The sequence below is a fragment of the Ascaphus truei genome, chromosome 7, assembly GCF_040206685.1.
Source record: "Ascaphus truei isolate aAscTru1 chromosome 7, aAscTru1.hap1, whole genome shotgun sequence".
NCBI lineage: Eukaryota > Metazoa > Chordata > Amphibia > Anura > Ascaphidae > Ascaphus > Ascaphus truei.
Genome location: NC_134489.1, coordinates 85,469,526 through 85,541,614, shown reverse-complemented (window position 1 = coordinate 85,541,614; position 72,089 = coordinate 85,469,526). Strand labels below are relative to the sequence as shown.

Genomic DNA, 72,089 nt, shown 5'->3' with positions numbered 1-72,089 from the left:
TACAAAAAGGTTGGCTAAAAGTTAGAGATAAATTGCTTTTAAAAGAAACTGAATTTCTATTATATGGGAGAACGGTGTAAGATATTTTACTTGAAGATATTCCCATGTTGAAGTCTGCCCCAACAGATACTGCAAATACCGTAGGCATGTTTGAGTTGTCCCCATGATTGTACTTCAAGGCTTTTTCATGGAGAACTTACCTGTTCTTCCAGCGTTAAGAAACCCTCCTTAGCCTCTAAAGCACCAGAATGAAATCACTTGATATGACAACTTGTCCACTTTAAGGTCTTTTGAGGCAGAACTCTTGTCAATTGAATAGGTTACTGTCTGTTACGATGAATTCTGGCTCTTGAGAATAACCTTGTTTCTAACTTTCTTTTAAACAAAAAGCCAAGTTTTCTAGACAAAGCAAACAAACAAAACAAAAATCCTTCTGTTTGTTTCGCTAATGATGCACAGAAACCTGATAAAAAATCTAATATCATGCCGTGACGCCTGCCTGAAACTCATTGCAGCAAGAAAGCTAAAGGAAAAGAAATAAGTGCTAGCAAATGCACGAAAGTTAGGACTAAAAGTCTAACAAAAACTGCATGGGCACTGTACAGATAATTTTCACTTAAAATAGTATTATTCTAGGAATACAAAGAAGGGTGTGTCTCTAAATCCTTCTTGTAGCTGAAAGCAGCAATCCAGGTTGCATTGCTTGTTGTTTGTGTGTGTTTGTGTGTTTTTTGTTATAGTTTTGAAGCAGGGGGTCTCCGGAGCTGAAACCCAGTGATTTCAGCTCTGGGGAACCATGCTTCCAGAGATACTTAGGCCTCGGCCATGTTCCTTGCTTGCTGGCGGAAGCGCGCTCATGCGCGCTCCCGCACAGCACTGAGCCCCTACAGTCGCAATTAGAGCGGCTTTAGTAGGGGCTCACCTACGCTTCCGCAAGCGCGCGGAAGCGCAGGTCTTGAGGGAATGTAAAATTCCCCCGCTTGCTGGCGCAACAGGCCGGCCACGTGAGCGGTTCGCCCAATGAGGGCAAACCAGCGCTGTGACGTCACTGGCCCGCCCCCGGCCAGTGACGCGCCCGCCCCCGGCCCGCCCCTTGACGCCCCGCTGACAGCGCGTGCGGTAATCAACCGCAAGGCCAGGGAAAGCACCCGCTTTCCCTGAGCCTCAGCATGCCTCAGCACGCCAGCAGGGAGCCTGGCCGAGGCCTTACCTCCATAGGGTGTGCCGGTATCTCTGGGATGTTTAAATGTCCTGATCACGCGGACCAATTGGAAGCTGCAACAGATTACGTCATGGCTTCCTATTGGCCCGCGTGATGTGGGACATTTAAACGCCACCATTCTGTTAGGCACACAAGTTAAAAAAAAGCAACCAATGCTTGATTGCTGCTCCAACTTGCTGCACATGTGAAAACATAATTTGTCATAATAAACTAGAAATGGCCCCCATCGGTGAGCTTCCTGAAATAGCAAATGGTCACACCTGAAGTAGTATACTTAACAACAACCTCATGTACAAAAAAAATATCTCTTTTTTTTATCAGCATAATTCTAAACCAGAGATCAGTAGTGATCTCTGAAATGTGGAAATCACTGCAGCTTTCCATACTCAGTAATCTGTGAAATGAATACATGACAAGTATCTAATGAACGCATGATGTCATTTCTAATCTTTGCAGTTTGCTACTGCTCCGTTAGATTTTTGGTAGTACCCAAAGCTATTAAACATATGCTTAATTGTAAAGCAGTTGTTAAAAAGAAATAGCACAGATGGTGTTAAATGACTGTGTCCACTTTATTACAGCTCTGTCATATGTTTGCTATGTTTACTAATGTTTACACAAGGGGTACAGCCTGAGTCTAGATATGTTGTGAGTCCTGCAGGGTGTAGAATCCTCAATACTCAACACGTTCTATATAGGAATTGTTGTCCATAAATATATAAATTGCTAACTTGTGTTTAATGTCATAGAACTGATGTCAAGTTTGTTGACTGGGTACTATAGATAAAACAACTGAGTGAATGAGAAATAAACGGAGTGAATAGATCAACAAGCAAATATATTACTGTTGAGTAAATTAATACTCAACATGATTTATTGATAAATATATACAGAGCTTTTGCCTGGTGAGTGAATTAGAAAGGGATTCAAAAACTAAGATTACACACAATGCAAATTGATTCATAAATATAAATATATAAATATATATATATATATATATATTTATATATATATATATATATACCCGTGCGAGGGTGCGAGCGTGAGTGGTAAATGCACTAACTAGCACAATAGTAAATAATACTGAAAAACATTATATTCTCAGAAAGTATTAAACTTACCAACAATTACAGACATATAATTAACAGGAGCAAATAATTTATAATTTTCTGTGACCCGACTAAACTGGTGGCCCCCAAAGAGTCTCCCCACCATGCTTCCCCTTCACTGCTCCTGTCCACTAAGCTAGTGTGGACAGGGTGAACTTATCGAGAAAGGACAGACAGCTCAAAAAACCTGGAGCTCCACCCCCCCCCCCCCCTTGCATTTTTGCTGAGAGGGTCTGATTGCTTACAGCTGATATCACTTCTCCTCAAGATTCCGTATGATATGAGAACACACGAGTTTGCTGCTGTTCAATGATGTTAGAGATGCTTTGTTACAATTTGAACACACCAACCTTCTCATCCCCCTGTACCTTATGTTTTCAGATACCCTTCCTTATAGATTGTAAATTCCTTGGGGAACGGCCCTCCTTATCTACTGTTACAATGTATGTTAATGTTTGTTATTTTATTGCACTGCACTATGGATTATGTACATTTTAATGCATCTTGAAAGGCATTCTTTAGGTGTCTGGAATTATTCCATGATTGTGAAGATTTGCTCAAATTAAAGATATCTGGGATCTTACAGCGATTCACGAGCATTACAGATGGATCTTTTTACAAGTGTGAACAGAAGAGTCAAATACAGATGCAGCGGCCGTTATCCGAACATTTCACGATTTGTATTCCTGAGCATACCCAGGTCGTGCCGCATGATTTTTTTCAAACTTTCCCGCGTTAAGACGCATGTTTACTAGTGTTTTTATTGGGTGTTGTTGTCTTAAAATCTAAAAATCTAAGTAATTTTAAAATTAAGAAAAAGAAAACACAGCAGCGCACCAACAATGAAGATATATGTATTAAAATATACAATAATAAAGCAAGTAGTGACATGGTTCCTGACATAGATGCCGTCTTGAGACTGGTCACTCCCGCGCGCTGGGTATGACTAGGTGTTCAAGCGTGACTGCGCGACTTCCGGGTTTGCGTGCGTGCACAGCGTGACCCGTATGTCGTGGTCTAATGCGTCTCCTAGGCTAACAGGAACCTGTCACCTCGGCAAAGACTACGCACACGAAGTGCAAGGGCTGTATAAAACTGGAACAGTCACAATCTGACCCTGTACCAGAACAAAGTAAACTCTCCCACAACGCGTTTCACACTCTCTAGTGCTTTATCAGGTGGTTAAGCTTTAAGTATGTGCATAGTATTTGCCGAGGTGAGAGGTTCCTGTCAGCCTAGGAGACGCATTAGACCGCGACATATGGGTCACGCTGTGCAGGCAAACCCAGAAGTCGCGCAGTCACGTTTGAATACCTAGGTTTTTTGTGTGCTAAATACATATTTTTCTAAGAAAACAGAGACCAAAGACTCTGCATGTACAGTACATCTTGATATCCCTTTGGTGATGTAAGTGAGATTATATATATATATATATGTATCAGTACCGTGTTAGCCGAGCTTCAATAATCAAAAAATAAATAGATGATAACGTTCTGTGGCTAACGAAATGCTTTTATTTGTGCGAGCTTTCGGGATACACTGATCTCTTCTTTCGGCGATGTTACAATGAATGAAGCAAGCAAAAGGTATACTTAACAACAGTGTCTATTGGAATGTTATCTGTGCTGGTCCTTCCCCCGGTGTGGATGTGTTTTATGGCTAGAGGTGTCAAAAGGTTCCTGAAAGCAAGTGATGTAAGAGTGTGTGTGTGTATCAGTGTGAATAAAAATGAATGGAGAGCCCACAGTATATACAGTGCTTTACAAAAGGTGTGTGTGGAGTGGGAGTGGATATAAATGGTGTGGGTGGGTGTGGAAATGTGAGAGATTGTAGCACAACTAAAAGTGTGTGTGGATACTTTGTGGTCCGTATTGGTGTATAGGGATGGAAAAACAAGGAGTATTAGTATGTGTAAGAGACAGCTGTGTGTGCATACATATAGCACAGTATGTACAGACATTGCCTTTAGCGCACATGGGAAGAGAGTTCACTTGTGTCAGTAATGACTCATAAAATTTCGATCTCTGTTTAGGCCACTGCTAAGTGTCCCGAACAGTTGCATAAATTTGTATTCATGCAACCGTCTCTCTTTCAGTGTTTTAAGATTACCTTTGAGTATGGCAACCCTCAGATCGTTCATCTTATGGCCAGAGTCAGAGAAATGTTCGCCAAAAGGACTGTCTCTTGTTCCGCGTGTGTCACATATAACCCACACCTAGGAGCCCTACGCAAGATCGCCAGGAAACTACAACCCATCCTCCACGAAGATACAAGACTGCAACAGGTCTTCCCTGAAGCACCCTTATTATCATACAGACAACCCCATAATCTCAAGAATATTATGGTGAGGAGTAAAGTATTCAGCAGTACAACTGAGTGCGGGACAAAACCATGCCAGGACCCAAGATGCAAAACCTGCGCAATGCTCTACACAGCGGACACAATACAAATACCACACAGGAATCGGGAATACAAAATCAGAGGAAGGTTCACCTGTTCCTCCAGCAATGTCGTGTACCTCATCATGTGCATGAAATGCCCAGGGGGCTGCTACTACATAGGTGAGACAGGGCAGGGGCTAAACAAGAGAATGAACCTGCATCGCCACAGCATTACACGCGGAACAAGAGACAGTCCTGTTGGCGAACATTTCTCTGACTCTGGCCATAAGATGAACGATCTGAGGGTTGCCATACTCAAAGGTAATCTTAAAACACCGAAAGAGAGACGGTTGCATGAATACAAATTTATGCAACTGTTCGGGACACTTAGCCTTGATGTGGGAATGTGTTCCTTAAATGGTTAAACACAGAAGAGCCAACATAGTGCGATCTGGATAAAAACTGTATTCAAGTGGTTAAAAATATAACAATACACTCACATGATGTATGCTATTTAAAAGCATTTAGATACGCAATGGATCTCGCCTCCGGTGTCTTAGGGCTGTTTTTCCTTCCCTCTTCTCGGCGTGCGTCTCACAACTGCGTTCCAGCAGGGCGGATGTGACGTCAGTGAGACTTCGGGAGTTCCGGTTGACGAGCTGGCTTTGAATCACCTTCACTCTACGCGTTTCTTCCCTTAGGGTTTCTTCTAAGATGGTAATTAGGCCATGGAGCATATCCGGTTTAAAAGGACATTGCATGATGACGTATTTTTCGCGCCAAAAAAGTCCAGTGTCCATACATATTAAAGGGTTGACTGCCGCGCATGCGCATCGCAAGTACCCATACCAGGCCCCAAGTAGATGGCGCTATAACCAGGCAGCTTCTGCTTCCATAACAGACCAATTTCACAGAGCCTGAGGTAACGTAATGACGTCATCTTCGCACCGCAACGGGAGTCCAATTCCCGCGCATGCACTTTGTTTGTGGTTACCACCATCCAGGATTCTACACTGCATTTGGATTCATATCATCTATGCCATACAGGAGCTGAGTATACTTTTTCATATACTATTGCTATCATCCAGTAATCATACTGGTTTGAAGTATATGAGTCTTTCTCCTGTACATGTCCCTATTTTGGGTTTGTGTTTGGGTCACTGAAGTACCTTTATGCTTTCTGTTATGTGCTATATTTATAGTTCCATATTATTAGGTTATTGCATCACAGTGCCCCACACACTAGCATAGTATGCTTGGTATATTTATCCGGGTTATGTTCATACCTTTCCTGGTGGTTTAAAACCACAATTATTTTTCTTCTTTAGAGTTTCTGTCTCTATTGGTTTTTTTTATTTTTCATTATCTCCTCTTTATATGACCGGCCGTTTGTGAATCACTATGGGTATTTGGTCCCCATAGTGGTTTCATTTATTGAGGTTTTGTTCATTATATTTTTTTCTTATATTTTCTTTTCTCTTTTTCCATTTATGTTATGTGAGTCAGTTCCTCTGGTTTATTTATTCTGTCCCATGATATTTTTTTGAGTCCAGTTAGCCAGGGTTTCAGTCAGCTGTTTTTTTGTTTTCCTTTATATTTTGATTCAATAAATTTATTATTATTATTTTTTGCAATATTAGTCTGAGTGCTTTTTGAGAGGTTTCTTTTTCTTTTTCTGTGTTTACATATATATATATATATATATATATTGTGACGGATTGAGGGGGGGATATTACTAATTTCAGGGACACTGCAGGAGTGAAAGGTGAGTCAGCTAGATAGCATGTGTTTTCACCCTTGTCACATATACAGGTCACATGCTCACAGGTGTGCCGTTCGTGATACATATGATGTAGTTATTTTTGTTCCAGAATTGCTCCACTTTTGCCTTGTTCCGTAAAACACCTCATATGTTAAAAGCAACAATATTTTTTACACACATTCTTATCAACACATTATACATATAGATACCCAAAGCATACCATACGTTACCCAAACCAAAGTCCTGAGTAAATGAAGAGGCAGCACATTGCAGAGTGTAGAATGAAAAAGGTGTATTCAGTGAAAAAAATTAGAATAATAAGCTAACGTTTCGGTCCTTTACTATACAGCCTTTATCAGAGTAGTGCACAGACAAGGAACAATCAATACACCAAAACCAACAGGGCAAACCATGTGAAAAAGACCTTGAAACAAGTGTAAGAACCTTGGCATCACCTGTTGCTTAGCAACCATTCTAATGGTCCGGCGCTTCTCCTGTGCATGTACAACATTCTGTTACATCAGAGCAACAGGAAGAAAGAGGCTTGCATGCCTGGTTGGGATCCGGGTGTCATTCGTTGCTGAACAACCCGCCTGCAAACAAAGTGGAAGTTATGCGCATGTGGGAGAAAGCTAGCGAAGGAACAGCAGCCAGTGAGTGTGGGGCACTCCAGCATGCTCATAGATAATCTACACCCATAATTGTTGAGGCTGTCAAATCTTACCTGTTTAGAGTATTACAAATCTATATCACGAGACACATTTCAGCACCGGAAGATGCCTTATGGCCTTGTAGCCATGGCTGGTCAAGGCTTTACTTTCTGCCTCCTGTCACGTAAGTCCTAGTAGCTACAGGCAATGTCAGGCTATCCTGTGGGGTTACCCCCCTCATGCAACCTCCTTGAGTGGCAGCAGTGGAGATGAGGCATGGTCTGCGAGTTACCCAATCCGGGTGCAGCCCAGGTCCCCTCCCCTTCTGCACTAAGGAGGAGGCAATCCAAATTATAGTGCATCCAGCTCTCCCCCTCATGGGGTAGAGGAGTGGAGTTCTGAGTCTCTCCTGACTGGGAGAGAGAGACAGGCCTTCAGCCCATCTTGTGGTTGATTGCCTCCCTAAGATCTGAATAGAGCACAAGGCCTCAAGACTGCTAGAAGGTTGGTACTATCAGAGGTCTGGGACCCATCCTAAAAGATGATACATGCACTGTAATATCAACTGCAGTGGCTGCCTCAATAAAGAATCCTTTTTATATACCCGTGTCTAAGTAACAGTTTATTGGGAAGGTATGCGAGAAGTCTGTCATGGTGGGGACTGTCTCCAGGAACCCTGGAGCCTGCTGTGACTGGAGGCGCTGACACCATGAGAAGATCCGGAAGGATCACCAAAAGCCAGTCCTGTTTCCCTTACCATTGCGGAAGCTCATCTCTCCTGACACACACAGGTATTTAGCACCATGACGCCTTTAGCAATAGCAAGATCTCCCAGAGGGAGAGGGGGAGGCAGCGCTTCAGCCTATTCAAGTAAATAGCTCAGTTATTGAGTATCCCAAAATCAAATTCACAACGAGTATTTTTTATGTGATCAGAGGTTAAAAGTATACATGCAACACACTGCAAAGGAATGTCTTGCATGCCCCCCAAGTCCCTATAACTGAAGGGTTGAAAGTATTGGTGACTTCACCTACAGCCCCAACCACTGCCCTCTCTCCCTGGTGCCAAAGGAGTAGAGCTGTTGCTGTTGTGATAAGAGATTCTCCCTGCTCACTCCGGTCAGCTCCTCTCCTGTGCTCAAAGCTAGATCAGAGGGTATGAAGAGGAGTGGGACAAAATGTATGAGCACACAGGCCTTACACAGCTCACCAAAGGGGGTTGGATGGTCCTCCTACCCATGGTTGCATCATCTCTGCTACCTGTCAACCTTTTGCCCCCATGTGACCCACTCCCTTGCCCATGTTACCCCTTCCCATATCAGTCTTTCTAGTTCACTGTCTGTCTCTCTCCACCCCCCCCCCCCCCATTTCACCTACTTGCCCCCTTTAGGTCACTCACTCTACCGTCTATGTCACCCAATTCCCCATATTATCAACCCTGCCCCCCCCCCCCATGTTATCAACTCTATCCATGACAGCCACTTCCCGTTTCTCTCTCAGCTCCATGTCACGCTCTTGCCCTCCCATGTCACCAACTCTCCCATGCCCCCACCCCCTACTCTGGGTGGGAGGACCTTCTGGTGTGACGCTTCAGAGGTATGGAACTCGCTACAGCCAGAGCTCAGGTGTATATCTACTTTACCACTGTTTCGGGCTCAGTGTAAAACTTACCTCTTCCTTCTGGCTTTTCCATCTTAATAAATCCCCGTACAGTATGTCACTTCCTCTCTCATGTCACCCACTCCTTCAACCATGGACCTCTCTTGCCCCTACATGTTTCTCTCCTGTCAACCCACGTAACCCCATGTCACTTACTCCCCCTCCTTGTCACTGTAATGGTAGGGGTAGCCAGGCTATCAAATAAAGTTTTATGCCCTTTTGGTTACCCCTGATCCGTGTGTTAGGTTTATAGAGTGTCAGCTCTCGAGCCCAGGGTTTGTACATGCATAACCTGTAATGTGCGGTAATAACGTATTTGATGTGTTTTTACCGTTCCAGGAGTGCCAGCAAGCAGAGCTTGCTGTAGTATGAGATTCATGGGGGGATGGGGGGGGGGGGGGGGTTTGCAGAGAAAGTGTTGTCAGAATGTGCTTAGCTAGTAAGGGTCCAGAGTTGCTGGTTCCCCTAAAAATGTATCCAGGAATCAGGTCTAATTCCTGGATACATGTAGACACGTCCCGGCAATAACTCCCCTTGAAAATGCTTTTGCGACTCACCACTAGGGGTTCCCTGCTTCAGCACAGACCATGGATAGAAAAAAAAGTTGCATAGTGCTCAATAACAAAAATCACAGCAAAACATAGTGATGATGGGCTAGGATTTAAAGCGGATTACCCCTCCAAAGGAAGCAACAGATAAGGCTAGGATATTGATATACACCCACACACCTATTGGATGTGTAACTGGAAAATAAAGTCCCACAGGCAATGAGGTAAGGACAATATACACCTGCCGGTGTCCAGCAATTAAAACAACATCATGATGAAAACATGGGGTAATAACAACAATCCTTGCAGCCACTTGTGGAGAAAGGAGAGTGGAAAAAGCTCACTTAAGAGTATAACTCACGCAACTGAGGAGCCTTGTAGTCCACTTCTCCTGGGGTATACCGTGCCTCCGTTCAGGTAGATATGCAGAAGAAGGAGAGAAAAAAATGTTTTTTTCTCTCCTTCTTCAGCACAGACCAGAAAGGTAAAAGGGGCATAGGGGGTGTGAGGTGTCCCTGAAACAGTCAAGAGGTCCCTAGGTTAATGGGGATCCCCAGTAAATGCACAGGTCACCAGAACCTATATAGGGGTTCATGGGTTGGTTTCCTGCTTCAGCGCATACCAGAAAGGTAAAAGGGGCATAGGGATGTGAGGTGTCCCTGAAACAGTCAAGGGGGATACCCAGTAAATGCCCAGGCCACCCAGAACGGTCTAAGGGTTCTAAGGTACTCCAATCACCTATAAGGTTGTGAGGGGACTGTTAAAAGTCCAGTCCTAAGTTTATTATATAGAGTGTGTGGAATATGGCTAGTAAGAAATAACGTGCAGCTTCTTATTCTATTTCCTATGACCCACAGACTTAGGATATTTTTAAAGTGTACATTTTATTGAACAGTGTGTTTTCAAACATATGCTTTGTGCACAGTGAAATGAGGCACAGGAATGAAAAGTGTTCCTGTAGCTGCGGGGATCCCCAGATAACATAGGGGTATCCCAGTTAGTGCCAAAGTGTCCCAGAGTCTGTATTGGGTTTGTGGGTTAGGGATGTCCCTGTAATGTATAGAAAAACCTGACCTGTTTAGGGGCTTTTTGGTGTTCTTTGTGCCGTAGAAACTCCAGATTTTGGGAGTGAAAGATTTAGGTGGAATATTGGGGCGAAAATTTATTTTTTTGTTTGCAGGAGTTCGGGGGGCCCAGCTACTGGTGGTTCCCTGGTTCGCGGGGTGAATTACATTGGGGCTGCACTGTGTCTCCCAGACTCCTGGTTTTCGAGCCCAGATATCCCCAACTAATTTGCCACACATATATAAGGTTCCCCAAGGTTTATACGTTATTAAATTATGATTCAGAGGGTGTTATACTGTATGTATAAAAATCCATGCAGTCAGCCTAAAGCATTTGCATAGGAGACATGATGTCTACCTAGCCCTCTGGCCTCAAAGGGAATCCAGGATATGGAGGTGTCAGGCCATTTGGTAGCAAGGATGGGCAGAGGAAAAGGCCCTAACAGCCATTTGGGTTCTGTCAGACTCTGCGGAGCCTTCCCGGCAGATAGCCATGCCCCTTTCTCTGACATCATCAGCCAGATGAGCCCTGCTCTGATTGGCTGCTGAGAATATTCTCACGCTTCTGATAGGGGAGTAGTATTGTGTGAATGAAAGTCAAGGGTATTATAACCCCTTGCGCAAATCAGATTTTTAGTTCTCTCAAGGTTCTCTAAGATTCTCCAGATTCTAGATTCTAAGTTTCAAGTCTCCAGCAAGAAAAGGGCTGCTTCAGCGAAAGCTGCCTGGAATATTTTCTGTTCTGTTTTTTACAACTGTTATCAGGGTTAGGATTCCCTGCACCTAGGAGAGTCTAGGTTGTTACCCAAGTCCCAAGTAAGTGTGTCTTTTTGCCTGTATTTTGTGTAACACTGTGTGCCTGCCTTTTTGTGTGAATTAATTTACAATTTATTTCATTAACTTGTCTTGCTCAATGCATGATCCAGGTAAAAAGGTGTAAATAGCCTGGTCACCAATGACAGTCACCCAATCCCATTATCCACTCCCAACCATTTTATCCATTTGCACCCATGTCACCCACTCCTACCTATGTCACTCTCACCACCCATATCACCCATTCCCTTCACTCGTCCCTGTGACGGTGCTCGTCTCAAATCAGGAGGCGGACCCGCAGGGCTGAGGTAGGTATGCAAATAAACCGACCACAACTCAGGGACAGAGTCCTGTAAGAGTATCCGTAGTCGTATGAAAGCAGGGGTCAGGGCTGGCGGCAGAGTTGCAAAGTCCAGGGGACGGACAGAGGTTAGGACTGGCGGCAGAGGTGCAAAGTCAAGGAGGCAAGCGGAGGTCAGGGCAGGCAGAAGGCAGGGAGGTCGGGGTCACGGTCCGGGGTCAGCAACAGGAATTCAAAACAGGCAAGAGGGTAAGGCGTAAAAGCAAAGACCGACAGGAGCTGCCAGGGCCACCAACAGAAATCATGGGGCCCAGGACAATTTAAAGGAGCAGGGCCCCCCTCCCATAGCGTGCCTACCACGGGAAAAAAATTTGCGCGCAACTTTTACTTAACTGTTTTTGTTAGTGTTAATACGGAAAAAAACATTACAATGCAATCTGTTTATTTTTATATTTTCAACAAAAGACAAAGATACCCAATGCTACATCCTATGTGACAAAAAGCCTGGGTGGGATTCAGTATGGGCCTGGGGTGTTCCCTACCAGTCTTTATGGGTTAGGGGGGATTCCGATATCTCCTGTGTGAAGCTTGAGAGTCAGATCTGGAAGAAAGCAGTATAAGTTATTTCGGTGTAGGTATAGGGCAGTTAAGATAAGTCAGAGAGAGTGTGGATGAAAGAGAGAGACAGAGAGAGTGGGTGACAGAGAGAGAGAGTGGGTGATGTGGTCAGTGGGTGACTGACTCTTGGGTGGGTGACTGACTCTTGACTGACACTTTGACTGACTGACACATGGGTGAGTGACTGACACTTGGGTGGTGGGTGACACTTGGGTGGTGGGTGACTGACACTTGGGTGGGTGACTATGACAGACTGTGGGTTGGTGTCTGAATTCATCCACAGACACACACTTCCAGACTCTCACACACACACTCACACACACTCTCACTCAGACACACACACACTCAGATACTCTCTCAGACACTCTCACATACACGGAGGAAATCGGAGCATGGGGGGAAATCGGAGCAAGGGGGAGGAATCGGAAAAGGGGGGGAGAAATTGGAGCAGGGGGGAAATAGGAGCAGGGGGGAAATCAGAGCAGGGGGGCAGGGGGGCATGGCGTCAAAGTAGAAGCAAGGGAAGCATGGAGCAGTACTTACCACGTGCTCCATGCAGGAAGAGGCGGGCCTCGCTTTGCCAGCTCGTTTAGAGCTTGGTGCGGGCCAAAAAACAATCCTGGCTGCGTGTCAGCATGGGCAAGCCAATCAGGAGAGGGGGAGGTTTTTTTTTTCTCTTTGCAGCGAAGCGCGCGCTGCCTGGTGGATCGCGAGCACACTAAATCCTGTCACCCTGTGGTGACCGGGTGATGGTATTTATCAAGGAGCATGGCCACGCAGGGAGCCCTGACTCACGGGACCCGGGACGCCAGTACCTGCTGTCCCCTCTTGTTGGTGGCCCTGGGAGCTGCAAACACACAGAACTTTGCTCGGCGACTACCTATGGTAATTGCAGCCTTATAAAGCAGGCTGCCAGTACCCATAATGGTCACAGAGAGCAGAAAGGGCAGGAGAAACAGAAAACCTGGGCCGTAATGAAAACCTGGCATGGATCAAGCAGAATCCTTACACTCCCCCCATGTACCTCCCCAAATGTTACTTATTCCCTCCCCCATGTCATCCAATCCAACAGTCACAACCACCCCCCCCCCCCCACCACCACCCTCCCAACTCCCACATCTCCCATTCACATGTTCTACAGCCTCAGTGAATGTTAAGGGCAATACGTTGCTTATGATGACAAATACATGGTTACAAATATATAGTTACATTAAGTGAACAGGGTTATACATTATATAAAAAACATTGCTTGCACATTCAAAGATAATAAATGTTATAGGCCTATGTAACAGTTACAGACCAGATTAAAATGTGAGACAGCTTTAGTTTTGAATGAACTTAGACTGGTGGCGGCTGTGAGAGTCTCTGGTAGATTGTTCCAGTTTTGGGGTGCACGGTTAGAGAAGGAGGAGCGGCCGGATACTTTATTCAACCTTGGGATCATGAACAGTCGTTTGGAGTCTGATCTCAGATGATAAGTGCTGCATGTGGTAGGGGTGAGGAGCTTATTCAGATACAGTAGATGGGTAGCTTGCCCATAAAGTATTTGAAGACAAGACAGGAAAGATGAACTTTGCACCTAGACACAAGTGATGGCCAATTTAGTTCTTTGACCATTTCGCTGTGATGTGTGTTGTAGTTGCATTGGAGAACAAAATGGCATATTGAATTGTAGCGGGTATTAAGTTTGCCAAGGTGGGATTGGAGTGCCGAGCCGTATACTATGTCCCCATAGTCAATCATTTGCATTAGCATCTGCTGTGTGATACGCTTTCTGACCAGCAGACTTAGGCCCAGGACATAGTGAAATCAGCGTCGCTGAGCCGCGCTGAACAGATGCACAAAGCCCCTGCATCTGTAATCAGCACGGCTATAATTTCTCCCTCCGCATGCGTGCTGATGCGTGCGGAGAAGTGGAGGAGCGGTCACGTGACCGCTCCCATCCAATGGGGCTGCAGCCTGCCCGGCATTGCAACTACAGAGCCACCAGACAAGACAGAGGCAACACAGAGGTGTGTGTGTGTGTGTGTGTGTGTGTGTGTGTGTGTGTGTGTGTGTGTGTGTGTGTGTGTGTGTGTGTGTGTGTGTGTGTGTGTGTGTGTGTGTGTGTGTGTGTGTGTGTGTGTGTGCATGTGTGTATATGTGTGTCTGTGTGTGTGTCTGTGTGAGTACCCCCCCCCCCCCCGACTCCCATTGTTCCCAGGGAGGAAGCAGCAGAGGCTGTAGCATGGCACTTACCGTGGCAGAGGCCAGGCTGTTCTCTGCCAGGCTCAGGTGGTGGGGCTCCCATCTCCTGAGGAACTTGGAGCTGAGGATCTTGCTCAGGAAAGTCCTGGGGTGCCTGATCACACACACCTGGATGTCCCCCTCTGGCAGCAGTTTGTACCTCATCCCATTGAAGTGCAGCAGGGACCTCCTGCATGGGGCAGCCCCCTCTGTGGCAGACATCCACCCCCCCAGCAGAGGCTTGCTCTCCTCTATGTGTCTCCTCCTGCTGCCCGGGTCACTGCCCCCGCAGGAGCTGCTGGTGAGGTCCATTCCAGCCAATGCAGCATCTGCAAGTCTTCTATTGTCTCTCCCCACTCAAATCCCAACAGCAGAGAGAGGGGGGGGGGGCAGCAGATCCCCTCCAGTGAGAAGAAGCCCAGTGCTGAGATCCTGTGAGATCCACTGAGATCCTGTGAGGGTCCCAGATCCCCCAGGGGGGCCTCTAGTTGGGTAAATCCATCTTTCTCCTAGGAGCAGGCTGTATGTGTGAGCTGCCTGCTTTCTGTGTGTCACTGTCACTGTGTGTGTGTGTGTGTGTGTGTGTGTGTGTGTGTGTGTGTGTGTGTGTGTGTGTGTGTGTGTGTGTGTGTGTGTGTGTGTGTGTGTGTGTGTGTGTATGTGTGTGTGTGTGTGTGTGTTGTATGTGTGTGTGTTGTATGTGTGTGTGTTGTATGTGTGTGTGTGTTGTATGTGTGTGTGTTGTATGTGTGTGTGTTGTATGTGTGTGTGTTGTATGTGTGTGTGACGTATGTGTGTGACGTATGTGTGTGAATATATTTATCAAAGTTGCACAATGTTAATAAATAATTTATTCTCACAACATGTCTTTTTTTTTTAATTTTTAAAATATTATATAATATACACACACACACACACACACACACACATATACACACACACAGGTTCCCCAGTGACACACAAACACACAGACCACTTCAAAGTGACACACACACACACACTGACACATACACACAAGTGACAAATGACACACACACACAGTGATACCCGCCTCCCAAGCGCGCTTGCTGTCTCCTCTGCCAGGACAGCAAAAAGCTCCTGGTAGAGCGAGCGGCAGCAAGCAAGAGCGAGCAGCAGCACCAAAGTATGTACTATGTCCCAGGCCTTAGGCTGCGCTTATAGTGTCGGCGACTGCAACAGCGACGCAACGTCGCTTCAAAACAAATGTATTGAAGCCGTTGCATGCGCTCATAGTAAGAGCGACGCAACAGAGCGACGGATTTGTCGCAATCACTGGAAGTCACTTCAATTTGATTTTTCCAGCGACCGTAGCGTGACGTCTGTGTTGCCGTCGCGTCGCTGTCGCCGGCACTATAAGCGCAGCCTTAGTGAGGTTTTGTTCCTATAAAGTACACCTAGTTTGGCATAGGTTTTGGATGTCAGGGTATCAATGTGCAACCCAATGTATCAATGTGTTAATTGGGTGTCAAACCATAAACTCAAATATTTAAAACTAGTAACTGGGGCTAGGATGGTATTAGGGTTGGTTGTGATCTGGAGCTCATTCATTGAAAGCTTTAAAAATGTAGCCTTGGTCCCAAATACCATTGTTACAGTCTTGTCAGTGTTTAAAAACAGCTTGTTTTTCATTTAGCCCACCACTGGTTTAGGGAGTGGGAAAGGGGTGTGTGGTACCTAATACTGTACATTCCTGTTTCGATTCCACAATTAGCTCACATTAATAAATACCCTATCAAGTCCTGAATGCCTCTCCAATGCAACTCCAGCAATCAAAGCGTTAAGCAACTCACAGCAAGGTGCGAGCTGCAGCAATTCCTGTTGGCTCAGGACATTGACACGATTTCCTCATATGTGGCGGCTTCTCAAGTTTCAACACAAGGCAAAAGAAGAAAGATGGGTGGGGAGAAAACACGCGTCTCACTGTGACTTTGCCTCTCCAACTACTTTGAATGAGCAGGATAGAAACCATGGATTATACACTGTCTAGGTAGTGCCAGTTTTACCCTCACCCCCCATGGATTCAAGTCTCTCCCCCCACGCCCCAATGCTGTGCCACTGCAAGGAGTGAGAGCTGTAAAATGCCACGCAGGCAGCAGTGAGGGAGCAGCAGGACCTGTATGTACTGTAGTGCTTTCTTCATGTGCTGGGGGCAGAGGGCTGCTGGCTGCGTGACTGCTGCAGGGAGGTGAGGATTGAAGCTGTGTCTTGTTGGCACAACAGGAAGGGAACCTACTTCTTTGCAGGATGAACAAGGTACGGAAGTATTTCCGCGGCAGCGGGAGGGTCTTGGCATTTATATTTGCTGCCTCTGTCCTCTGGTTGATTTTTGACATAGCAGCACTGAAGTTCTCCTTCAGTGACACCAACCACAAACTTTACAAAGAGGAGCTTCTCCGGAGGGACATGGGGAGCCTCAGAGCGTGGCACCCCCGAGACAGGGTGATCCCCAGGGAAAGAGAGGACACGACTAAATTGAAGGGGGTATTTCACCCCATTGCAGAGGAAAAGAGAACCCCCCCTGTAGTGAAATCAAACGCTGACCCTAAAAAGATACAGAAGTATAGGAAAAGGACTATTGGACCGATGAAGTCTGTCTTTAATCAAACGATCTCCCCACTGTGGAAACTCACTGAAGCCAAGTTCCCCTCTCTGCCCCAAAGCAACAATGGTAAGGTGCCCGTTTCCAACGCCACAGACCTGGTGGGGGCGAAGCACCATGTTTCTAAACCCTTGAAAACCTCATCATTGTCAGTAGCAACAAATCAATCGGTTGTCAGAATAACTCCATCTGCAGCTCTGGGTGGGGCGCAGAATGTGGATAAACCTGTAAGTGTGGGGGACTCCCAGGCTCACCTCTCTATCACATTACACGTGGAGACATTTGAAGTGCAGAGGGAGGAGAAACACGGGGACTCTCTTACAGACACACAAACTCTGCAGCATGTTCACCTACAGAACACACCCAAGGGAAGTGTGGTTGTGGAAGATACATTAAATGGAAGCCATATCAGATTTCACACAGTGCCTGCCAGTGATGCAGCTGTGGTTCTAATAAGTAAAACAGTAGCAGATAATGTATCTGCCAGTGTAAGTTTAACCAGGAGGTTTGTACATGATGCATTAAATGTTACAGTGCAGAGACTACCACTTTCTAAAAGTCCCTCATTACTTACTACCCATGTGATTAAAAGAATGGATTCCAAAATCTCAAACGCAACAGACAATTTTAAAGACAGATTTTTAGGTAAATTGGAAAATAAAGGAAAAAATTTCAGGAAAATAAGTAAAAACACTACATATGCAAATTTAATAGTAAATACAAACTTTAGTCATCCAAATGACAACCACGGTGTGGATAATAAAGAACTAGTTACCAAGGATAAAGTAAACAGTAATATAGGGAATGCAACAAGGGGCACTGGAATGCACACAGTTTTATCCATTGATGCCACACTTTTTCCAAGAGACCTAAAAGCCCCAGGTCAGTTTGGAAGACCTGTTCAGGTCCCCGAAGGCCAGCAGGAAGAAGCCAGCAGAAGATGGAAAGAAGGACATTTCAATGTCTACCTCAGTGACATGATCCCCCTAGATCGAGCTATTGATGATACAAGGCCCAATGGGTAAGATGAGTCTCTTTTTGTAAGTATCATTAGTGAAGCCTTCATATGAATGTTTATGAAGATAATTAGAGGTCTATAAACTAAAGTCTCCAGACTGCAAAACTGGAACAAACCCTTATTTATCAAAGGAACGAATTGCCTTTGAAAGAAATTGGGCTTTTTCCCTTTGATAAATCCAATGCAATCCTTGTGCCCCAGCTTTGCCACAGGGACACTTTAGTAAATAGATCCCTTAATCCAGGAGTTCTCCAGTCCGCAAGACCCCCCAACAGGTCAGGTTTTTAGGATATCCCTGCTTCAGCACAGGTGCCTGTCAGTGGCTCAGTCTTTGACTGAGCCACAAGTGCTAGCATGGATCCTTAAAACCTGACCTGTTTGGGGGGGGGGGGGATCTTGAGAACTAGAATTGAGAACACCTGCCTTAATCCCTTTGGTGCCAGAAATAGAGGCCAGCAATACATTGAAAAGCATTGCTTGTCTGGCAGGGATGGGGTTGATATGGGTCATTAATCAAGGTGTATATATAAAAGTACATACACTTTAGTGACCTAGTTATTGCCATTATGTGTCATGTTTATGTATGAAACAAGCTAGAGTCAGATGTACAGTAAGGAACTTACTTTATTAAAGCAAGGTAACTGAAGCCAAGAACTAAAGTTGACACAAAGTTGAAGCACAAGTAGAGCTACAGTAATAACAGTGATATGTTTAATAAGGTAAGATAGGTGAATATGCCTTCAAAATACTCAGACACGTATAGGTATGTAAAGTCATTTTTTAAAGTTTGAAGATTTTCCTTTATTTTCATTTACAACAGCTCTACTGGGGAGTGATTGCCTTTTGTGCTCCAATGATGGGTTAGGGCAGGGTTACTCAACCAGTCCTCAACCCTGCCCCTCTCCCCAACAGGTCAGGTTTTCAGGATATCCCAGATTCAGCGCAGATGGCTCAGTGAGCCCCTGCTTCAGCACAGGTGGCGAGGCTCTCATTGAGACAGCTGGGATATGCTGAAAACCTGACCTGTTGGGGAGGCCTGAGTACTGGAGTTGAACACCCCTGGGCTAGGTGTTTTCAACTGGGGTTCCCCGGGCACCACTAAAGTTTTCTCTTCAATTTCCAGGTAAATTGAAAATTGTACCAAATACAGACGAATTTATAGCCGACTCGCTATTAGAGAAGGTTGGGGTTCCTTACAATGTATCTGAACTCAGACGCACTATTAGAGTGGGTTGGGGTTCCTTACAATACATCTAATCTCAGGCACGCTATTAGAGAGGGTTGGGGTTCTGAAGAGTTTCACAATATAATTATAGGGTTCCTTAACCAAAAAAAGGTTGGAAACCACTGGGTTAAGGACTGAAAATCAATTGTATGCACCCACTGTTACATTACTAAATTAGAAATGGAAATAGACAAAGGATATGTGCAATAAATATCACTATAAAAGTAATATTTTCATATTTAGACATTGAAATGCTTGTATGTTTAAATTTAAAAAAAATTTTTTTTAGTGCATCAGTCATACAATTTTAACCGGTTTAACATATTGCTGTCAATAGTTCAGTTTGGCCCTGCATATGACTACGCCTATACATTAGTTCAGTAACGCTAACATCATCACAGCAGCTTGCATAGGTATGTATTGTTGTGGAAACCTGGCCTGCGGCCCTTGAACCGAATTTAGACCAGCTTTGTCTAGAGCAACACACCCCAGTCACCCCAAACGCAGGACACGATCAGAACAGTAGAACTGCTTTTGTCACAATGTGATGTGTGAAATGTGTCAGAGCTGTGCATACTATACCTGTGCGTTCATTCTGATGGCAGCAGCGTGAAATGAGAGTTGGCCAATGAAAGCCGACCAGCAAGTTTTTGCAATATTTTTTGTGATAAAGGCTGTGCTATATATTGTAAGCTTGGAGAGGGTGTTCTGCTCTGTTATTTCCAGACTTTAACAATTGATTTTAGCTGTGTTCATATGGCGCAGCGTATTTACTTTGTGGGATAGGCTCCAAACATGTAATGAATGATGCTTTTAAGCATTGACAGGTCATACTTGTCTAAAGCAGGTGCGTAATATTAACTTGAATAGAAGTCTGAAGAGTCCTAAAGAAATGAAGATTACTATTGAATGCGGATCATTTATTAAGCTGTGATAGTGCCAGTAAGGCACTGGCACACGGAAACTTCCATTGAAGTTGGCTTAATAATAAACCGCAACTGAGTGTAGTGCAACATTGCTATTAAAAAAAGTGTAGGGGTTTCACTATATGCCATGGAATGGAGGAACATTAACAATACTTTGAAGAGGGTAGAAACCGGGGCGTTCCCTCTTGACATTTTGTTGTTTGTTATTATAAATGCAGCGGTTCTATACCTTTAAGGCAGGGGTCTGCAGCCTTTCAAGGAAGAAGAGCCATTTTATAAAACATTTCTTTGTCCAAAATATTCAGAGAGCCGCAACACATGCATGAATATTACACCCCACAAACACATACATATGCTGTACACATGCTAATGGGTATATACTGTATACGCATTAACATAAGACAAACTAAGCCTGAAGCCAGACATACACACCTGATCTCACCCACAGCTCCCTGCCATCTCTTCCCCTGTAAATGGTGTTAACCTTTTCATTTAACACTGACAAACCTTAAAACGTGCCCCACAAATCAAGCATCCCAATAGCCTGCACTCATGGCTACTGTCCCACAGTCACTTATACCACCCATTGTGGCCAAGCACACCCATCTACAGCACTTATTCCCTCACCTGCTGTCTCTGTAAGTTTCCCCTCAAACCTCTTAGATTGTAAACTCTTCGGGGCAGGGATTTCCTTTCCCATTATCTGATTATTGCTGCACTTATTGTATTTTAAAAATTCCCTGTACTGTATTCTTTGTGAAGCGCTGAGTACACTTTTGGCGCTATATAAATAAAGACATACAATACAATACAATACTTATTTTTTCATTTCCCTAATTCAGATTAAAATATGCGGGGGAATAAAATGCATCTCACAATAAGTCCCTTTATTTAGTTTTTTTTCCCCATTGTTTTTCTGTTCAAAACAGTTTGTATAAATTATACACACCCACACACACACATATATATATATACAGCAGGGCCCCAGTCATGCAGCGGGTTCCGTTCTAAGGACCTGCCGCGAAGCGAAAATCGCCGGAAAGCGGAACCAGTGATTTTTGTTGTGTGCATATGCGCAGACCCGTAATGCGCCGTTCTACGCAAGCGCAACATCGGCAAAAAAAAACATTCTGTGCATGCGCAACCCCGGACCAGCCCGTTCTGCGCATGCGCGCCCCTGGACCAGGCCGTTCTGAGCATGTGCAGAAATGGCGGCCCCCTTCTCAGTACCGCCGAATCGGCATACACCGAAAAGCGGGGCGCCGAGAAGCGGGGCCTTGCTGTATACAGTTCAACCTCATTATAGTGCGATCCGCTACAACACGGATCCGATTATAACGCAGTTTGAGCGTGGCTCTCCAAAGATCTCCTACCTTTTTTAATTGCCTTTTGTCTGCTTTTCTTGATTGTGTGGTCTTGCTGCTGGCGCTGCCTCCTCCTCCTCTGCTCCGGCATCCAATGAACCTGTGGTCATTGGATGCTGGAGTAGAGGAGGGAAGAGGGAAGAGGGAGGCACAGGCACAAGCACATGCACACTAGCTCCCCCCCCCCCCCCCGCCTCAATGGAGTCTCATTGATAGTAATCAGCACATTAAAATGCTTTATATTGTCCCAGAAGACCAGAACCCCCAAATCTCAATGATATTTGTGGGGGGGAGGGAGGAGAGAGCCATGTCTTGCAGAATATTGGGGTCCGGCTAATGTTCAGGCCCCTTCCTCTGCCAGTCTCACCCTTGCCTGCTCCTTAGAGGGAATTTCAGGTTGTTGCAGGTGCTGCCATTTAACTCTAGGTCAACAATCTAATAATGATGCAGGTCGGTCTTTCTTCAAATGTTTCACTATTACACCAAAGCTACAGAGAGACCAGCAAACATGGACATCAAATCAGGACTGGATCATCATTATAACACTTCACCTACAGCTACTTGGCTGATGTATATTGCAGTGCAATTTTAGATGGTGTTTCTGCTAATGTTAGTATCCATTTTTTGGCTCTGCCTTGATTCCAACTTGTAGATTCATTGCACTGTAGGTTGTGATATATTTTAGCAAGCAGACCACCATTAGGGTTGTTCATAGACGAAATTATAGTGTACCTAAGTGACTGCTTCAAGTGTACTGAAGAACACGTAAGGTATAATTTACTAAATATACTAATCCACACAACACCTCCCTGTACTAAGTAAATATGGCGCACTCAAGTGAACTGTCTGTAAGGTGGCAATATAATTGCACCTCTTAGTAAATATGGGTCCTACTCGGGAAATCTGGATTGATGGGAGAGCAAATGACTAGACCATTCCTTCTTCCATCACCCCTGACATATTAATATTGGATTTTTTAAGGTTGGATAATGTTGTGTATACTGGCGATGTTATATAAAAATAAGCAATGGAAGAAAACTAATTCAGCAGTCCCGCTGCTGGGGTTCCACCCAGAAGCCAAGTTTTCAGAAACCCGATGTGTCAAAAACAAACCACACACACCTCCTGCCCATGACTCTCACGCTGATCTGACAGCCGGAAGCAGGGAGAGGAGGAGAGAGCTGCTGATGCCGGCTAAGTCCTGCGCCCCTGATCGCGGCGTCTATTTCTTTCCCCCCCCCGCTATCCCGGTTATAACGTGTCTCATTATGTGGACCCCGAGCACAGTGTTATAACAGGGTTCATATATATATATGTATATATACCGATAGAGCACAGCTGGCACTCCAAGCAAAAGAGTCAAATCATCAGGTGCATGTTCCATAAGACAAGTATATGCAACAGATTGCCTTCCCGGTAGGGAAAGCAAAGAAACAGCACTCAGTAGTATGTAGCAAAAAGATTGTATTCAAACAGCACTTCAAAGAAGCACTTCCCTGAAGAAGGTCCTTAGTGGACCGAAACGTTGGTTTACACATGTGCTGTCATGTACTTTGAATACAATATTTTTGCTACATACTACTGAGTGCTGTTTCTTTGCTTTCCCTGCTGGGAAGGCAATCTGTTGCATATATATATATATATATATATATATATATATATATATATATATATATATATATATATATATACACATACACACATACAGTATTGTCTATTCATTTTATATATATATATATATATAATAGTAGCACCAATAAGGTGATACTAATTAATTAAGAAAATAAGATTCAAGTGTGAATTATAAAGTGATAATGATTAGTTCTATTCTAATAATATTCAAATATAAAAACGTGAATGGTGTAACAACATAGGTAGATAAGGGAAGTTTCCTAATTGGGTGCTCTCAATACATCCTGGTATGCTGTGTATTCCTCAGTAATAGTATAATATGAGCAGGGTCTTTTGAATCACATTTTGCCTCCAGCCTTATCCTGTCTGCAGTGCTCGTTTTCCCACTATTCTGCCTTGGTGTAACAACATAAATAGCAATATAAAGATATCACTAATAAATGACAAACAATGCAAACAAAACATAAAACATATACAAAACCCCTCTTCCAAATGAAAGCCCAATGTGCAAATCTTTCAAGGTGAAGATAGAATTAAAGGAGTCCAGGCTGCTTCATGGAATGAGCCACATCCAGTCACAAGGACCTAAAGAGAAAAGGAAACAAAAACGCACGCTCCATAGCGCATAACTGTGCATTTATTAAAATCAATGGGGATGGACAAGGGGGGAAACAGGAACACTTACAAGAGAGAGTAATGAAAACAGCCATTGTGAAAATAATATCACCGCCAACGTGACTAATTGGGGTTCAATTTCCTCAGATGGGAAGCTCACACCATGAGCAGAGGGATCCAGTTGGCTGTTTATTAACCTCAGAGGTGGTGTGATGCAGCTAAGGTGCTTTCTCAGACTGCCTGCTGGAAAATCCTTTGGTCTTTAGCACGCGCTCCGAGTCTGTCCAGACCAACACAGACTCCTGCGTGATGACGTAATGTCAGCTCCAATGTCCTAATGCGTTTCGTCACATAGCTCACACACCTCTTTTAGGGAGGTTGATTATTACATCAGGCTTGTATGTGAGACCGGCCGGTCTTAGTGGTGGGAGGCTTAATATATGCCTTCACACCTCTGGGTTACTGAGTTCATGTGTATTGTCCATTCAGGTGATTTTCTGAAAGGATCCACGCTGCGGGCGCACCCGCTTCCAGCGCCTCCTCACCTTGTCTCCGTGCCGCCGTGCCTCACTCCTCGCGGCTCTCCCCACGGACGCTTCCGCACTTCTGGGTCACGCGCGTCACCCTTATGGGCGCGCGCGGACCCAGGCTGTCATTTACTAGTGCCGAGCACCTGACTCCGCCTCCTCAGGTACAGGGCGCAACTCACATGCTCCCCTGCCCCTGCTCCATCAGGCCCACCTCCCAGGCCCTTCTCCCCTATCAGGCCCTTCTCCGGGCCGCTCCTCCACTCCTCCCCGTGCTCTGATTAGCCCCAGCTTCTCAGGAACCTCTCCCCTATCAGGTCCTCCCTCGGGCCGCTCCTCTGTTCCTCCCCTTCCTCTGATAGGTCCCAGCCCCCTCTTTAGTCTCCCCTTACCATTACCTCCTTGCTCTGCATAGCTTCTGTACCTCGGTGCTGTTTGCTGTTGCCTGGCCCTTTTGTCTTTCAGTTCCTGTTCCTGTCCCTGGATATTCTGCTGACCGCCCTGGATCTTGACCTTTGGCTTTGGACTTCGTTTACGCTGCTCTCTGGAACCCTTTGGATTTGGCTTTGGACATTACTACCCTGCAGACTTCTATATCCCCTGAACAAGGCTTACCGACACTCTACTACGCTGCTCTCTCCATCCCACGACCATTGGTTTATGGACTTTACCTTTCTACGCTGGAGTTGTACCCTTTCTATTTTTGTTACCTGGACCACCTACGCTACTTTCACACTCCGGCCGTGCCCCCGTTTACTGCTAGGTGTGTGGTATTACTCCTTTCCACCTCAGTCCCGGGGTCTCGTCTGGCTTGTGGGCAGGCCGAGCGTTACATTTTCATAGGCTTATTGTAGTGGATTATTGAGGCGAAAGCTTTATTCATCCTCATTCAGGGGACACTGCGGATTGTTTTAATATTTTGATTGTTTCATGTGATGTTATTAATAAATGTGATACTTTTGTATACCAGAGTACATACATATATATACACATACTTACTTACTTTGGGCTTGGCTCTTCCCTGTGCTCACTCTCATCGTTGCTGCTTATTTCACTCAATGTGCTGCTGGTGGCTGGGTTTGCTGCTGGGCCGGGGGGTTGCTGCTCTCTAGCTGCTGCCTCTCTCTCTCACTGTGTGCTGTGGGGAGGCGGGGGGGGGGGTCGGCCGGCGCTGGTTGGGCCTCTTGTTGCTGCCTGGCATCTCCCCAGCTGCTGGCATGCCTCCTCACTGTCCCACGCTGGGCCGCTCTGTGACATCATTGCGCACCAGAAGTTGCGGTGCGCACATTTCCGGTGCGCGTCAGCATCAGAGAGACCCGGCGTGGGACAGTGCAGGAGGCAGCTCAGCAGCTGGGGAGATGCCGGGCGGCAAATGAAGACCTAACCAGCGCCGGCCTGCTCCCCCGCCTCCCCGCAGAACACAGTGAGAGAGGCAGCAGCTGGCGAGTGGCAACCTGCGAGAGCCGCATGTAGGTGCAGGAAGAGCCGCAGGTTGCTGTCCCTTGCTTTAAGGCAATGTAATTATTTGCTATCTACTGCGAAGGGGTGGCTCAGTGAATAAAGACACTGACTGGCACTGAGAGATTGAAGCAGGGGAGCCTGGTTCAATTCCCGGTGTCGGCTCCTTGTGACCTTGGGCAAGTCACTTTATCTCCCTGTGCCTCAGGCGCCAAAAAATAGATTGTAAGCTCCACGGGGCAGGAACCTCAGCCTGCAAAATGTCTCTGTAAAGAGCTGCGTACAACTAGCAGCGCTATACAAGAACATGCAATTATTATTACTGAAGAAAAGGCCCTTTTATCTGCACTCAACGAGAACAATCCTCCTAATTATCTCAAAATGAAACGTAGCCTTTAATGAACAACTTAAACATAAGACATCTCGTGACTCTTTTTAAGGCAATCCAAACGTTGTTTTCCTTACTTTTTTAATACAGGATTGAAGCAGGGAGTTTCCGGAGCTGAACCCTGTTAGTTCCAGCTCTGTGGACCCCTGCTGCCGGAGGTACTTACCTCCATAGGGGTGCCAGTAGCCACTCTAGGGTTCACTATATGGCTTCTTTTCAAAGCTCCCAGGCCTGGCGAACCAAGAGGAAGCTGTGATGTCATCATTTTCGGCTTCCTTTTGGCCCATAAAAACTCCAGACGCAGGAGGTCCCGGGAGCTGAGATTAATGGGGTTCATCTTCGAAGGCCCTGTGCTTCTATCCTGTTTTACAAAATTAAGAAAAAACGGCTTGGAGTGCTCCTTTAAAATAGGTTACAAAATCTTTGAGCACTAACTCGCGTTCAATATGTAATGGCAACACACAATTACTGGTGTGATCTGATGTAGCTCTGGTTTAATATGGTCTATCCCCTTTGTAAAAAAAAAAGCTCAATGTCAACTGTGGGCTATGAACAATTTCTGTTTCAATATTTATTTATTTTTATTTATCAAATGTTTTACCAGGAAGTAATACATTGAGGGTTACCTCTCGTTTTCAAGTATGTCCTGGGCTAGAGTTAAGACAATATGTTCTCTAGATCCTAAAAAGTCTTCTTTCCCCTTTTTAATTCAGAGGTTTAGCTTATTATCAACTAAAACATCATATGGCTTTGTTTACCATTAAAGTTTATATATCCGGAAGATTCAGTATTCTTTTCCTTTTCAGTGCCAAAATTATTTATCACACCCAGAAGTGTGAATTAGTTACTTCTGGCTCTCTGATATTGAGTCCACTTTACAACAGGTCTGTGGTTCCTTTTGGGATTACAACTATCCTTCTTATAAACCCTGTATCCTGTGACAGGCTAGTGAAACAGCAGTGTCCCAATTGGGATAAGGGAAAAGTGAGAAAAAAAACACATCTAAATAATGTACTAAATAACTCTTAGTGATCACAGTCAATTAAGAAAATGAAGTGAAAATGTGCTAATAAATGAACAGGAGGAGAGAGAAAATTGATACTACTCCGATTCTAATTATTTTGTTGATCTGTTGTTGCCAGGAGTAGTTCAAATAACAGTGAATAGAAGATCCTATCCAGAGGGCTTCTTCCCTCTAACTAAACAGTTGTATCTAATGAGTTAGTTACTAGTACATCTTATGCCCATTTAAACCTAAGCGGCTATGTTTCATTTCTCTATTTGTTACAATATGTAGCCAATTTTAAACAAACCGTGTTCAGCACCAGACACCCTCTGTCTCCCTGTGTTACGGTTGTGCTCGCCACAAACTGGGGCCGGACCGCGTGGCTAAAGCTGGGTTATGAAATCACCGACCTTAGACCGCGCAGACTGGTCCGGAGTGCGAAGTTCATAGTCAACAGGCTAGGTTCAGGACTGGAGAAAACAGCGTAGTTGGTGGACGAGCCAGGGTCAGGATTGGAGACATCAGGGGAATCGTTATCCAAGCATAGTTTTGGCAAAAGGAGGTCAAGTAGGTCCCGCTTCAGCGTAATAGCTGCAGGGCGGGAGCGGGTTCTGTGCGAGTGGCGAACGTGGCCCATGGTACCAGCCTCAGCAAGGAGAAGGCTTCCCGGAGAGGGCACACCGCCAGGCAGCACTGGTAAACCAGTGCTTCAGCAGAGAAGTTCAAGCTGGCCTCTACAAAGGGAGAGAGAGCAGCAGGCTAAGGGGTCCAAATAGCAACCTCTGCTAAGGGTAGAAGCAGCAGGTTGCAGCCTCCAGGGAGATAGCACACAGCAGGTCTCCGAGTTGCTAGGACACAGGCTTCAGCATAGTAGCTGCTGAAGGGTACTGGAACACAGGAATGAAAGCAAAGAGCTGGAACACATCAACAGCGAAGTCACGAAGGAAAACAGGGACTAACTCTGGAACACAATACACAGAGATAGTACTCAGAAATAACAAGCCAGGGGCTTGTGGCAGAACACGATAACGTCCAGGAAAGGAACTATGCTCGGCCGAGAGGGATTGTGGGAATGCAGTATTTAAAGGTCAGCGGTCCAATCTCAGAAGGGGGAGTGTAAGAGCATTCTTCCAATGAGAGAGCACAGGCTGGAGCTGCAATAAATAGCTTGCACAGCTGCTGTAGATACCAGGGGGAGTGTTCCAGGACTGCCCAGGTTTGCAAGGCCAGGGTAACCAGTAAACTCAGGTGTGGATTCCTTACACCCTGCTCATATGTGAGTGTCTCTCACGTGATGTCAAGATTGATAGCCCTGTAACCCCACGTGCGTTTCACTCCTGACCAGAGCTTCTTCTGGGGTGGGGTGGAACTAGAGAACCTATTGAAACAGAAATTGTTCATATCCCACAGTGCACATCGAGCATTTTTAAAAAAAAAGGATATAGACCATATTAAACAAGAGCTAAATCAGATGATACCAGTAATTGTTTGTAACCATTACATATTGAATGTGAGTTTGCGCTCAGATTTTTTAACTTATTTTAAATTAAATCATGAGATATTTTATTTTGAAGTTGTTTATTAAAGGTTACATGTTATTTTGAGTTAAATTAGGAGGCTTTTTCTCGTTGATTGCATTTTATTCAGTAGACAGTATACATACATTTCCTAGTCTACACCCCTCCCGAGTCCTAAAATTGTCAATGAATTAGAGCTTTGCCGGGCACCTTTTGGTTAATGTAATTATCTATGCTGGCAGTCGATTCATTCCCCCATGACCATCCTGCTTCCCCGGGCACCCAATATGGCTGCCTATTTCAAAAGAGGAAGTGATTGGCTTTTCCAAATGGTTGCTATAGCAACCCAAGGAAGCTTAATACATTAAAACCCATTAAAAAGAGCATAAAGAATGGGGGGAAATATCAGTTGTCACGGGAGACCATAAACTTCCAGTACATAAAACACACAGACAACCTGCATTAACCAAATAATCCACAGTGACTGACTGTAGGGCACAATGTGAAATCTCATGACATGAAATTATATTCTATAGGAAAAGTTCAGAACCTGTTAAGCAAAGAAATCATGTTTAGTGGCATTGATAATAATGTATAGCAGAATGCCACTAAAGTCGGGGTGACCTGATTTTCAAACGTAGAAACTGGGACACATTAAAAAAATTATTTATAAAACAAATTACTACACTTAAAAATAAATATTATAACAGTATTTTTCTAATAGTGTCCCCATGTATCTTATGTTATTGATTTATTTAAGTTTCCTAACATAACACAAACTCTCCCCTCCCTCTCTCTAACCCCCTCTTTCTACCCCCCCCCCTCTTTACCCCTTCTCTCTATCGCTTTCCTTTCTCTCTCTTTCTCTCCCTCCCACTTTCTCTCTCTACCACCCTTTCTCTCTTTCTTTCCTCCTCCCCCTTTATCTCTTCCCTCCTCCCCATTCTGTCTCTGCTCCCTCCCCTTCTCTCTCCTTTCTCCCTCCTCTTTCACCGCCATCCTCCACCGCTGTCCTCCCCTGCTGCTGCCACCATCCAAACAGGCAAAAACAAAAACAGGGACATTTGAACTATTTTGAGAAAATTGTCGGGGCACCGGGACATTTAATGAAAATCCTTCACTGTCCTGGATAAACCGGACCGTATGGTCAACCTAGCTAAAGTGTAACAGAATTCAGCTACAATATCATAACTAGAGCCATATACTTTTAAACATTTCAGCTGCCTACACACAATGAAATAAAGTCATTTAAAGTGGCAGATCAAGATACAAATTAAACAATGTATCAGTTTACCTGGCTTCCTTAAAAATAAATAAATAAAGTACCCTTAAAGTAACGGGTTTACTTATGAAACATAATTTCACAGGTACTGTACACTAAATTAAATCATATCAGCTAATTATGTATCTCCCACTGACTAATTATGCTTCCTGCCCACAGGGCTTCATAATTGTGTTACAAAATAAGGAGCAGATCTTGGAAGACAGGGTTATCATCAAAATACATTTAATTAAAAAAATTAAACTCTCCAAAGCATTCTATACTGTGGAAATGTTAAAAGTTATTTTTTTTTCCCCTCGCTTGAACTTTATTGAGTTTTTTTAATGGTGGAATGGGAAAAGTAGTAAGAATTACCATCAAAATAAAGGAACGGCATTACATATTCAGAATCAAATAACAGTATTTTGTACAAAGAGTTTGAGTGAGATGAGGGACTTCCAGGATTATATTTACATCGATAACTGTAGTATTGATAGCCCTTTCAGGTTTTTTTTGTAATCTTTAATTGTAAATTGTAGTATTTTTACTTAAATTGATCTATGTATTAATCCAGGGGTCCCACATTTTGTGGAAACCTTTTACGTAGTGTTTTGGGAAGAATGTTAGCCTTTCCGGTAACATTACCTCATTTATTCTTTGAATAACAGCATTTGTTTTACGGGGTTAAATGATTTCTTCCATGCCGAGATTGAACATCTGGCGGCTGTTAGAATATGGGAAATTAGTTTGGGAAAAAAAGGGTTTATGTTCTCAATAAATTTGGACAGGATTATTAAAACCGGATCTAGAGGGATTTTAATCTCCCGGTTTTAAATCATAACCCAGAATTGTTGTACTTTAGGACAAAACCACCATATATGTGCCAGGTCACGTAGAGTATCTGACCAGTTTCTCCAACATTTCTTTCAGGAGCTTTGGAACTTAATATTTTAGGTGTTAGATACCATCTAAATCAGGGATGGACAAAAATATAAAATACTTAGGAGCCAGACAGAATATTTAGGAGCCTGCATTTTGTGGGGTGAGGGACAGGTGGTGTTCCGCTCCTCCAACAGCTCTGTCACAGTGTGTGCTGCTATATATCAGTGGCATACCAACACAACCACATTGAGACACAAACACACACTGAGACAGACATACTGACACACACTGACAAACACACTCCTCTCCCCTCCCCCTGTCCAGTGTATATTGAGAACAAGGGGTTGGGCTTGGAGCACTCTGCCTCATTCCCACCCCCAGCCTATGCACGGTTCTGCCTCCTGCTCTCCGATTCCCCCACACTCCTCGCTGAGCGACGTCAGTGGTGACTTAACCTGTCAGCCACTGCCACGTCTGGTCGCAGTGCACCTGATCCGGCTTTGATGTCGTATTAGTGAAGCAGGATCGGATGCACTGTTGCACTAGGCTCTTGGAAGACATCCATTTCAGTCTCCCGGACACTTAATATTTCAACCGCTTATGTCTCTTGAACCGAGCATCGGGTTTTAAAAATAAAAACATTGTTGGAAAGGGCAAGAAGGAATCTCTTAAAGTAAGTAAGAAATAAAACGCATTAAAAAAAAGTCAATCAGTGCAGACGACTGCTTAAATGTAAATGGTTTACAAGGAACATGTGGGTATTACACAGCTTTATTTAAGAAATGTTAAAGCAAATAAATGACCTTTCAGGTTAGATGGAACCAAACCAATATATCTACATAAAGATGGTGTGCATATGTGTAATATAATAATGCTCTCCAACACTTTATTGCTCTCATGAAAGCACCACAAACATTAGTTATTATTGTTAAAGCTACAATATCACCCACCTTCCCCCTAAGATTCAAGTTTCCAAGGTGTTTTCTTTTGAGAAATAGGTAAACTCCGTAATTAGTTGAAATGTCTGATTCGCTCATCTAGTTTTCCTCATGTGAAGCAGGGTATGGTAAGAGTTATCCTCTTTTCTGCCAATTTGGAATGCACCACATTATCGCTATGCGACTTCTCGTAGGACAGTGGCATGTTTAATAGGCCAAATGCAGCTGATTGACACCTTTCAAAAAACATGACAAGTATTTTTAAATGGTTTTGTAAACTTTTAACATTTCCTTTGTGAGCAAATGCTGGGATCACAGTTGTTATCTAATGTTTTTTGGATTATGTTTCAGTCCTTAAAGCCACAAGTACATTGTTCTTTTTTTTTTTATTGGTTTGAAAAGTAATTTTAATGCCATGATTAACCAACCAGGCAAACACAAGTTGCTAATATGTTTGAATTCGTTCCCAGAGAAAAGAAAAGCCTGTTACTTGTTTACAAAATACAAATAAGTAACACTGTTACTTTAAAGGAGCCATCTAAGCAATATCCTACATGTGTTTATTTAAATATATATCAGTTCTGTAGTATTAAATAATACTTTTTTTATGAGTTTTAATATACTGATAATCCTTTGATTTCTTTAGAAGATGTTAAACACTTTCCCAGCAGAGCAAGCTCTTTCCAACAATTTCCTGCTTATGATCATTTGTTGCCAGTATTCCCATCAGTTTGAGCTGCAAACTTTAACAATAGATAATGTTGCCTTAGTAATATAAGAATACATTGTAGTTGCTGAATTATATTGACTGAAGCATTGATTTGAAACTGCAAGGCCGCCATTTAGTGAACCCTGGGAATCAGAAGTTTGCTGATCGATCACGGAAGAATGAATCGAACGTCAGCTTAGTTAAAAAAAATGTTTTAAAGCTGCTTGGATTGCCTCTTTCAGGGTGATTTAATCTTTCTAATGAATCCAGTAGAATTCATAGTTGTTTACATTTTTTACCCCCTACATTGGCCGTCCCCTTTAAATGATCATTGCTATTTTTCAGGGAAGGCACTTGGGGCTGCAATTAAATCAACCTACTGTAGATTATACAATGAGACAAATATTATACAAACATTAATCTTTTCTAGATGAGCCTCTAAACACGACCAATGAATGGGTTGCAATAAAAACCCAATAAAAAGGGAAATCTTGTAACTAAGTCATGTTGACACATCCATTTTTTGTGTGCTTGGCTTTATTTGATTGACAACATTTGAATAGGATCTCTGTTGTAATAAACCAGGAGTAGCAGCAGATGGGACCTGTATATATTGGATTACGATGGGAATCGGGACGATCTTTGTAAAGATATTTGTAAAACTGGAGTATTTTTTTAAAGCAGCAGTTGCTTTTTTTTAACCAGTGTTTCCCCCCAAAGCTCTGCTGAGGTCCCCCAATGTCCGACGGACCCCCTGGTTCATGAGTTAACGAGCAGGCTTTCACCGGACAAATAAAACCGCTGGAGACAAAATGGAATCAGGGTCAGGACTCACAATGTCAAACCCGGCACTACAAATATATCAAGAACTGGAACCAGGACTGGGATAACTTGCTGAAGTTTGGTCGCGAACATTTGTGCATGCGTTCATAAATCTTCGCAAACCCGTGAAAGTCCGCCTGCATGACTTTTACCTACAAATCTGCGAGAAAGTACAGAAATCCGCCAAAAGCCTGTATTTTGCATACTTTTTCCGATACCTTCTGGAAATGTTTTTGTTTCGGATGTTTACAGAAAAGGGGGGGGGAGTAGACCAATGAGGATTTTCGCGCTTAGCTGCGTCTGCGAAGAGGAATGTTCACGCAACAAAAGTTTACACAAAAGGGGGAGGGGGGAAGACCTGTGAGGATTTTCGCGCTTAGCCACGTCTGCGAAGAGGAATGTTCACGCAACAAAAGTTTACACAAACTTTAAAAAAAAAAAAAAAAAACCCAGCAGGGTTTTCCGAACTCACTTGTGAAGATATGCTGATTTCGCTGCAAACTTGAACTTTGTGAACAGTTCACCCATCTCTAATCTAGATGTTGGAGGAGCATGGATCAAGGCCTGAGGACCTCTGGATCACGTAGGCTAAGGGGGGGGGGGAAGGTGCACATGTGGAGCTGCTGGATAGCTCCTAATTATCAGAGATATCTTAAGAAGAGTAAAATAAAAAGGGAATTTTCGAAAGGTGAGTTGGTTGAGTTTTCGGAAGCATATATTCTAACTAAATGATCTCTGAAATACTCCAGTTTTAAGATTTACAAAGACCGTCCCAATTTTACTGCCGCACAATTCCCATGGTAATCCAATATATACAGATCCCATCTGCAGCTACATTTGGTTGATTAAAACGGTAATCCTATATATATATAAAAAATCAATTTGGGGCAGGATTGCTCTTTTAATATTCTGTTATATGAATAAAAAAATGGGAATTGTAGCAGCCCAAATACTCTTTATACAGCACTCGATTTTTGTATATATTATACATCAAAATCCAAATAGTCCTGAATGCTCCGTCCAGTAATGGTTTATTTATCAAAAGAAGGGATAATTCTCAAAATGCCAAAGGAACGTATTCCTTCTATGATACATTAGACTCCAAATATCTAATAATGCAACATGCCAGACAAAAGCACAGAATATACAATAATAACAACTATATAAAATGAAACCGCATAACATCAAGATCTTCAGTAAAAATCATACTGTATGTTGCTCAATTTCACATAATAAAGGTTTTTTAAAAGCCCATGAGTTCAATTCCCCTACAGCAGGGGTTATCAAATGCAGTCCTCAAGGCCCACACACAGGTCAGGTTTTCAGGTTATCCCTGCTTCAGCACAGGTGGCTCAATCGGTGTGTGTCTCAGTAAAAGACATGGGGACTTTATATTTCATATCAATATCATCATCTATTACTAAAAATATATTTTCTCTTTCATTGAAGTGAATGGGGATTTTTGCCTGAAAACGCAAAACTGATCGGCATCTTTGGCACATATAGAATCAGCACATATAGAATCAGCCCCTTAAAAGGGCAATCGTCCTAGGACCAAATTGAGCTAGTTCCAATGATATGTTTAAGGGATCGGATCTGGGTAATTGATAATTTTTTTACCCCAATGTGACACCTATAAGTATTTTTATTTATTAAAAGTTTAAAGCTAGACTTGGGAGGGGTTTGATTTCCTCTGGCCATTTCCTTTTTTGTGATATCACGCTGTGTTCAGCAAGTGAATGTACAGCCAGAGTACACCCTCCCAACCTCCCCTTAACATTATTGGTTCTCTGAAAAGAACGGGGGATAAGGGTAAAGAAAACACTTGATTGACAAACACTTCCTCATTCAAAGGCATCTAAAAAATTAAACTGGCCAAATATGTGGCATTGCACCTTTTAAAACAGCAAACCTGCTGCTAGAACCAGGAGGTGGAGAGGGTCCACTGGAGCTGAACTATGGGATTGTTACATTTAACACCAGCAACTACAACTTGTAAGTATCTCTGAAGCCTGAGGGTCCCCAGAGCTAAAAATAGTGTGGCTCCGTTACAGGGGGCACCACGGTTCAAATTTAGTAAAAAAAAGTCAATGTCCAAAAGGGGCGGGATTGCTGCTTTAATACACTATCTATGAATAACTAATTTTAGTGATTTTTATCAAAAGTACTAACATTTTCAATAACACCCCCTCCTCTCTGAATTTTCTGCTTCCTTAGATGTTTGTGTTCACTCAGGGAAGTCAATGCCTGCCCAGTTTGCAAATTAGTCCATGTTATAAAACTTGATAAGTGCTGCTACAGTTCCTTAGGATAGGGGTGCGCAAACTGGGCGGGGCGCAAGATTGTTTAAGGGGGGCACCAGTGGCAGAGCGGTGGCAGAGGAGGATGGCAGCGGGAGAAGAGGACGGAGGACCACCAGAGAGGAGCAGGGCCGCAAAGGAGTTGGACGGTGGGAGCGAAGTAGGATGGCCGGGGAGGAGCATGCCTCAGCGGTTCAACCCAGAAGTCTTCACTGACTTCCGGTGTCTGTCGCTACTACGGAGCGCCCCTCCCCAGCCTTCTCCTCTGCTGCCCTGCTTTGCTCCTGCCATCCAACTTTTCTGCCGCCCTACTCCGCTGGCTGTGCTCCGTCCTCTTCTCCCACTGCCCTCTTCCGCTGCCCTCCTCTGCCGCTACCGCACTCCTCTCCCACAGTCCTCCTCCACCCAAGCCAGGTAGGCATTGTTATGCGGGTGAGAGGAAAGAGGGTGAGAGGAAAGGAGATGGGGTGTTAGGAGAAGGAGTGAGAGAGAGGATGTTGGGGAGGTAGAGGAGATGAGGGGGGAGAAATGGGATGAGGAGATGGGTGAGAAAGAGGATGCATTAAAAATTGAAATAATTTAATGTTTTGCTTTTTTTAAATGTTGAAATATACAAATATTTTTACATATTTGCATTCACATTTACATTGTATACCGATTTAATAAAGTTTTTTTCAATATGATTTGGATTAGATCAGGCAGAGGGGCCCTAATATCACAGATGAAAAGGGGGACTTTGCGTGAAGTTTTCTCACCCCTGCCTTAGTACAGGGGTGTGCAAACTGGGGGGCACGCCCCCTAGGCAGGGGTGGGAGATTTTTCTGGGGGGGCGAAGGCGGTTGCAGAGGTCCCGCGCTCTTCGTGTGAGGCCTCTACAACAAGAACACTTACCGGGATTCAGAAGCTATGGCGTGTCTTCATGGCAACATGGTGTCAAATGACGCTGCGGGGTCATGTGATGTGACATCACAGGTGTCAAATGAGACCGCGGGTCACGTGACCTGATGTCACGTGACCTGATGTCACGTGACCCCGGAGCGTCATTTGACGCATCTGCCAGGGAGAAGGTGGTGCGAGCTCCGGAGCAGGCAGACAGGGGGGGGGGGGCGCAGCAGGAAAAGTTTGCGGTCCCCTGCCTGAGACGGTGGAATGGAAAGCATTGCCCCAATTCTGTACATATCACAGTTTTTGTTTTTGATAGTTTTTTTTATATGCTTCCAGTTGAACTTGAAACATGGCAAACTAGACTCAGAAATAGTTCTTTGTTGAATTCCGTTTGCTGATTGACCTGTTCATTTCATCCTGGAAAAATTGAATGTAGTGTGGTTTTGACTACAACGAGAATGGAAATAGGCAAGATTGTATAACATGTCATTTTTTACTACTCACTGAACTGGGTCATGTGTTATTTGTGTTCACCAGTCGGAACTGGTCTCTGGGGAGTTTTCTTCTAGCGCTTTAGATGATATGTTTGCTGCATTATAGTCAAGAAAAAAAAAGTTCAAAATCAAGTTGCACTTTCTTATCAACTTTAAGCAGAAAGATATAAATCCCCAATAATGCTAAAACATTATCTCTGCAGTGAATACAATTCATGATAGAGTTGCTCTGCGAGATACTGTATACTCTCCAAGATTTACTAAAGATATGAGAGCTCAGGTCTAAAGGTACACACAGAAGCAGAGGTTACATTGCAAATACAATGAAAATAACCTTTATCCATCTTTTAATAATAAATACATTGAGTAGAGCAGAGACTTACAGTATTTATTTTCATGTATGTGATGGGATTATACATTTGGTCATCTGAAATGAATGAAGCCATTAAAATGATTTGATCTCTGTTGTCTTTGGCTACAAATGTTACATTACATTAAGGAATAAGATCAGCCACCATAAAACTAAACGGGGAAAAAATGCACTTCCCCAGAGTGCTGGCATCATTGGCTTTTCTAATCTTAATCTAAAGTAGGGGTTCTCAAACTTTACCTATCTGCAGATCACGTCAGTGCTAATAATTGTGTGCGGGACCACCATACTTCTTTAGCTCTGTTGATCAATGAATCATCCAAAAGGGGCTTACCGCCACTTTGTTAACATGTCCCATGGTCTGCACACATTTTCTCAGCGGTAAAATATAAAACAGTGTTTTATTCATTTCATAGACGACAGAACAGAATGCAAAAACATGTTCTCAATGTTCTCCTTATCAGATTCATTTATATCATGGTTTGAAATGTCAGCTTCTTTCATTCTTACACTGCAGGTGCTCAAAACAACTTATCCATGATGATCTTCCCACCACCAGCATTATCATTTGTTTTGTTGATGAAGTTTGGAGCACTCTCATACGCACTGTTTTTAGTGTGCTAAACCGATCTCCAGCCCATCTTCTCAAAGAGATCATTCTTGTAGATGACTTCAGTACAAAAGGTAAGCATTTTGCCATTACTGTGCTGTATCCACTGCTATTCCTCTGTATTAAAGGGTGTTACAATGAGCAATCTATGGAACTATTGATGAGCATGTACCTTTCTATTATATTTATGTTACTTGTGTATTCTTTTTACATGTTATCTACCATTCTTTCTTGCCAATGTACAGGCATACCCCGCATTAACATACGCAATGGGCCGGAGCATGTATGTAAAGTGAAAATGTACTTAAAGTGAAGCACTACTTTTTTCCCACTTATCGATGCATGTACTGTACTGCAATTGTCATATACGTGCATAACTGATGTAAATAACACATGTGTAACAGGCTCTATAGTCTCCCTGCTTGCGCACAGCTTCGGTACAGGTAGGGAGCCGATATTGCTGTTCAGGACGTGCTGACAGGCGCATGCGTGAGCTGCCATTTGCCTATTGAGCGATATGTACTTACTCGCGAGTGTACTTAAAGTGAGTGTCCTTAAACCGGGGTATGCCTGTACTGTGCTGTAAAATATATGTTTGCGACATAATATTTGTACGTGAGTGGCAGGGATAAGGATGAAAGAGTGGATACATTTTCTTTGTTTTCTTTAGAATACCTCAAAGACAAATTGGATATATTTCTAACGAAGTTTCCCAAGGTCCGCATTCTTCGTCTAAAGGAAAGATATGGGCTAATTCGAGCCAGAGTTGCTGGAGCAAATATTGCAACAGGTAAAATATGCTATACCATCTTTCCAGACTACAGAACTAGTCTTTGCTCCGTTGTAATTTTACAATACTAAGACAACCCAAATTGTTTTTCAATTCAGTAATCTTCGGTGCCATTTATTGTAAAGTTTTAAATAGCGGATAAAACCTGATGCATTAAAATACTGTTCTCTAGACTAAATTAATCCTGTTACGTCTCACCCGTTTAGCCTCTCACAACCCATACTGTTGTAGGTTTCTTGAACACCTTCTATAGCTACACTACGCTATAGCCGGTCATGACTTTCCGTTTTGGGGATGGTAATAAAAATTCCTTGTATGTATATACTGTATGTAACATTTTAACATAGATGCTCATTTCAGTATGTAATATTATTGATTGAAATTATTTTATGTTCTGTATTCAACCCTTACCCATCTGCTTAAAGTGGATGCACATTTTTTTTTTGTTACAAATATGGGAGAAACAGTATTCAAGGATTCAATAAATGTGTTGACTATCTAGTTTAAGTTTTTTAAAGCTAAAGCGGAATGATAGATTTTCAAAAATGTATCCTGTACTTTTCAACATGGAATATTAGCAAACAAAAATGTATAAGAATATGTACTCATTTTTATTGGAAAACAGTAGTACTGATTCAAGAAATTCATCAGTTTCATTAAAAAAAAAGTGGTGGTGGTGAGTGGGGGGTTGAATCAATGATTATGTCTTTAGTTGATTATTATTTATAGTCTACATAAATGTATTTGTTGTGCATGTAGTCAATGAATTGATAATTTCTGTATTTTAGGAGATGTTCTGACGTTCCTGGACTCTCATGTAGAATGTAACGTTGGGTGGCTTGAGCCTCTTTTGGAACGAGTTCGAGTAAACAGAAAGAAAGTAGCATGCCCAGTAATTGAAGTAATTAATGATAAGGACATGAGGTAATCTACTGTAAATCTGGAATGTATTTATACTAAGGATGGATCTATATACATAATATAATGTAATAGATTTTCTAGAATTCTAGTACCTAGCATTTGGCATCTAACTTTATAGGCAATTTCTCAGAATGATCTGCTCCTGCAAACCATAGTTAAGGAATGTAGTTTACTTCCACCTTCAATCAAGGGCCCAAATCATGAGGATTTGCTTTTTTGTGAATATGCATGTACTGTATATATGTATACAATAAAATAAAATATTTAATTAATTAATTTGACTAAGTGATATATATATACTTATATATATAAATATATAAATATATATATATATATATATATATATATATATATATATATATATATATATATATATATATATATATATCACTTAGTTAAGGCACCAGCACACCTGTATTAGGTGTGATCAAGGTGTGATTTTATTTTATTAAATATTGATCAATGTTTTCATCCCCAACGTGACCTTTTCATCTTGGGGACCAAACCGTTGATCAATGTTTAATTAATAGTAATTGCACTAATACAGATTTGCTAGTATTTGATTATTTTTGTATATCCACTGCTGCATGAAGCCCTCCTCAATGATCGTCCAGATACTGCAGTTACAATCCTCTCTTCTCCATGTCACTGCAACAAATTGTCTGATTTCATCCTCCCATCTTACTTTTGGTCATTGTCGGACTTTTGATAACCTTTGGAATCCAATTGAGTACCATCTTTGTCCAACTATGGTCATTTCTTCTTGCGATATCTCTGGCCCACTGCCATTTTAATTTATTCACCCTGGTGGGAATGTCACAGGCTTTTCTTTGCTTTTGAACCCGTTCATTTTTTCCCCAGTCTCTTCAGGTAATACCCAGCATACATCTCTCCATACTTCTTTGAGTTGTCTAAAGTTTCTGAATTGTTTTTGCATTTAAGGTCCAAATTTCAAATCCAAACATGAGCCCAGACATGATTCACTGGTCAAACACTTTCCTTTTGCGGCACAATGGAAAGTTCCCTTGCAAGATTGTCTTGTTTCTTCCAAATGTGCTCCATCCCATTTTCATTCTCCTATTGATTTCATTCGAAAGGTTTCTATCCATTGACTGGTTAGCCATAGTCTTCGACTTCTTCTAGTTATTTTCCATTTATTTCGATCTTTGTAGATTTGACACATTTGTTGAACATCCTATTGGTCTTGCTAAGATTCATATGGAAGAATTGAAAAAGAAACCACCCGCTCACCTTGTATTAATCGTGATCTGGGTGCACTAGGTTAATGTGCATACAAGAGGTTGGGAGGAGGGCAGTCCACTGACGTCATCATGTACCAGCACTCTATGTACCGCTGATGCGGGCAGAGTCTGACAAGAAGCCAAAAAATCAGCTGCTAGCACAGGAGCTCCAGACCCGGTGCCTGCATTAGATTACCAATCAGGCTGTATCTCAGGATGGAGGCTCCAGTCCTAGCGCTTTCACCAGATATTCTATAAGGCTGGAAGAGGGAAGAATTACTTCCATTCTATCCCTCCCTTTGAGTTGTAATTAAGATCCCTCCTCGATCTAAGACTGGCTTCATTGGGCAATATTGGCAACACGATGTAGAGCTACAGACTACTACTATCAGATACAGGAAATCAGCACCCCTCCTATCCTGTCCATCCAGGGCATTGGTATACAGCTCTACATCGGTACTAGCTTAATTTAACCGGTCAGTCTCTCTCAATAAGACATGTTCTAGGACTGGCTGCTTAATGCATCTATGGCTACACTAATATTGAACTACAGACTAAAAATACCATATACAGGGTATATTTACATTCCTGTCGTCATTATAGAGGAACAAATACACAGCTCAGTACCTGTAATAGCCATACACTTCCAGTCAATTCACTCTTGTAAGATCTACATTAGCAAGGAAGCTGTGCGTAGTCTTAGGATCAGTAGCTCACGGCTACTATGCCAACATTACTATCCTCCTGCTCTAGAATATCTCCTGATTGTCCCTCACATTTATGCAGCTTGCCATCAATTGCCATACTGGGAATACAGCTATATCATTATAGCCCAATACACCAAGTATTGCTATCCTCAGGAACATATCCTGCTAATGTTGTGAAACTTGTGTAGCCCCGGTAAGTAATGGGGGCTATATATCTTTCTTCTACTGGTGTAAGTCCTGCTAATAGCAGGCCGCCAGTAGTTATCATGGGTTTTCCCTGCTTCAAGCCCTGCCATGATTGGTAGAGGTAGGCACCTGACTCTGTGTGGGAAGGCATAGACACAGGGGAGGGCCTGCTGACATCATGAGGGGTGGGGCTGACTAAACTTAGTGGCAGTTCCTGTTGTGTGCAGGCAGTTAGTGTTGGAGTGCCTGACTGGACAGTCAGAGCAGTAAGTTAGCTAGGTTCCTGTGGAGTAGGGCCTAGTAGCAATAGGTGGACCAGTGCCCCTCACCCTGCTTAGGGGGTGAGTGAAGAGCTAGCCCCACCCTGAGCGCCCTGCACTTCTTTAGGGAAAGGAGAAGGAGGAAAAGCCTGTTCACTGTGTCTAAAGTGTTGCTGTGTGCTGCTGCTGCTGTGTGCTGCTACTCATTTGCTGTGAGTACAATAAAGACCATTGCTGCTTTTATAAAGAGACTGTGTGTGAGATTGGAATCTCTCGCCCTGGGACCTGGGCTTTCTCTGGGAAGATTCCAACCTATCCCCTCGGTTTCGCCAGAGAATGGAGGCACTGCACCACAACCACTAAAGAATGGGGGCATATACCCCAGAAGCCTGGCCCTGTTATCCCCCACACCATTGCGGGAGACTCAGGCCCTCCTGTTCCAAGCAGGTATGCACCACCATACACATGTAGCCAGCCCTCAATACACCTTAGAGGCACGATCTGTGTCTGGGGGGGGGGGGGGGAACATGGGTTACACTTGGTGTTCACGAGCTCTTACATACCTCACCAGATGTTGCCATACACAGATCCAATATTACACCCGTCCTTGTAGAGATTAGTCCTATGTGTCTCACACCTAAGGATCTGTCTACAGGACTGGTATCAGGCAACATTTGGTGACTTAGACATAGTGGAACTCACCTCCATTTTAAAGGCCGAGCAGTGTTTTTTTTTTTTTTTTTTTTTTAACAATTCTATTGCCCAAGTTATTTTTATGTTTTGGATGATTAAAATTATTTTAATAACTTCATTGGTACTATACAACTCCTCTTATGGCACATACTTTTCCTTATTCTATATTCTTACCATACTCACTACTGTATAGTGCTCTTTGTACATCCCTGAGTCCCGTACTGACTAAATACAAGTGATCTGTGAGTGCATGTAAATTGGGTTTTTATACTCCCCCTATTTTTATGGGGGCACCTTTTTCTCTTATATTCATATAGAAGCCCACCTTCTTACTTGCTTCGGCGAGGTCTATGATTTGTTGTTGGCTCTTAGGCCTTCTGGACTTGTGGCAAACAAAACAATGTAATCTTCTATATTTGTATTTATATTGATCCAGAGGAAGGCAAACAAATACATTTCCGTAAGACATTAGCCAATAATTTCTTTGGGGGGGGGGGAGTATTCCTTCCTGACTCCAGTGATAGTAATCAGATTTCCCACTGGATCAACATCCTTCCTCATACATATTTGGTATTTCCATGTATACCATTCCTTTACAAAAACATGTTTATCCTTTTCTTAAAGATAGCTATCGAATCTTCTATTACAGTCTCCATCGGTAGTAAATTCAACATTTTAACTTCCTCTACTGTAAAGAACCCTTTTCTTTTGCTGCTTGTGAAATATATTTTCCTACAATCTCAAGAAATGCCCCTGTGTCATTTGTACTGTCCTTGTGCTTGAAAGTTCCTTGTATATAATTTGAATGTATTTAGTTATCATATCCCCTCTTAGGTGCTTCTTTTCTAATGTAAACTACCCTAATTTGAGTTGCGCTTCCTCATAAGTCAGACCTTCCATCCCCTTTATTAATGTGGTTGTTCTTCTCTGCAGTTGTCCAGTTTCACAATGTCTTTTTAATGGAGTGGTGCCAAAACTGTACTTTGTATTCAAGGTGTGGTCTTACTAAGTATTTATTTATACATTGGCAAAATTATGATCCATTTCCATTCATTCATATCTTGTTAGATGCATGATAAAATCCTATTCGCCTTTGCAACTACTACCTGACATTCAGCACTATTACTAAGGCTGCTGTCGTCTACATGCACTCTTAAATCATTCAAGGATTTACCTAATTTGGGCCCATTTAGTTTTATGTAGCATGATTATCATTGCTTCCCAAATGCATGGCCTTACATTTATCTGTATTCACGCTCATCTGTTATCAATAATATAAATATAAAAGCAATTCATTTTAGTAAGAGCATTGCAAATGTTTAATTTTCAATAAAAAATAAACATTTCATTTACTTAATAAACTGATTGCTAAGTTCCATTTTCTCCCTCTCCTTGAAGCTATATGACAGTGGACAGCTTCCAAAGAGGGATCTTTTCATGGCCCATGAATTTCGGGTGGAAACCAATCCCTCCAGAAGTAATTCAGAAAAATAAAATGACAGAAATGGATCCAATAAGGTAAGGTCATAAAAAGTATGATTTTTTTTTTCATGCCTAACATTTTTCTTTTTTAATTGTTTCTTTTATTTTTTTAATTATTGGAAATCCTAAGAATCTCTTGTTTACTTTATTGTTGCTTTCACTGTTCCAGGTGTCCGGTCATGGCTGGGGGATTATTTTCCATTGATAAAAAATATTTTTACGAACTTGGAACATATGACCCTGGATTGGATGTTTGGGGGGGTGAAAATATGGAAATTTCATTCAAGGTACTCTTTATGTCAAGCATTGAGACTGTCATAATCAAAATGTTTTCCTTTTCTAAAGGCAAATTTTGTAAACTTTTAAGTTCAAAATATAATTCAATGAGCACTACGTAAAAAGACAGATTGAAAGAATTCATTGCTTTAAAAAATCATTAGCGCAAATGTTCGTATGTTATTATTCATGCTCTTACATTTGGAACGCATTTTACTAGTATTCGTATGGAGTGCGTCAAATTCAAATATATGTACAAAAATATGGCACAAGTCGTAACATCTATTTAAAAATATATTTAATAGATATATCTACATAAATAATGAACAATTCATGTTTTTGTGCTCTATCTTACCAATAATCAAATTTACAATTCTTTAATGGGAAAAATTGCTGATGGATGAAGCGTCAACGCAGAGAATATGTTCATACATATGGATGCATTAAGAAATGTTTGCGTCTACCTACATTTGTTTTTTACATCACGCAAAGCTTGATTGACAATGTTGACACATTTATGGAGCACAAAAGTGGTACCCACTTGTAGTTTAGTATAACATTTCATTTACAGTAGGTAACTGTCATGTATGCCACTACCTGTGTGTACGTGACAATGTATGTGAAAGGTGTTAAACATCCAGATTACTCACTTACCTCCCTGCAGGGCACTTAAAATGAACAATAACTCCCCCAAAACCTTCACACTACACTTCAATTACGCTGACACCACCAAGAATAATTTAAGGTCTTACCTTAAGGGGTTCCTGTTGTCCTGTTTACTAGAAAAAGATGTAATTAAAGCAAACAATCTAATATGGCAAAATGTGTCCGAATATCGGGTTAATCTTTTCAAAAATGTACTAGGTTCAATTAGAGCCAAAAGACAGAAAAGTGGTTCAGTGTTTGTTTACTGTAAATGAACATTACAAAAATATACAGACAGAGATATATGCAGACAGTTTAATAAAATAACAGGATACACAATCAGAAAGCCTAATACGTTGCCACATACTTGACACCTCAAGAGATTGTGAGATTGAAATATGGCAATTCCTGTGCAATTGGTATAACACCCCTCTCAGATAAATTCTGATATTTGTTCTCAAATTAATTCTTTTTATGCTCAAAACTTTGCCCCTGTGACAAGGACAGTCCAACCTTTTGTGGGTGCATCTCATCTCCCACTCATCAATATTTTGTGACATTTAAGGCTGGGAGATAAAATAATTGTAAGCCCAAATGAATCTGAGAGTATAAAATACCCTATAACTCCCTCCCTATAACCCCATAGAATAATGCTACCCTCATCATTGCATTCGTATGATTTTGCCAAAGGTATAGATACAATTTTTGCTAACACAAGTTCTAGTTTTGAATGGGGGAAACAAATATCTGAGATATGTAACCAAGACACCTTGACATATTTACTGTCACAACAATCCTGTATTTCAACCCATCACAAATCTAGATCTTTCATCATTGTGAATTGCACCAAATTTGTGTTAACTTACATTATGGGCGATCCTGAATGGGTAATATAGTGACCCTATTGTCACCTCTATCTGCCAGCCAAAGAGGACCCAGGAATTTTTAAGATGCCCCCTTTGAAGACACCACAGCCAGATCAGGTCAAATCTCTGGTACATCTGTACACCGTCACCAGTCACTTCACTTATAAACATATTGCTTTGCGTTGTTTTATTGGCCCATTAATGCAGACACCATGATGACCCAGGGTACCCTCAGATGAGACAGAGAAAAGTTGTTATTTTTAAAATGAAAGTTAACCCCTTGGCTTGCTGTGTTCGCACATCTTAACATATTTGTCTCTAGCGTGTCAGTAACCACTAAAGGAACATAAACAAAGCTCTCTCTTGTTCTCTAAAGTTATAATTCATCAGACATAAATTAAATATTTTGTCATTTACGTACACAACACACAGGCCTTCTAGTAAATAATGTGAATATCACTTGATCGTGTATTTTCTCTAGGTTTGGATGTGTGGAGGAGAAATTGAGATCATCCCCTGTTCCAGAGTGGGCCATATATTTAGGAATGACAATCCCTACTCGTTTCCAAAGGATCGGATAAAAACTGTCGAAAGAAATCTGGCTCGTGTTGCTGAAGTTTGGCTGGATGAATACAAGGAGCTGTTCTACGGGCATGGTTACCATCTCTTGCAGCAAAATTCTAATATTGGAAATTTGATGGAGCAAAAGGAGCTAAGGAAGAAACTACAATGCAAAAACTTTAAATGGTATTTAGACAACGTCTACCCAGATCTGGATGCCCCGCTAGTCAGAGCTACTGGAGTGGTAAGTTTCAGTTCAACTATTAGTTGCACCATTTTTAGACATTTTAAATTAAGAAGTGCAGCTGAGCAGCGCTAAAGAACTCAATCTGTCCCAGTGGCAACATACAGTATTCTTATGCAGTATAAAAATAGCAGTTCTCTTAGATACACTGTATTGCCAGAAGCAGGGGCGGTTTTAGCTTTTTAGAGACCATAAGTAGGTATTGTACAGTGGTGGAAAACTACATTCTTCCAGAGCCACCAACAGGTCTGTGTATTAAGGATATTCCTGCTTCAGCACAGATGATCAATCAGTGGCTCAGTCAAAGACTGAGCCACTGATTGATCATCTGTGCTGAAGCAGGGATATCTTTAAAACCAGACCTGTTGGTGGGCCTTCAGGACTGGAGTTAGCCACTCTGGTATAGTATATGGGGCACTTCACTTATCTGTCACCTCTCCCATGTTTCCATTTTCTCTCTACACACAAACTGAATACTCGGTTGTAAAGCATTTTTAAGCTTTAGCTTATTTACCCGTCATTTTTAAAGTGTCCCCTTTATCCCAGACAAACAGGAACTTAATTGTGTGATACATTATAACTGTAAAGATCTAAGGGGTAGATCGTCAGAAGTGCGCTAAATTATTGAGGCATGTATGGATATACATTATTGTACACCGATACTTTATATAGTAATTATTACATTATATACCATATTAGTTCACCCAAACATATCACTTTTAATTACTAAAAAACATAATATAGGTTATGATTTGTTTCAGACATTTATATGATCCATAATATATATCTTTGTATGACATGTAACGTTTTGTAATGAAAGGGTTAAGTTCTATATACATTACATTGCTTTTACGCTATTCCAAGAAATAACTCAATGATAATCAGGGACTGGATATGAGTAATGGCAGTTTTAGAAAGGTGCTAAATATCCTAGCGTTATTCCCATGCGCTAACATTAACGGAGATCTGAGGATCTCCGTTGCTAGGTAAACTGCTCATTATTTTTGCATATAAGTATGCCAGACGTCCGTTAAAATGTAAGGATCCGTTATTTTTAAGGAAAATGCCAGGACACCGTTGCGCTAAGCACCTTTGGGGCATGCGTTATGGATATGGATACGTTAAATTGAGATAATGGAACGTTAGAAAATTGGTGAACTTGTGAGGATCTACCCCTAAGATCCTAAATGAGTGGCTATTGAGGGGTCTGTGCCAATCCCCTTATAGTAATTATTTTGTATAATACGGGATCTTATTGAGATCCTAAGCAATGGCTTAGTTTCCTTATGCCTAATGCCCCCTATGGATGGCAGTTCTGGAACACAGTTGCTCAAAATCATTCACTATTAGACAGATCAATGAATTTTAGGGTATGAATTAAAAATGGAAAAAATTATCCTTTTAACAGGAATTTTCAAAGTGTAGGACCATTGTGGTCATACAGGTAGGTGTATTTTGAGGTAGTGTCTCTGAACAGGATTTCCGCTTAAAAACCTGTCAATCTCTTATGATAAGCTCTTTTTTTTTTTACATTTACGAAATGTCTCTTATTATGGATTAAGATACGCCCTTTCCTCTGTTACTCGTCTGCTAAAACTCTGACTCAGGCCCTCATTCTCTCCTGTCTCGATTACTGCAACCTCCTGCTGTCCGGCCTCCCTGCCTCTCACCTGTCTCCCCTACAATCTATACTAAACACTGCTGCCAGAATCACTCTACTCTTTCCTAAATCTGTCTCCGCGTCTCCCCTCCTGAAATCCCTCTCCTGGCTTCCTATCAAATCCCGCATCTCACACTCAATTCTCCTCCTCACTTTTAAAGCTTTACACTCCTCTGCCCCTCCTTACATCTCAGCCCTAATTTCTCGCTATGCACCATCCAGACTCTTGCGGTCTTCTCAAGGATGTCTTCTTTCTACCCCCTTTGTATCTAAAGCCCTCTCCCAACTTAAACCTTTTTCACTGACTGCCCCACACCTCTGGAATGCCCTTCCCCTCAATACCCGACTAGCACCCTCTCTATCCACCTTTAAGACCCACCTTAAGACACATTTGCATAAAGAAGCATATGAATAGCACTGTGGATAATCCTGGACACATGATACATAAAGCTTGGCCCCCTGCAGACGCACTTACTAGAATTCCCTCCTACTGTCTCTATACGTTCTCCTACCTACCAATTAGATTGTAAGCTCCTCGGAGCAGGGACTCCTCTTCCTTAATGTTACTCTTATGTCTGGAGCACTTATTCCCATGACCTGTTATTTATATGATTATAACATGTATTACTACCGTGAAGCGCTATGTATATTTACTGTATGGCGCTATATAAATAAAGACATACAATACAATAAAGAAATAATAATTAATTGCAGCCACTGTAACAGTATGATGGTATTGTAACGAAACGACATTAATTTGATGTTGTCATTAGTACTATTTGGAGGTATTCTGTCCCAATACAAAATGAGCTGTTGTCCAAATCTCACCCCCTCCTATTTGTTTAGATGTATAACATACATGAAGCTATTGCCGTTTTTCATACTGCATTTCCGAATAAAAACCACCAGAGCGCAGCAAAATACAGTGTTCCACAATAATAAACCATCACGGGAAACATCTCAGACTGAAAAGTAATCACACATGTTATTGCTTCAATTAATAGAATGGGATAATTGCGTAACATTACTAGTCATTAACTCAAGAGCCCTGAAGTAAAGCAATGTGGTTGCTGTTAAAAAATACAACTCTACGTGACTTTTGCTTGTACGCCTGTTAAACCATGTCTTTCTCTTGTTCTTCTGTTTTAGCTGGCTAATGCGGAATTAGGAAAATGCCTTTCTTTAGAAAACACAACTATAGTCCTTGAAACATGTGATGCAAGTAAGCAGGTAAGTTTTTTTTTTTTAATGATATTAATCCGTGTAAAATATAGGTCTTCATTTATTTCTGAGCAGTGGAGTTAGATATGAGCAAAACTTGACAGTGAATGGTCGATTTGGTTTATTCTGTAGACATGCAGTATAGAAAATGTCAAGTCTAGTGGCAGCCAAGCACTTTTTCATATACTGTAGCCTCTACAATAGGGGTAGCCAACTCCAGTCCTCAAGGGCTACCAACAGGTTAGATTTTAGCATATCCCTGCTTCAGTGCAGGTGGCTCAATCAGTGGCTCAGTGGCTGAAGCAGGGATATCCTGAAAACCTTACCTGTTAGTGGCCCTAGAGTTAACTATACCCCTGTCTACATTATACAGCACATATTTGCTGTGATTTATGTCGTTATTTACATTTTTAATTTCCTAGTCACTAAATTGACATTTTAATGTAATCCCATCCTTAGAACCAACACTTTGACTATACATGGCTAAGATTAATTAAACAGAGACACCTCTGCATAGCACCTTCTGATCAGAAAGAGCAACTGAGTCTGCATCCCTGCAACAACACGAACAATAACCTCAGGTGGTTGCACAGAGAAGTGATCTCTTCTCAGCCATCACTGGTAAGTGAATCCTATGTAACACTTTGAGAGCTGGAGGAGACACCAGAGTACTCCTTTTTTTGTAGCAAGTTCATAGCTGGACCCTTGTTTAGTCTGTGATTTATATACTCTGGCAAAGACCCAGGAGGTGTTCACTTTGTCTTAAACACCTTATCTATCTGAGATAAACATACGACTCCTAGGTCACATGACAGGGACAATACTTTTGTACTTGGATGCACATAATATTTTTATGCTATAGGCTTACATCGTCCCTGAGATACAAGTAGGCTATCTCACATAGTGCCATCGTATTATAGGTTGGCTTTGACTTTAGATAGATTTTTGTTTCCACACATCCTGTGACTAACCCGATATGTAGGTGTGGCACATCTCTGATAGGATACATCATGTTCAAAAGTATACATTTAATATTCTGTAACAGAAGATACAAAAACTGGATTTCTTAACTTCTATCATCTATTGTGTTTCATTCAGTGCTGGGACCCCACATATTCCCCTCCTCCCCCCCCCCCCCCAGTATTTTACTGAAGAATAAGCCCACAAAAAACCTGTCACTAAATAAATTACAGGTATTGCTTATGATTGAAATATACTCTCTGTGATCTGTTATCTTTAGAAAAATCATATTATTCTGGAGATACTTCTGCAGCCGACATGCCTAGATGTGGACCTGCCAAGAAGAACTATAAGAACGAATGTCTGCGACCCCTCAAGTAAATATCAAAAGTGGCAATTTGAGAAGTACTTTGCTGAATGAAAGACGCAGTTACAAAGAAAATGAATATTCTTCCTGCTGTGAAAGGAAAGACACAAACATCTCCCTCAATGCTGTACTGAGAACATATATTTTTATGGCCTAACTGATGGACAGGCCGATCTTTTCCTAATGATACGAAGGTCACAATGTGCCCTTGGTCCGTGTTTGACGCACTCCCTTCTGGTACTGCCGTGTCACCTCTGACTTTGTTGAAGAAGCATCAGGTACAGAATTGTCCCAGCAATTCTGATTTTACCTGATAAATAGGTCACTGGGAGGTTTTGGCTGAAGGTTCGTTTTTCAAAGTTTAGAATTGATGAGAAAAAAAAAATGGAGAAACAACTTTTCATGATTGAAAGTTGATTGAATAGCCTTGATCTTTTGAGCTCCGTGTTTCGTGTCTTTGTTACAAATTGTTTCCTTGTTAATGTTTATTTTAATAGGTGTACATATACAGGGTTGGCTTTAGTGTATGTTTGACAGGGGTTGGTAGACTCATGAGTAATGGAAGCCTAATTGCATCTCGGAGCAGAGGGATTAGGGACCATCGGGAGTACAGGACTTTCACTCCTGCACAGATATTTTTAAATCATGCACATGCTGTAGGTGTGAATACAGGTCCTCTATCCCCGAGATTTCACCTGTGTTTGATCTTTCCTGGTACTCTCCCTCCTGTACTCACTGCAGTGAATTGTACCCTAGAAATTATTTTAGTTTAATGCATCTGTCTAGTACTAGAGGGTGGATTAGAAGACAAGCACATTAATAGTGTGCAATAGCAAATTCCAACCCGTTAACCAGATCAAAGGGGTGAGCAGAGATTTTGAAAGTAAAGGTGCAGTACAAATATAACTAATTGAAGTGATTTGTTTAACAGGTTACACCAGGTCAGGAGTGGCCAACTCCAGGTCATGTTTTAAGGATATCCCTGCTTCAGCACAGGTGGCTCAGTCGTTGACTGAGCCACTGATTCAGCCACCTGTGCTGAAGCAGGGATATCCATAAAACCTGACCTGTTAGTAGTACCTTGAGGACTGGAGTTGACCACACCTGCACTAGGATATTGTTGTTTTTTTCCCCCATGCAGGTGTGTTGAATTTCTATGAAAAGAAAATCCAATTTGTAACAGAGATTAGGGTTGCCAGGTGGCTTCTCCAAAAATACTGGACACAATAGTGAAAGGTGTGACGCGCTCGAGACACACACACGCACACCAATCTCACCTCTCTCTGCTGTTTCCGCCTCTCCTTGGCCCCAACCCCAGGGCTCATGACACCTCCTTCTGGTTGGCTGCATTACCCAGCACCAGCCAATGAGGATGGAGGAAGCTGCTCAGCCCTCTAGCAACAGCAGCCCTGCTCTCTCCCTGCTCAGGGAAATCCTGCGGGCCCCCAAGCCGTTCAGGTCACTATGTCCAGAAAGGTAATACCAGACACATACAGTACATGTCCAGCATTACCTCTAATTTTACTGGACAGAGTGACCGGACAGAGTGTCTGGTTCAATAATTGGACACCTGGCACCCGTAGCAGAGATTCAGGGAAATATATTCTAATCTAACATAATAATGTTGTAAAAGAGCTATTTTTTTTTGTAATTTTCTCAATAATTAAATGGGGGTTAAAAAAAAAAAAAAAAACTGCAGGCTAGAAAATATTTTTGCTGGATTCTTTACTAGTTTTGGGCTGCTCACAAGCCTCCTTTTATATTCAAAGTAACCTGTCAATTTCCAAAGGCCATTAGTTGCCAGGTTCTTGACATTTCTGTCATTGAATATGTGGTTAACACAGTTGCGCCTTCTATTTTTATAATAGAGTATCCTCGTTCTAAATTATATCAAATAGATAGAAGTTTTAGTACAGATACATTTCTAAAACCTACTACGATCAGTTGTAGCCACACTGGCTCATTCTCTGTAGACACCAAAGTCACAGATAGACATTCCATGTAAACTGATTTAAACCAATATTTCAATAGAGAGATTATTATAACAACAACAGAAATAAAAGGTTTTATATAGCCTGTAGGACACATAGTAACAGCAGCTAAGAATGATAGGGGAAGTGGGGACTGGTTTGCAAATCTATTTAAAGGAAGTGATTCATATAAAAAGACAAACGTGAATAGCAAATGACAGCTGTGTAGGTATTAGGTATTATGTGTGGAGATGCATGAAGCATTTGAGACCAATTCTGGATATTTGCAGCTATATATCAAACTATATAGATTTCAAACTTCACCAAATCCAACACAAATATCTTAGACTCAGATACCGTAAGCTCTGTATGGGCTATTTAGCATAACCCTAACCTAAATTAACGTTAGGTTAATAGTAACGTTTATCCACTATAGGGAATAACTTAATGATAACTCAGTTTTACTACTTAAAATAGCGTCTGGTTAAATTTTTCCGCCTGTTCGTGCTAATGATATGCAAAAGAAGCACTCCCCTTAACATTGCATATCCACTTACAGCCATTCAGGTTATTAACGTAACGTTATTTAGGTCTTAGCTGGAGGTGTCATTACTCTCATCCTGACCCTGAAACGTTGGGGCTTAAGAAAGAGCTACCTCCCCAAACACGTCTTTATAAAACACAAGGAGACATACCTGTGAACAAAAATGGACACACCTCGTATGCCGGGGAAATATGCTAATATAAATCATCTTAGTATACTTCCCAGATATGTCAGGTGTGTTCCATTTTGTGCACAGATATCTGTATATGTGTCTGTGAAGGAGTGTTTGGGGAGGTGTGAAAGGCTGCGTCCCCGCCAGCGCTGAGTGGGCAGCGCTTGCCGCGTTAACTTACATATATATAAATATGTAAGTTCCCGCTCACGCGGTGCGTGCGGCGCTCGTGCGCAGGCACACGTTTACCCGCGTTCGGCGCTTACCAAAACAAATAACTATACTTCCCCACGCGCTCAGCTGCCCCGCAATGCCGGCCCGCCTTCCCCCTCTCCCCCCCCCCCCCACGCGCTTGCGTAAATCGGAGGACACCCGGCGCTCAGCGCCAGCGGGGACTCAGCCTAAGTCACATTGTACTTTACAAACATACTCTTTGTTTCTCACTCTTGTAACACCCATATTTCAGGGTCTGGATGGGAGTAACGCCACCTTTAAGTAAGACATGCTTAACGCTGTCTTATTTGTAGGTAATGCAATGTAGTGCTAACGTAATGCCTATGCTAATGAGATAAACAGCGGCCATTGTTTTTTGCATATAATTAGCTGTGTGGATATGCTTTAAAATCAAGAAAAATAAAAACTGTTACTATTTCAGGTAACATAACATTATTTGACCTGATTTAATGGAGCTTAGTGTATTTGGGCCTATAAAAGAGCAGCTTCCTCCCAAATATTTGTAAAAATGCAGGATTTCTAAGGTTTGTAAAAGAAGATTGGCCAATAGAAAATTATAAAAGGTGCATTTGTGGCCCTGGAAATCCACAAATAAATAGCCTTCTCTCTGACGTTTGGAGGCATTGCAAATAATGAAACATTCACCGACAACAGGACAGTTTCACACATCCCAAAGAACGGAGAGAGTTCTCGTACAAAATTCCCCATTGAAGTGGCAGGATCGGCAGCTTTGGGGGATATAGGACAAGCGCTCAAATCCCTTACACAGCAGTTTACCGCACTGTTCAGAGGTCCATGTCTGCAGCTTGTACTGTGAAAGTTACGTTTCAACCCTTTGAGTGCAGTGACTGCTCTCACTGATGATGGAACAGAAGGGGAAGAGTCATGTCCCTTCGGTCCGCCATCATTGCAGATCGTGTCCTGCGGATTTCCCCTAAGATGTAAAAAAAAAAATAGTAGCAGCTATGTCGTGGGGTACTCAAAGGCCTAAAGAATATCCGGGTTTTGGGGGCAACTTTGCCTCGTGTAAAACAAGGGTTATGTTTTGAACTAGTTTTTTTTAAATCTATGTAGTATTTTTCAAGGTGTGATGACAACGAGAAATCAGTTCTTACAGAACCCATGAAATGTTATGGGCACATGAAGGACATTTGGTTAAATGTAATAGAAAATGATTTTATGAATATTGTTTGAATATTTTTTTTAATAACAGCATTTTACAAAGTAATATAAAAAATAACAGGGGGTATTAAAATAAAAGTTGACATAAGCTTCTTTGGGAGATTTGAAAAACGCCTGGGTTCGGGATCCATCAAGCCGCGATGCAAAGTATCGCACACCGATCCGGTGGTTCTGCCTTTCAAGTCAGTGGTAGTAACCACCGAATCGAGGTGCAATACCCAACATTACAGCGTGATGGATCAAGGACTTTGAGGTTTAAATGACATCAGATGGGGGGAGTATGTTTGCAATAATGACACTGATACTTCAATTACCATATGTAATAATTAATCGCTCCTATGATTACTCCTACTAGTTTATAGCATTGTTCCCCAAGTCACTTGTTAGCTACCAGGGCAGAGGTCAGTAGAATCAACACAAGTAGCCTGATATTGTAACATTAGACATACTCCAAAATGATTATATTTAGCATATTTTTGATGAAAATATGACCAGATGAGTGAGTGAGATATACACCTCTACAAAATGTGTTGGAAATCATTCAATTTCCATAAACCTGCACACATTTCATTTTAACTATACAGTCAGCCATGCAAATATTATAATTTTTATTTCTTCCTTTTTTGCACTTAAATATTTTTATTTTTAATGTTTTAACACATTTAAAGGGTCATCCAAAAAGACTCAGCCAAGGCACTTCCGTGATTACTTCAGATGTTGTCCCAAAAACCATGTTTTCATTCTTCTGGGACTTTACAAGTTGTCATTTCAATACACAGCAACCACACCAGTGACGCAAAAAATATGAATGTTTACTAATGTGACCCCCCACAAAAACCATTTCTTAAAGCACTTGAAATGGAATCTGCAAAAGTTCACCTGCTAGATGAGGTTTTAAGAATATCCCTGCTTCAGCACGTGGTTCAATCAGTGGCTCTGTCAAAGACTGAGCCACTGATTGAGCCGCTTGTGCTGTGCAGGTATTCTACCCATTGTTAAAGCCAGATTTAGCAAGTTGATTAAGCAGTTTGTTGGCACTTCCCGTCAACGACACTAGAAATTGTGGTGAAATCAGTTAAGATTATATGCAAAATAAAAAAAGGCCCTGATGAGTAGACAGGGTTTTTCCGATCATTCAGTTGTACGGAGTCTAAAGATGTATTTGTCTTTTGGAATGGTGAAGTAATATTGCAATATACTGTTCTACGAGATCAGTTTGTAATGTGTTCATATTTACAGGGGGTAATAAAGTATTGAATTAACTGTGAAATGAGTTTTACTATTCCACAAAATTAAGAAATGTTGGTGCCCGATTAAGCAACCGATTAATTTACATCATCATTCTATTATTTGTAAAAAAAATAAAATGTTTTTAAAAGTTCTCTGAATGGGTGTTTACTGCAGGTCAACCAGCAGAAAAGCATTTTTAAATATTACGGATTAATGCGGGTAAGCATATGCTCCGAAAAATCGTATGTACTCTTTCATTGTTGAGTATGCATTGCTTTTTGCTCACTTTATGATCATTCTACAATGTGCAGATTCTGGAATCTGACTTCTGAAATAGCTCGCTCTGCCATTTCTTTTTATTTCGGAGTTGATGTGGCCTTTCTCTGTTTCCTGTACGTTGTTGTTTCATGGTGAGCTGCAGTTTCAGGTCGGCACTTAGCAGGCACTTAAACACCTACAATTATTTGTTAACACTGTCAGAAAGACATAGTTAGAAGGATGGTCTCAGTACAGTATGCACTGCGTCAGATTAAGAGGATTTACTTATATGTTTGTGCCATTTACATAAGTAACAAAGTGATTGTGTCATGTTTAGAGGAAAGTACCTAGTGACATTTATTTATAAAATGTTTTACCAGGAAGTAATACATTGAGAGCTACATCTCAGTATGTCCTGAGCCCAGACTTATAATGATAATACATTGTTACATGTTATATTTACAGACATTTCATGGACAGTTAGAGACAATAGGTGTTACAGGCATATATTTAACCATTACAGACACGATTAAAATGTGAGACAGCTGAAGTATAGAAAGAAGTTAGACTGGAGACGGCTTTTAGAGTCTCTGGTAGGTTGTTGGTCATGAAGTGCACGGTAACAGAATGAGGAGCGACTGGACTCTTTGTTGAACCTTGGGACCATGAACAAACTTTTGGGGTCAGATCTCAGGTGATAAGTGCTGCATGTAGTAGGGGTGAGGAGCTTGTTCAAATATGTGGGTAGCTTGCCCAGAAAGGAACAATTTACTTTGCGCCTGGACTCAGGGGATAGCCAATCTAGTTCCTCTGTCCCGCTACTGCTAAAACACTAATGCATGCCCTTATCCTCTCCCATCTGGATTATTGAAACATACTGCTAACAGGTCTCCCTGCCTCACAACTTTTTTTTGCAATCTATCTAATTTCACTTTGTCTCTGCTTATCTCCTTAAATCCCTCTCCTGGCTTGCCATCAGGTTATCCTCCTTACCTTTAAGGCTCTCCACTCATCTACTCCTCCCTACATATCAGCTTTAATCTCTCATTATGCCCCTGCCTGTCTCCTGCGTTCTACCCACAACTGTCTCCTTTCCCCCCCTTTCACCTCTACTGCTATCTCTCTCGCCTTAAACCTTTTTCCCTCACTGCCCCTTACATGACTCATACTCCGTATACGCCAAGCACCCTCTTTCCCACCCTTTAACACAAACTTTAAAACTCACCTCTTAAATGAAGCATTCCAATAGCCTGGACTCATGGCTACTGTCCTAGCCCCCCTTCCCCTGTATCACCCCCCTATCCCCCCCGGCGTTTTCCCTCTCATTGGTCTTTCCTTCCCCCACCCTTTCCCTGTGGATCTCCCTCTCCTCCCTTTGCCATTTATTTCACGTTTTGATTATCATTGTTTTCATTATTACATACACCCCGCGTTTTTTTGACAACTTTTATTGTTTTAGTCTCTCATTAAATTAATTTGGCTTATTCCATTATCTCCTAGTCATTTATGAGTGCTGGGAACATATTTTTAGTGTATACTGATTGTGTGGAGGAAATAGGTTCCATGCTGCACCGTTTAGCCTCTCATTCTATCCTATTTGTGGACTGTTGATCCTTTGTATTTGTTACATTGCTAAAGTCCCAAACTTACAGTCACTCCTAGCAATGACTGCCATCTACTGCACTTATTCCCTCGCCTGCTTTCTCTGTTGCTCTCCCAACATACCACTTAGGCCCGGGCCATAGAGGGGTGAGGAGAGCGGATGCGCGCTAACGCTGAGGCTCGCCTGCTTAAGTCAGCGCGATTCCACGGACTTGCAGGCGAGCCAGCGTGCGCAAAGGGAGCCGGGGGGAGGTGGCGACGCACTGACGTCAATGTCACGGCGCCGACGTCACGGCGCCGTGACGTTGACGCTGCTTAAGGCTGATTGGATGTTTTCAGCCGACAGCGCGCTGAAAAACAGCTTGGCGCTCGGCTGAAAACTCCAAAGCCTCCGCACGCCTGCGGACGCTCGCGTGAGACCCTCTCAAGGCATCCTCATTGAGGATGCAGGGGCTCAGCGCGGAGCATCCGCACGCCTCAACGCTGCTTGTCCTTCTATGGACGCAGCCTTAGATTGTAAACTCTCCAGGGCAGGGATTTCCGTTCCAATTGTCTAATCTTATTTGTTGCAATTATTGTACTATAATTGCCTCTACTGTATTGTCTCTCTTGTTAAGCACTACGTACAGCTGTGGGCGCTATATAAATAAAGATATACATATACATTTCTTAGTGTGTGTGTTGTAGTTACATTGTAGAACAAAGTGGCATATTGAGTTGTAGAGGGTGCCTAGTTTGCCAAGGTGAGTTTGGGGTGCTGTACCACAGGGGTGCGCAAACTGGGGTGTGTGAGATTTTTCTGGTGGGGCGCGGACGGTAGCTTAGGCCCCATGCTCTTCTCCAGGGCATTAAAATTAAATGCCGGGGGATCGCGTGAGGCCTCTGGAACTTCAACTTACCTTGCTTCTGTCGGCACCTGGAAGCGTCTCCATGGCAACGCGGCGTGAAATTACGCCGCGGGGTCATGTGGTGTGACGTCACGCAAACGGCGCCATAGCAATGCGGCGTCAAATGACGCTGCGGCTGGCGTGACGTCACATGACCCTGCGCGTTATTTTATGCCGCACTGAGCGAAGGGGAGGGGGGGCACGAGCACTAGGGGACAAGAGAAGCGCTGGAGCAAAAGTTTGTGCACCCCTACTGTACCATATACTATGCCCCCATAGTCTATAATTGGCATTAGCATCTGATGTGCGATGCGCTTTCTGACCACCGGACTTAAGGAGGATTTGGTCCAATAAAGTACACCCAGTTTGGCATAGGTTTGAATGTCAGAGTATAAATATTCAACCCAAATGATAAATGGGAGTTAAGCCATATGCCCAGATATTTAAAACTAATGACCGAGGCTAGAATGGTGTTAGAGTTGGTTCTGGAAGGTGATCAACAATATATTCCAGCCTTCTAGCCATCAACAACCATCTAACATAAAAAAGGATGATACTACTCTGACAAATCCCACTGACATTGCAAACACATTCAATAAATACTTTGTGGGGTGTGCTACTTTCTTACTATGAAGGAGCAACCCTAACTGCAATCATTAAGCTCAACCTCTGAGTTCCTCTATAGCTCCACTTCCTCCTAACAGTGCTTCCCATTTTCAGTTGCTGGATTGGGCTTTTGCTACTCTTGTTTGGCTTGTGCACATATTCCGCAGGCATCTGTAGTTATTAAGATCCTTGGTAGTGCCAGTTACTTTGTATCTTTTTCACAAGGCATCCCTAAAATGGTAACGCTCAATAAGGTCAGTTGTGGGCCCCCCGTAATCTTAGTCTGCATAGTGCAGCATAGATATCAGAGTTTTAAGAAAAATGGGTCACCGTTGCTCTGTTACTTGATGTCAGTACTGTATTGTGCTATTCATGTTGGCTTTTGGGTCATCCACTAACCCAGGGGTGTGCAAAATTTCCCCCCTGCGCCCCCCTGCACACTGTCACCTCCTCCTCGCGCCCCCCACCCCCTTACCTTGGCTCTGACGTCTGATGCCGTGGGTCATGTGACATCATGTTGCCATGGTAACATGTCACGTGACCCCACAGCATCATTTGATGCCGCGTTGCCATGGTGCGTTGCTGGAAGCCAAGGTAAGTGAGTTACAGAGGCCTCGCGCCGTCCCTCAGCTTTTAATTGAAATGCTTTGTGGAAGAGCGCGGGACCTCTGTAACCACCACGCGCCTCCCGGTTTGCGCACCCCTGCACTAACCTATCCTAAATGACCTCAAAACTGCACTGCATGTACCACAGCCTTCATGTTTGTGGTAACTACAGCAAACTGAAGAGCTATTTATTGCAGACCCCTCTAAAAGTAATGCTGGTAACAAAGCGAATGGTTTTTACATATGAGCTGTGTTTTCAAGTTTTATATTTGCTTTATAAGAAGGTGAAAATATAAATATGTAGGTGGCAATGTATTACACTAGTATAACCTGCCTTTTTGTCTTATTCAGTACATTACATGTTCTCTTGTTCTACCACATTACAACCAAAACACTGAAAACAAAGAGCTTAATCAGACAATGACAACTCTGTTCTTCGTGCAGAAGACGGCATTGTCTTGGGTTTTACATTCAATGCAGCCTTTAAAGAATTTGTTTTCTGTTTGGAACCAAAAACACAAAGGCAGCGGTTTGTATTCCTGAAACCGGAGAGCATGGTGTTATTGGTGCCATGGATTGTAAAAAAAAAAATGAAGGTTCTTCTTTCTCAAATATAGGGATCAATTGTTATCTCTCGTCTGCAATTTGTATTTTGTTAGAAATTACATTTTTGTATATATACTGTAGTTTCACCCTTTGACGGGCTTTGTCCTGGAATAAAAAGGCTTGAATTGTGGATATCTCGCCAATTTTGTTTCTTAAATGTGATGTGCTCGAGAGAAAGTGTGTTTCTGTTATTCATGAAAAGATAGGAAAACATTTTTGTTTGTTAATTTTTATTGTAGAATTGTTACATTTTTTCTATATTTTAGGACTGAAAGTTGATTTAGTTATAACACGTTAATATTTAAACTGATTTCGTCTTCTTAACAGTAGCGATCATTCAAACCACAGAATGAACCACAATGACATGGAAGGAGCAGTGCTTTCTGATAAACTATTGCCTCTTAAGAAATTGCACACATCACCAGTATTGAATGGGTTAATTTTAGACTACCTGTTTTATTATGTGTTTCAAAGGCAGGCAAATGATTTTCAACCATTTACATGAGCTTAATTTGGAGTAACTATGGTTTATTGTTGGTATGGCAATATTGGACCTAGAGAAGAAGTATGTTGTTTGTGATGTCTTTTAATGGACCAACATGAGAATTATTTGTACTGTAGATGAAATTATAGTGTACATAGTTACCGAGACCTGTTTACTTACAGTATGATGAAGAGACCTGTGAGGTTTTCAAACTGCGGTGCACTGTAATTTCTATGAAGATCTTTCATGTTGGTCCATTATGACAAATCTACGTAACTGTATTTCAGCATCACTGCTACTGTAGGAATATAACCAAAAGATACCAGTGGACAATAATTGGTAATATAGGGCCGTTCTGATTCTACCATAAATGTGGGTATTAACAAATATAACGTGTGCGCATATATACACATGTATGTGACCACAGAATTTTTTCACATACCAACTCTTAACTTATACAGAAATATCCAAACTCAGTTTAGGTATTTTTGGTATACATTAAAATGGCATACAATTGGCTTACATTTTTACAAGATACCAGGCATAAAAGGTAATTAGTGCAATAGCTAAATACGTTTAAAGAAAGCTTTCTGGAGCTCCTTCTATGAGGTTGAAGATAAAGGGATCCTTATTTCTCATGTTGATATTATTGTATTTCCAGATCTGAGATCCCGTTATACTTGCTTTAGTCCAAGGTTTTCTTGCTTTATCATTTTATGAAACAAACCTGGGCATTGTATCACACCATTCACTGGTAAACTATCACTAACTGGTTACTGGAAGTAGAGCGGGGTGACCCACTCCAGTCCCCACCAACAGGTCAGCTTTTAAGGATACCCCTGCTTCAGCACAGGTTGCTTAGTCAAAGGCCGAGCCACTGATTAGGCCACCTGTGCTGAAGCAGAGATATCCTTAAAACCTGACCTCTTGGTGGCCCTTGAAGACTGGAGTTGGCCACCCCTGAAATAGAGGGACGAAAACCTGCATTATGTTAATCAAATGAGAAACAGCTAGTCAACAGATTGTGTACAATTAAAAAATGGGGGGGGGAGGGAATGTGAGATCTATAGAATACAATGATTACAGATTCATCATAGACTCAAATTCATCAATTCTTTGCTTTGTGTTTCCTTTCCTGATCTTGCGGTATGATACAGTATCATATCTTGAGTAGCTATGTCTGGAGATATCAGGTCTACTTCCGATGACTTGCTGTTCTTCAATTGATTCAGAATGACTAACACTCGGACTGACGGAAAGGGACTCTTCTGGACCATTTTCTTGCTCATCAAAAAGTGAATCCTCTTCATTTTCTTTGTCACTTTCAAGGGGCCTGATTATTTCCTGTGTTTCAAGCATCGCAATCTCGTCTTCGGCTTGTCCACTCAGGTTTTTACCATGCGTGTAACGCAATAGATCCACTGTTTCCGTTAGGCTTACAGCTTGTTCTTTGTGTTGCTGTCCACATGTTAAGTCGTTCTGCTCATGCACTGCACATGCAGGAATACTGTCTGATTCTGAATCTGCGGAGAGAAATATTTTATCATTAAATATTATTCCATGGGTAAGTCAAGTGCTATTCAACCATTACTCAGCATGAGTATTCACTTTACATCAGGCTGTGCAGCCTGCGCCCGCTCTGCAAACAGCTCTTTCTTTAAAACACCACCCAACCCCCTTTCCCCCCCCCCCCCCCCCATTGGTGTGAGATGCGTAAGTAGGGCCCAACTTCTGCGAACGAGCGGCACCTCAGGCTCTCCCAAAGGGAATAAAAAAGTGTGTGTATTGTGAGGAGCTAAGGGGAATGATGGGGGGCGGAATTGCAGGGGAGGGGGGTATTGTGTGCATGTGTATTGTGGGGAAGGATATTGTGTATTGTTGGGTAGGGAGGTATTATGTGTGTGTGGTATTGTGGGGGAAGGAGGTAGTGTGTGTTTGTTGTCGGGCAGGAGGGGTATAGTGTGTGTATTGTGGGGGGGGGGGTGGTATTGTATGTGTGTGTTTATTATGGGGCAGGGGGGTATTGTGTGTGAGTGTGTTGTGGGGGAGGAGCGGTATTGCGTGTGAACTGTGGGAGAGTGAGGATGGGGGAGAGATGAATAGGAGAGAGAGAGATAGAGAGAGAAAGAGAGAGAGAGAGAGAGAGAGAGAGAGAGAGAGAGAGAGAGAGAGAGAGAGAGAGAGAGAGAGAGAGAGAGAGAGAGAGAGAGAGAGAGAGAGGAAGAGGAAGAGTGAGAGAGCGGGGGGAAGAGTAAGACAGTAGAAGAGTGAGCAAGAGAGATGGGAGGGGGGCCAGTCGACTGAGCCTCTGATTAAGCTTCCTATACTGAAGCTGGGATATCCACAAGACCTGACTTGTTGGAGGAGGATGGGGGGGGGGGGGGGTCCTTGAGGATTGAAGTTGAGAACCCCTGTGTTAAGGTTAATGCAAAGACTTAACATTACTCACATCCAGACCCTGAAATAGGATTTTTACAAGGTCTGGACAGGTGTTATTTCTTTCTCCTCTCCTTTTCTGTTTCTCAACTTGAGCGAACGAAGTTAACCCTTAAACGTACGTAATGTCAAATTATTGGAAGACAAACACAACAATATGCTACAATATGTGACATTAATCCTATGCGTATGAGGTGTAGTACTGCCGTTGTTTTTGCATATAATTCACTTTAAGGATACCAAGTTAATTTAGGGAACATAACATCCGTTCTTATTTTAGGTAACGTCACGTTACGAGTCCTGATTTAACGGAGCTTTGTGCAAAGATAGAAATAATATTTAAAGCTTTGCCTTAGTTTAACCATGCACCCACATTTTCCACCTGTTACCCAAAATAAAACATAAATGTTACCGATCACTAATCTCCTGTACTTGAAGCTAACATAATAAAGGCGTAGTGCTTTGTCTGACAATGCCTGCTAATAATTTATTGGTGCTTCAAATGAACGCAAAGTGCTAATCTTCCTACAGTATATTATAATTTTGAATCCGTCAAGGCTAGATATAGGCAAATGTGTGATTTGCGTGTAGCCCCTGTAACAATTAGTGGGTACTGCTAAGCAGGGCGGGCCCTAAGAAACTGACCAAGTTGAGCCGGGCAGATAGAGCCATAGTGTTCCGGTATAGACAGTCCTACGGGTACGAGTATCCTTATATGCCTGAACCCATAATGAGAGAAATTGAAGAGAACCGAGACAGTTGGCTCAGGGAGGCCATACAAGAATACTTAAGAACAAAGTTTGGTAAGGCGGGTTACCACAACGAGGACCGAATCAGTGAGGTGGTCCGGGTCTGGAGTATAGGACGGTGCATATACATGCACAGTGTAATCTACCGGCCAGAGTCTGGGTCGGTACAGCCCTATTATATAACTGTAACTGACCATAATGGGAGAAAGGTCAGGAAGCCTGACCCAAAGCACTATTACTAGTTGGTTCTCCCCGTTGGGAGTACCCCGCTAATGTTACTGTTAGGCCACCTGGTGGTTGGCTCAAAAGATAACCTGTCTTGCACTGTGTTTGTTTCCCAGGTTTGTTCTCCGCAGGATGGTGCTGCTAAAGCTAGGTCCAAGTGGGGACCATTGGATTCCATCAGAGGGAGAGTGTAGTCCCTGTAACAATTAGAGGGCTACCAATCCTTCTCCTACTGGAGTAAGCCCTGGTAAGGCAGGTGCCAGTAGCAATCATGGGTTTCCCCCCCCCACCAAGCCCTGCCTGGAGTGATAGAGGTAGGCCCCTGACTCTGTAGCAGGCCTGAGACAGAGGGGATGTCCTGCTGACATCATAAGGGGCAGGGCTGTATCTATTAAGTGGGCTGCTCCTGTGTGTGTCATGTCAGTTGGTGTCAGTTCTGTGAGAGCGGTTGGAGAGTCAGTTCTGTTGGAGTATCAGTCTGGAGGGAGTGGAAGTTGAGTCTGAGAGTTCTGCCTGGGAGGAGGAGAGCCTGTGACAATCTGTTGCAGTGGAGAGAAAGATGTGATAGTCTGATGAGAGTGGAGAGTGATGGAACCAGGAGAAAAAACACTCGGCCATACAGATTAGAGCTGATAGCACTCTAGTGCGTGGACCAATGCCCCTCACCCTGCTGAGGGGGTGAGGGGGAGATCAACCCTCACCCAGAGAGTATATCCTGGAGGTGGGGGTTGGGGTATTGAAGCCCCTAACCAGCCCATCCTGCTAGGGTACAACCTGGAGGAGAGGAGAGGAGGAAAGGCCTGCAATTATACGTTTGGAGTGCACTGCTGTATATGAACTGCTATGTGCCGCTGTGCATGAAGTGTTGCTGTGTCATTGTGCAAGGACAATAAAGAGTACTGCTATTTTATACAAAAGACTGTGTGGAGTTTAAGATCACTCGCCCTGGGACCAGGGTTTCTTCTGGGAGGATCTTAACCTATCCCTATAGGTCTCGCCAGAAGATGGAGGCGCTGTACCACCCCTGTTGCTAGAGAAGATGAAGGCATATACCCCAGAGCCTGTCCCTGTTATCCCCCACACCAACGCAGGAGACTCAGGCCCTCCTGTTCCAAGCAGGTATGCACCACCCAATTACATGTAGCCAGCCCTTAATACACCTTAGAGGCACGATCTGTGTCTGGGGGGGGAGGGGGGGAAACATGGGCTACATGCGGAATGAGAGGTGATTCACGTGATATATATATATATATACACATATATATATCCCTTCAAACAATATGTTGCAAAATACCTATGTACAGAAAGGAGCACACCTAATAGGAAATGTAAAGTATATTTAAATGACATATATATATCCCAGGTATCTCAGGTGTGCTTCCTTTTGTGCACAGGAATGTTGCCGCGGTTGTTTGAAGGTGTACTTGAGGGGGTATATAAAGAGATGAGCACATTTTGGGTGGCGGATTTGGATCCACAGCAGATTGGCCGGTTTCATTGGTCCGCAGATTTCAGAGGATCAATCTCAAAATATGTGAATTGCATGTTTCCGATTTTTTTATTATTATTGCACCGATGGATTTGTAGAATCCACCAACGAGTTGCTGAATTCGCGGATTTGATTCTACAAATCCGTCAACGGATTGTTTCCAATGGCAGTTTTTGATGAATCCGTGCAGATTAAAACCGTCTGCGCATTTTACACTGCAAAATGGATTTGGGGGGAAAATGCGAGAAAATTAGGGAAACTGATTTGGATGGATTCGCCCGTCTCTAGTATAGCACTTGGGACTAATAAAATAGGTCTCTATCTATCATATCTTGCCATATTCACAGTGGTCGAATGTCTGCTAATCATTTCCCCTTTATCCCCCTTTCTAGTCATGGCTGTATCACACTCAATAAATTGTTAACGCTGATTGGCTATCGTACCAACCAATCAATGAGGAGCTAAGGGAAATGATCAACCCTTTCCCTGCCAGAGACCTGAAGAGCACTGCAATTACTTAGATGAAATAGTAATGAGGGGCAATTGCTGAAGTGAAATAGTAATGAGGGGGAATTGCTGAGGTAAAATGGATATGAAAGGCAAGTACTGAGGTAAATAGATATAAGAGGGACTTACTGAGGTAATATATTAATGAATGGGCAATTACTGAAGAAAACTAGATGTGAGGGGTGTTGGGTGGGATTAATGAGGGATTATGAGATCACGAGACAACGGAGGACAGTGGATGCTGGAACAAGGTAAAATAGATATAAGGGGCAACTACTCATGTAGAATATATATGAGGGGCAGTTTCTGAGGTAAAATAGAAATGGGGGGGGGGGTCATTACTGAGGTAAAATAGATATATAGGGCAATTAATGAGTTAAAATAGATATAAAGGGGATTACTGAGGTAAGATACAGCTCAATTGCTGAGGTACTGATGTAGCAAGATTTACTGTCTCAGGTGCCTTGGGAGAAGCAACAAAAATCAAGACAGGGTCTTCCGTGGTCACGCTTCAGGGGGTTCCTGGTTTCAGATCAGACCCCCTGTATCATTAATCCTCTGGAGCCAGTGCTGCCACTGGGTGGCATGGTACTAAGAATTGTAAGGTTTGCTACATAATAACTGCTTCTTCTTGTATAGCGCTGCTAGTTTTATGTAGCGCTTTACAGAGATATTTTGACGGCATAGTCCCTGCCCTGTGGATTTTATAATCTATGTTTTTGGTGAATGAGGCACAGGAAGATCAAGTGACTTGTCCAAGGTCACAATGGGCCGACACCAGTACTTGAACCAGGTTCCCCTGCTTCAAGCTCAGTGCCAGTCATTGTCTTTACTCACTGAGCCGCTCCTTCTCCCCGGTCAATTACATGTGAGGGACATTAGCTGAGGTGAAATAGATATGAGTGATTGCGTTCTCTCGAGTTCCAGGATTCAAATGTATGATGGTTCAATCTGAGAAACCTGATGTACCAAATATTGTTTACAAAGAAGTTTTAAATGAAAACAATTTATAACCATCATATTTTCCTTTCTTTTTTCTTATAACAATGAGTATTTTTACGTCTAAACAGGAACGTTTACTAGTATATTATTCTTTTTAAAATAAGAACCTTCATTTTGTTCTTGATATGGGACATAACATGTTACCATCCATTAATGGAGGCTTTGTAAGTCAAACAATGTAGTTTCATTTAACAAATGTATTCTTTCTTTATTTCAATGTTTTATCATGATCACATACTTCATTGGGAAATGACCTACAGTATTGTAGTTTGTCTTTGAATGGGAAAACAAACATCAAAATAGTAGATGTGTGACATTGCCGAGTACTTTTAATTTTCTTACAACTAGCTACATTTATTAACTCTAGAGCTGCTCCATAAGGACAGGCTCCATATATTTATTCATACATTATGTCTTCAATCTCACTATTTTGGTGTTAATCTCAGTTCCTTCCCTGCTGGAAAGTCCTGTTGTTTCTTAATCCACAATATATATATATATATATATATATATATATATATATATATATATATATATATATATACTGTAATATATCCTACTTCTCTGCTTCCTGTAGTTTATTCAACATGTGGCAAGAATTTCTCTCACCTATTTCTGAGCTTCCTTTGTCCTCAAATTCTAAGTCTTCCTCTTGCCCTTCTCAGCTCCATTACTATGGGCCGTATTCTATAAATGCTGAAGAGGCAAAAACAGCTTTAAACAATATATATACACACATATATATATATATATATATATATATATATATATTATATATATATATATATAATTATCCCCTATATAACACTTGTAAAATTTAAGCAACATATTGTGACATCATCTCAAGTTCTACAATACTTCTCCCGTGCTGTACCCTCTCTCTGGAATTCCCTACCATGCACCATCAGACAGTGACGCTCCCCCATTCAGACATTTGAAAACTTCCTGAAAACACCTATTCAGGGAAGCCTATATGGCATACCCCCTAACATCTACACCCCCGCCCCCCTCCCATCCAACCCTATTGGGACCGGCTGTGCAGCTGGACCAAACCACACTAACGCCCTAACATCCATATCACGGGAGACCAGGACTAACACACAAGGGATCAATTCGCCAGACCGAACCACAGAGTTTATAAAATTAATTTATTGGAAAAAAATATCCACAACTATTTATAGTAAATCAACACACACACTTTCAACTGGGAAACTGGGGTATCCTATAAAACTAGGAGCAGGGATCTCCCTAAAGAGATTTAGCCTGTTGTCCTCCTGCAGTGTCCACTGCAGCTTGTCCTATTTGCCTCACAGCTTGTTTCCAGCTGCCTCCATTCCCAGCTTCTCCAACTAAAACACTCTGAGCTCACAGCTAACAAAGAGCTGATCTGATATCATCTAGCTATTTGTTTGCAATATGACCCAGCCCCTGATTGGTGCGGGGAAGGGCAACACAAACACAGTTACATGCAGAGCCTTACTTGGGAAGATCACAGCCCACTTTACAACATTCCCAACTGAAAACAAAATGAACCCCTGGTCCCTGGAGTTCTGCAACCAGGCTACAGAATACATATACACATATAACATAATACAAATGCATAACTGACAGGTAGGGGTAATGGCAGACTTGACCTTTAGTAAAAGCAGTCACATTTACCCCTACCGTCACAATCCAAACCCCCAAACCTAAATGGGATAAGCAGTGCGGCTGGACATACTCTATCCTGAGACATACTCTATCCCACAATGAGCAGCCACTTTACCTTTTGTTTCAACATTGCCCTCCTTCCCTCTATATTGTAAGAGCGGGGCCCTCATTATTTTTGTCTGTTTGCGCTTCTTTGTCTTTACTTGGTATGTCATTCTGTTTATGTAATATACATAACGCTGTTCCCCTATTGTACCGCGCTGCGGAATAAGTTGGCACTTTACAAATAAATAATTTTATTTCAAATCAATGCTATACTTATATTTGCATTTTAACATTAGTGCTGTGTGTTTTATCTAAATACATTTAGATTGTGTTTAGTTAGAACTGTATTTCTTTGCAGCATACTACTCTACGTAATGCCTTACTTTGTCCACATAGTGTAATGCGGAGTGGAAGAAACAATAATTGTGATAAGGGCATTCTTTGAAGTAGAATTTTAGTAGATGAATGGATACTGGAGAAATGTAGGTGATGTATTTTAATTAACCAAACCACAGAGTTCTTAAAACATGTACTTGTGAACAATCTTTCAAACCTCACAAATCTCTTCTTCAGAATATAATAATAGCATGTTCTTGTATAGCGCTGCTAGTTGTTCGTAGCACTTTACAGAGACATTTTGCACGCATAGGTCCCTGCCCCATGGAGCTTATAATCTACGTTTTTGGTGCCTGAGGCACAGAGATATAAAGTGACTTGCCTAAGGTCACAAGGAGCCGACACCGGGAATTGAACCCTGCTTCAAACTCAGTGCCAGTCAGTGTCTTTACTTACTGAGCCACTCCCTCTTCAAAATGTATCTGTCAATATATCTTGCATGCAACATCTTTGAAGAACTCATGATATATAAAAATGTATGATTTCTTGCATTTACCATACCATTTGTGAAGTAAGGGTTGAGTGGTACAGTATTTGTAAAAGCAAATTACCCCTGTAAAAAGTCAAAACAAGGGGTCCTGGAAAATGGTTTGTAAAATACATTGAAATTAATTCAAATGTAATCATCCTACCTAATTTCTTGTTACACCCTCCCAAAGCATCTTCATCTGTTTCTGTTCCTTGGCATATTATAGCTTCAGGTTCTTTTTCAAGCATTATACTACTTTCCCCATGTTTGACTGGAAAACAAAAATAACAAGACAACATTAATATCAGGCTTTTCATGCAGCAGATGTTGTTCATCTTGATTCAATAATATATGTCTAGTTGGCAAAGATAAATGCTTGCCAAGCAAAATGACTCAACAATGTAATTATTCAATGATAAAGCCAAAATACCTTCCGTTCTCTTCTCCTCATCTGCACCTAGTACTTGAGTTATACATGTTGCTTTATCCTCGAGATGGATCTTGCTTTCTTCTTTGTTTCCTTTTGTAAGTATGAAGCCAGAATCCCATCCAGGCGTCTCACATTGAACTGTCCCAGCTGATGTGGCCATTTGATCAATAATATCAGATATCTGTACTTGAGCCTTTTCTAATGGTGCCGTTCCGTTATATTCTGAAGTTCTTGTTTCTTCTGCCATGGTTGCTCTGGTATAGACTGTTGTAATATCCTACACCAGAAACCTAGGACATCAATATTTCTCAACAAATATAACTCCGAATATGCAGGTACTTTTTCTGTCCTCTAACAGGCTTCTTGTGAAGATTCACAACTAAAACAGTGAGTGCACAATGACATTATGAAGATGTGTCAAATCTGTAGCAATATTCCCTTCCCGGAGATCTGTTCTTCATGTTTACTGGAGTTGTCTATGGATAATAATATGCACATTTTTCCTTTCTTATAAATGAACAACTAGAGCAATCAAGCCAATGATTGCTATGCAACATGTCAGGCCAATGGTAAGAGAGATTTTGCATTTGTACAATAATGGCTCTTTGTGCGTTCAGTTTAAACAGCAGCAACAATTGTTCTTAATCTTTAATCTCAAGCAAGTGACCACCTTTAGTCATACTGTATTAGCTCCCTGAACAGCTTAAAAATCACACTGGTTATTTTGTTCTGATAATCCTCAGAGAAAAGTAATTAGAGAACGGGTTCATATTTTATAAACTAATCATCACAGTACTATGTATGTTAAACTTTTGACACAATTACACACAAGATAACGGTAATTCTGCTCTGATACTGAGATCACAATCAGGTACATTATTCTTTGTGGGGAAAAATCCGTTATAGCAAGAACAGTAAAATAATATAGCAGGCTATTTGCAATCACTGTTTTTGGAAGATGATGCCCATTTCTTCTTTGTGTGTACCTAATTCTGTATTCCCATAATGATGGTGAATAGAGATGTGCAAAACCTTCGGCCAAGGACACGTACCAGGCGAAATTTGCCCTTCTTCAGTCAATGAAAAACAACAACGACCTAGTCAGTTTGCAAGCGATTTGCCAAGTCTATGGGCCAGATGCACTATGCAGCTGACCACAGTACTGTGAGGTCACGTGAGCTCATCAGGACATCATAATACACTGAGTGTTGGTGAGCTATAAATGCTGAAGCCTGGAGGAGCTATCATTTGTGGTCAGCACTGAGCAAAGGAGGAGAGTTTCCTTATATCACCATCAATAACATCCTGATG

The 72,089-nt window shown here is 42.2% G+C and overlaps 2 protein-coding genes across 2 annotated transcripts; one reads left to right on the top strand and one right to left on the bottom strand.

Moving 5' to 3' along the window:
• Positions 1-16,148: 16,148 nt before the first annotated feature.
• GALNT5 (polypeptide N-acetylgalactosaminyltransferase 5) lies at positions 16,149-56,483 on the top strand. Its single transcript, XM_075609350.1, has 10 exons — positions 16,149-17,993; positions 37,827-37,993; positions 38,590-38,709; positions 39,498-39,633; positions 44,116-44,235; positions 44,369-44,486; positions 46,468-46,791; positions 49,601-49,681; positions 50,132-50,293; positions 50,913-56,483. Exons 1-10 carry the CDS (start codon positions 16,618-16,620, stop codon positions 51,051-51,053), a joined length of 2,745 nt encoding a protein of 914 aa, XP_075465465.1. The 5' UTR covers positions 16,149-16,617; the 3' UTR covers positions 51,054-56,483.
• Positions 56,484-61,094: 4,611 nt separating this feature from the next.
• Positions 61,095-71,280, bottom strand: ERMN (ermin). The gene is made up of 3 exons (XM_075609351.1): positions 70,779-71,280; positions 70,512-70,619; positions 61,095-62,903 (listed from the first exon to the last, which is right to left on the bottom strand). Exons 1-3 carry the CDS (start codon positions 71,023-71,025, stop codon positions 62,461-62,463), a joined length of 798 nt encoding a protein of 265 aa, XP_075465466.1. The 5' UTR covers positions 71,026-71,280; the 3' UTR covers positions 61,095-62,460.
• Between the last annotated feature and the right edge of the window lie 809 nt (positions 71,281-72,089).

What these genes read in the sequence shown, in the direction of transcription:
- GALNT5 (XM_075609350.1), top strand. Translation starts at nt 16,618, where the DNA reads ATGAACAAGGTACGGAAGTATTTCCGCGGCAGCGGGAGGGTCTTGGCA. An exon ending in GATGATACAAGGCCCAATGG is followed by an intron (nt 17,994 to 37,826) that starts GTAAGATGAGTC and finishes CTTACACTGCAG; the next exon opens with GTGCTCAAAACAACTTATCC. An exon ending in TCTCTTCTCAGCCATCACTG is followed by an intron (nt 50,294 to 50,912) that starts GTAAGTGAATCC and finishes TGTTATCTTTAG; the next exon opens with AAAAATCATATTATTCTGGA.
- ERMN (XM_075609351.1), bottom strand. Translation starts at nt 71,025, where the DNA reads ATGGCAGAAGAAACAAGAACTTCAGAATATAACGGAACGGCACCATTA. An exon ending in TGAGGAGAAGAGAACGGAAG is followed by an intron (nt 70,620 to 70,778) that starts GTATTTTGGCTT and finishes TTTGTTTTCCAG; the next exon opens with TCAAACATGGGGAAAGTAGT. An exon ending in AGGGTGTAACAAGAAATTAG is followed by an intron (nt 62,904 to 70,511) that starts GTAGGATGATTA and finishes TTCTCTCCGCAG; the next exon opens with ATTCAGAATCAGACAGTATT.